This window comes from Oreochromis niloticus, linkage group LG18, assembly GCF_001858045.2.
Source record: "Oreochromis niloticus isolate F11D_XX linkage group LG18, O_niloticus_UMD_NMBU, whole genome shotgun sequence".
In the NCBI taxonomy this organism is placed as follows: domain Eukaryota; kingdom Metazoa; phylum Chordata; class Actinopteri; order Cichliformes; family Cichlidae; genus Oreochromis; species Oreochromis niloticus.
This window is the reverse complement of record NC_031982.2, coordinates 17,444,862-17,506,606: the sequence shown is the minus strand read 5'-3', so window position 1 is coordinate 17,506,606 and position 61,745 is coordinate 17,444,862. Positions and strand designations below refer to the sequence as shown.

The 61,745-nt window shown below is 40.6% G+C and overlaps 3 protein-coding genes across 4 annotated transcripts; 2 read left to right on the top strand and 1 right to left on the bottom strand.

Moving 5' to 3' along the window:
- Positions 1 to 2,188: 2,188 nt before the first annotated feature.
- On the top strand, positions 2,189 to 41,745 carry LOC100707236 (solute carrier family 22 member 23). The gene is made up of 10 exons (XM_003437891.5): positions 2,189 to 3,073; positions 10,065 to 10,168; positions 10,269 to 10,423; positions 25,913 to 26,081; positions 27,742 to 27,869; positions 29,718 to 29,820; positions 31,177 to 31,412; positions 32,539 to 32,571; positions 36,372 to 36,495; positions 37,223 to 41,745. The coding sequence occupies exons 1-10, from the start codon at positions 2,648 to 2,650 to the stop codon at positions 38,604 to 38,606; spliced, it is 2,862 nt and encodes a 953-aa protein (XP_003437939.1). The 5' UTR covers positions 2,189 to 2,647; the 3' UTR covers positions 38,607 to 41,745.
- Positions 41,746 to 42,445: 700 nt separating this feature from the next.
- On the top strand, positions 42,446 to 47,063 carry LOC100702414 (tubulin beta-2A chain). 2 transcript variants are annotated; one of them, XM_003438123.5, is made up of 5 exons: positions 42,446 to 42,711; positions 43,108 to 43,216; positions 43,495 to 43,503; positions 44,328 to 44,438; positions 45,674 to 47,063. In XM_003438123.5, exons 1-5 carry the CDS (start codon positions 42,655 to 42,657, stop codon positions 46,756 to 46,758), a joined length of 1,371 nt encoding a protein of 456 aa, XP_003438171.1. In that variant the 5' UTR covers positions 42,446 to 42,654; the 3' UTR covers positions 46,759 to 47,063. The 2 variants fall into 2 exon arrangements, with proteins under 2 accessions (XP_003438171.1, XP_003438170.1); XM_003438122.5 differs by lacking the exon at positions 43,495 to 43,503 and having other exon boundaries at positions 42,448 to 42,711.
- Positions 47,064 to 49,386: 2,323 nt separating this feature from the next.
- dsg2l (desmoglein 2 like) lies at positions 49,387 to 59,100 on the bottom strand. The gene is made up of 14 exons (XM_019348008.1): positions 58,945 to 59,100; positions 58,339 to 58,461; positions 55,522 to 55,677; positions 55,299 to 55,440; positions 55,021 to 55,184; positions 54,600 to 54,734; positions 54,282 to 54,467; positions 53,903 to 54,183; positions 53,654 to 53,796; positions 53,336 to 53,557; positions 52,855 to 53,085; positions 52,448 to 52,575; positions 52,017 to 52,355; positions 49,387 to 51,912 (listed from the first exon to the last, which is right to left on the bottom strand). The coding sequence occupies exons 1-14, from the start codon at positions 58,996 to 58,998 to the stop codon at positions 50,899 to 50,901; spliced, it is 3,318 nt and encodes a 1,105-aa protein (XP_019203553.1). The 5' UTR covers positions 58,999 to 59,100; the 3' UTR covers positions 49,387 to 50,898.
- Between the last annotated feature and the right edge of the window lie 2,645 nt (positions 59,101 to 61,745).

Sequence of the window (61,745 nt, the reverse complement as noted above, 5' to 3'; positions counted from 1 at the left end):
GGATCCTGGACACACCTGTATGAGTTGCTAGGGAGTGTAATAAGCAAGCTTGAATGATAACAAACAGCACGGCAGCAATGATGTGATGGTACAACGGTCGACTGGTTTCTGTTGACTCACAAGCATGCTGGATTACAATCAAAAGCTTTGTGTGAATGGCACATTTGGATAGGATACAGAAAATAAACCCTGTGATTAATGATTTATTTTTTTGTTACCTGGTAGACATAGTAGAGTACAAAAACAGACAAAAGAGGAAAGGTCCAGATAAAGGACATTTCTAATTCACTCATTAGATGTTGCACAATACAATGATAATTAATAACAGGCCTTTAATCATGAGAAATATATTTTCCTGTATTTTGGGAGAATTTTACATCTGTATGTAACAGTCAAATGACACCACAAACATTATGAACATATTCATATTTCACCAGCACTGACTTTTCTGTAAAAAAATAAATAAATAAATAAAATAGATAAATTTTTGCTTTGGATGTTGCGTGGTTTAAAAATGGTCTGCAAACACTGCAATGAGAAAACAGCAGTGCTGTTGTTCCAATCTGCCGCCAGGGGACATCAGTGTGCAACAAAAGACAACAAGACACCGCAGCCCATTTGCACCCTTAATCGTCCTTCCAGTGCCCTCCAAAAAATTGTCATGCTTCCAAGCCACGGTATAATGTATAATGTACAATATGGGTCATATATAAAAGATGTTGGCATGACATCAAGGTTTACCTAAATGTATTTATTATTATTGCTTTATTAATAGTCGTTAGGAACTGTACACACCTGAAATAATAATAAAAACAAACTAAGTAATAAATGCCTTATTTGAGAAACGGAGAAAAAATACTATTAAAAAAGTTTTAAAAAGATAAAAAAGAAAGACAAAAATAAATGAATAAAAATACACATGCACTAGCACATAACAGCCAGGAGGGTGAGGCATTGCCAAATGCACATGTGGTGCGGATAAGGACTCTGCCATCACATGGTCAGATAAATATAGGTTATGAAGGTATGAATCTAACCTCCCCTATAATTAAGCGGGGGAAAAAAGTTAAGTTTTTAACCGGGGGGGGGGGGAACTAAGTGACCAAGTAAATGTAGTCTTTAATGTTGTGACTGTGGGCCCTGATTATAACTATCATAGTGAGTTATAAACATGTCTTAAAGGTAAAAAGTGTGATTTATTCAAGATTTCACTGAGTAAAATGTTTGATATTTAATGTGGTGATGCTTACTAGTGATTACTGCAAAAACGTTTCTAAGCTGTAGTCCACGTTTTGATTAAACATCTTAAAAGCAAAGTATTCATCCATGTGGGGTTCTGGGGTGATGTTAGGTTGATATAAGGCGCTAAAAAATCCTTTATACAATTTAATAACCTCACATCTGGTGGTGAAAAATCCATAATTACTTTCACTACTTCAAGAAGGAAAAAAAAATCAAAATCTTCTGTACCATATGAGCATTTTTTAAGCAAACTTGAACAGACCAAGTTATGTCTTAGTTATAAACATACCACACAGGAAATCTGGGGCTGCCCGTGTTTAGAAGAAAACCTATGAGTTTTTAATTACAATAAGACAGCAGTTTGTGGTCGTCGTCCCCAGCTTCTAAATAAACTTTATTATGGGCTACAGTTCAGTCTTAAACAAGGTAAATTATTGATTTTCCCGTCTCTATTAGAGTCAGGCTACGGTTAAATAGGAGAAACTGAACTCCGTTTACTTTCAGTTTGAAAGCACATTAAAACCTGGAGTTAAAAATCAGTTAAAAATCAGCCCACTAATTGGTCATTTTTGTACAGAGCTGAAGCATTACGCCTTTTTATTGCGTGTATTACTGTTTGCTCAAATTGCTGGCACTGCTGGAAATATGGGCGGGGACAATACTACAGTCCCTCCCCCTTCCCATGACAGAACATAATCTTACCTGTTGTTGATGTTTTAAAATCTGAGAATATGTGGCTTTTGTCTATAGTTTACACTTAGACTACTTTATTATACTCAATCCTTAAATTATATAAATATATAGATAGGCTACAAAGAACACCGAGACAGCAATGTGACCATTTATCAAAAATATTCAGCATCACTCAGACAAAATTTGTACTAATTCCTTTTTTTTCTTTATGCAGGGCCTATTTTAACCTATGTGATTACATTACTGTTCATTGTCTGACTTGCCCTTGCAAGAGAAAGTGGCAGTTACCATTGGTTACAACTGGCCACGCTAGGGTAAAGTGATTAGCCACATCCTCCATGGGCAGGTGCGTTACCTGTGGCTTCCCCAGGAAGCAATTCTTTGGCGCTGCTGCTACAGCTCACCTACACAAACAGAATCAGCCGACAGAAAAGAGCGTGGGATAGTTTATGTCGTCGTTTCGCAATTCATCGCAATCCGCCTTTTGTTTCAGGACGCGTGTCTGCAGTCAGTCCCGCACGGGTTTTGGTGTCAGACGGAGGGAAGTGCTTCCTGATAATAAGGAGGTGCGTCTTATTTCCATTCCAGTGATTGACTGCGCACGGCTTTCACCGCCGGAACTGGAGGTATTGACGCATTGTGGAGTCGACAGGGGGTAGCACTGCAACCCCGGCTTCGCTAGACAACGGAGGCATTTGTAGGGGAAACCGCGATGGCCGTGGTGCAGCTCGAAACGGGGGACCATCAACCTGAGAACGGCTTCGTGTCACCCGAAACCACGTCGCCGGATCTGCTGACACGCATCGACAACTCTGTCCTGCCATTTCTAGGTGGATTTGGGAAGTACCAGAAACAGCTGATTGTGCTGACATGGATTCCGGCGTTATTTATTGGATTCAGTCAGTTCTCTGATAATTTCCTCCTCGCCCAGCCAAACAGCACATGTATCCAGCCTTTGGCAATTCTGACTAACCATAGTACTCATTCCTCGGTGTCAGGCAGCCCAAAAAACATCAGTGAGCGACCGGATCCAAATTATGTCAATGGAACTTCCACAAGCAACAACAACACGTTGTGTAACTGCAGTGAGTGGACATTCGAGCTGCACACAGGACTTAAGGAAAATGTGGTTACTAAGGTAAGCTATCCATCTTGAGGATAGGGTGGGGGGGGGGGTCCTTTGTATAATTTGTTATGCATCCTAATAATAGGGTCGATATTACATTAGTAAGATGCGCTTATTAACACTGCAGTTACAGTGAAAAAACAAAACAGTTCGCCTTAAACGGCCACGTTAAAATTCCGTCTGATTGTGTTCTGAAAGCACCTCGGTAGTGGTTGTGGTTATGCCTCCATTGTTGCAGTCTTCTCTCCACTTTGGGGCGTCTAGCACCGTCATCTCCAGTGCGGATTTACACAGCCACGAATTGGCTCACGTTGGACCTAAAGGTAGTAGGATTCAGGTGAGGGCATGCATGGTGCTGACAGTGAGTCATCGCACCATCTGACACAATAGGTGACCTGTCACAGAAACAAGCCACCATTGGCACATGGGGCAAACTGCCAGGGCTAGTGGAATTTGCCGGTTGTCGTAATGGATATAATAGACAGGGAGCATTTGATTTGGAGCAAAGGTCATTACTGTACTCTCTGGAATAATGCAACCCCATCCCTGATCAAACATCACCCGGCCCATCGCTGTCCTAACCAAACAGCAGTAAGATAATCTTATGGCTCTCAAATTGGACACTTTCAGGTTGTCTGTGACACAGGAGTGAGGCCTCTGCATTCCAATATCTGTGCCTGCAGTCTTTGTAGTTGGACTGTGAGCTACAGGAGGAACACTTTTATATCTCCTTTTGCCAGTCAGCTTGTCTCCAGCTGCAGATGCTGCATGTGCATATGAGGATACAAACATTTTCATTTTTGTACAAGAAAAAAGAAAAAGAAGATCAGACCTGATATTATTGGAAATATGCAAAAATAATACGTATTAATCCTTAGAACAAGGTGCAATTAAATCTTAGAAATAATCTAAATGTTTTATAATCAGTTTGTTTAAAACCTTTAATATCCACTCTCGCTACCACACACACACACAGTTGGAGAGCACAGGAAGTCACATTCTAGCCGGCAGCTGTTGTACCTTTTCAAGGGTTTTTGAAAAGCATGGGCTTGGAAGCTTCACTGTGTTGCACACTGCTCGCCTCCATTGTGGTGTCTGCTTATCACTGATAATGTCCCTTATTAAAATAAAGCAAATAAAATGCAGCTGTGGCATTTTAATTTAGCTGTGGGAGCTGGGGCAGTTGAAATCTTGATTTCATTTGCTGTCCACAGGGTAATTTGAGGGCCGGGGCTGCATAAAAGGCCAGGGTGATAAACTGTTCTCACGCACTAGGGGATTCTCATAAGTGCTGCTGAATATAAAGTCATACGTGAAAGAATTCAACTGGGTGGATGCAAATTACGAATAATCAGAACTTTTCAGTTTCCCTGTGGCTAAAGCAGAAAACGGGTTTCCCATATGAAGGCTGATGATTCGAAAACAATCATTGCTCTCTGCTCACGCTGCCGTTGTAACTTTGTACATGCTAAGATTTGTGTTGCCTTTGAACACATACTGAGAATGTCATGTTGGCACTACCACCTCTGCAATTCAGTACCAGGGCCTGGACAGTTGCTAAAAGTGTCTGGCAATGCAAGTCTTCTCTAACTCCTGGCTGTCCACATTCGGACAAGGTCACAGTGAGGAGAAGCTGAATCGAATGGCACGCTGTCAAAATCCGAAATTGAAGCAAAAATATCTCTTGTATTGTCATTTTCTTTTTCTATTTTGACACTGTCCCTCAGTCTTCCAGGCCTCCTTTTTTGCTTCCCCACCATAGAACACCAACTATAGGATGTGGCACTCGAATGGGAAGTGATGACTTGGCTTTTATCCCCGTGTTTGGATTGCCACAGAAAAACTGCAAATGCCTGGGTCTCAGCTATCCATGACACACTATCCCTAAAAAGCAGAGCAGAGTGCCAATGCTGACGAAATGCCTTAGTGTCTCTTACACACTGTCTGAAGACAATCTAACCCCACACTGCTCTGCACGAGGTCAGCACTTAAATACTTGTAGATATTCTAACTCTGTGCCGTTTTTCAGAATTTGACACGTGATGAGGTGCCACTGCTCACACAGTGCTTTCTCAGGGTGACACAGAAAGAAGGCAGCGGTGAAGGATCCAAAGTGGTTAATGTGGAGACCCATCCTAATTGAGTCAAAGCTCTCCTCAGGGTCCTTCTTAATTGAACTGAGCCTTTGAAATCAGAATATACCATTACTCAGACACAGTCTCTGTGCAACCTACCCTACTCATCTTGCTTTGAGATGGGCAGCAGCTGCACATACTGCCTGAAATAGTGGCCTGAGAACCTCTTCAAATGACAGATTAACCTCTCTAACTCATGCTTTATCAATTTGGTTGTTGTATGATAATCCGATGCACCTGGCAGTAAAGGGCTGATGATGATGTAATATTTACATGTTGGATTCTCCTCTTGGGAATTGGACTACCATGACACTTTAAAAAAGAATTACTTTTTCGTTGTCAAAAAAATAAAACAAAAAAAAGATGAAGTATCTCCCGATGTGTCTCTAATTTGCACTGCATTGCATTGCAAACCAGTTGTGTATTCCTCGCACAGATCAACAAAAAATGGCATTTTTAAATAATAAATGACCTAAATGATTAAATAAAGAACTGCTAATTGCTGAGCTGGAATGGTTAGCCAGTTAATCAGTTAGTTAATTGGAGCCCCGCGCTTTATTTAATAATTGAGAAATATAATTGAGAACATTGGAATAACTGTGAGGGGCAGACGGATTGATTAACCAATCAAACAACTGTTTAGCTGCACATGCCTGTGCCTGTACTGTGCTCACACAACTGTGCCATCTTCATGTTGTTCTCCTCATAGTGCAGGTTAGGTTTTTATGAATGTGATAAGGACGATATGTTTTAAAAGCCTTGGTGGGTACACCCAGACACGGTATCTCTAGCTCGAGGCTGCACACCCATAGATCTGAAAGATGATACCGTAGCTGAACACCCATGCAGGCCCCTCTGCTCTGTGTCCCTTCATGCTGTTTACCCAGCTGGTTGGCTCCTTCCACAGACTCTGGATCAGTGCGGGACACTTTGAAATAGCCTCAGCTGTCGAAAGGCGACGACCCCACCGCAGATACCCAGTCAGCACACAATGACAGCCTCTCACAGTGTCAGCTGGGAGGAAAGATGCTTGTGTGACCAGATGATAAAACTCTGCTGAGGCGCTGTTTGTGTGACAAGAATGTGTGCTGTGCCGCTCTTTTCTGATAAGTGCTGTTTTGGAACAGGGAGGGGTGAAAGCTGTGACCCTTTGCTATGGTTTAAGTTTGTTTTTTCTAAGGATGGTGTGATGGAATTTGGGTAATAGGAATAATGGCTTTTCAATACATATGAAGTCTGACTGTTGACAGATATGTGTAGTTGTGCTAACTATCAACAACAGGAGGGCATGAATAATACATGGACAGGAAAAGGTTTGTTGTTTCACAAGCTGTCACTGTTGATCACAGTAAAATAACACTGCCATCAGCCAACTTGTCAAACATGGTACGGTATCTTATGTAGTGTTTAGCATAGCCTGCATCTGAAACACGGTCACACTGATAATTTGACATCAGGCTCAGTCCCTAAGGCTGCACATCCAGCATCACATGTGTAATGTTCCCTTTTTTGACTTCTTTTACCTCAAATTTTCAGTGTGTTTAGGGATGCATACTATAGGCCTATGTTTTTCCAAGAACTCACCGTCCTTATACAATAGTTTGTTATATGCTCACCCAGCTACCACCACAATATAGGGTTTCAACCCTGCAGCGGTGGTAAAACTTGCACTTGGAAGCAGACAGAGTCAGATAACCTCAGTGATGGTCTGTTGCTAGGCAGTAACTATGCAGCAGTCTCTCCCTGTGTTTTCTGCTGTCTCCTCACAACTGCTTTTGAGCATTTCTTTCCCTCTTCTCTGTCTCTCTCTCTCTGTCTCTTTCTATCCAGTTATCTTTTGCATAAATGTGTTCCCTGCTTTATTTTTTTGCATCTCCCTCCATATCTTTGTATGTTCTGTGGTTACGTTGTACAATCATGCCTCCTTCCCCCTGTGCTCGCCTTCATCTCTCTCCCCCCCTCCCTCCCTTGTGGCCCACTCCCTCTCCTTTGAAACCCCCACCCACCACTGTGTAGTTCAGCGAGTGCAAAAATGTGCAGCTGTGGTTGAGCATCTTCATCTCAGTGGACTCGATGGTCTAGACTGATCACTGGTGGCCGTTCTTTTGAAAGAGATCAACAGATTTCCTTGAGATTTTGACTGATTTGGTCTTAGCCCTTTCATGGTTTGCATCTTATCTCAGCTAAGTGATTCATGTGTACCTAAGCAGTCTCTGTCACTGACTTCTATTCATTACTCACAAAATGAGCAAGACAATAGCAAGGAAACAAGCGACAAATCAAACCTGACAAAAAGCATGGCTCTGACTCAAGGTGATGATGAATCTAAATTTTAGAGATGCTATTTTTCTGTTATAGCTTAAATATTTGTCATTCCATGTCTCCCTGTCTTTTCTAAAAACTGTACGCCCAGTAATGGCTGTTGCACAGATAAAGAACCAGGTTTTAGTCCAAGTTCGAAACAGAGTTAGATGATCTAGAAGTATCTGTATGGTAACCTTTATAACAGCTGGTCAAGCCTTCTACTGTAGAAAGGTCCTTTATGAACACAGGATACAGTGATACATACTTTATGAAAGGAAGGCAGATAATACGCTCCAACAATTCAAAGAGAGGTGTTAGCTGACTCTCCCTGGGAACAAGCATGTAATACAACTGATAAATGACAGAAGCCATCATGCAAATTACATCCGTGTTTTTTTTTTTTTACATTAAATCTACAGATACATTATGAATGTTTTTATATGCTCCTATAAATTGTGTGAACTACTTGCAGTGAATCTTTAGAAAAATGCTCTATAAATAAAGATAATGTGTTATATTGAAATGATCCAAGTGGTTGTTGTGTAACTCTGTCTGCAGTGGTTACTTCCTCATGTTGAGTGTTGCTCTATCAGCAGCCTTTAGAATGATCCCTGATTCATTTTTAGGCTGACTTTGTCATAATAAAGGCAATGGTTAAAGTAAAAATATCCATTTCATGACTAGTAAGTTATATTCTTTTTGTAGATCCCATTAAATTTTTTTTTTTTTTTAACTAACATTCATATTCTAGACTGGGTTGATCACTTTTATAAAGGTTGCATAAAACAACGTGGTATTTAAAAACATAGAGCAAAGTATGTAACCCCGCTTTTTGTAGTTTGTAGGATTCTCTTTTCCAAAACTTTAATTACCATTAAAGTTAATGAAGGCTTTGAAATAAAGCACATTAATAATGCCGAGCAATCAAAATGGGCCACAGACAGTTTAACTGCCATTAACACTCATAAGACATTGCTGCTTTTTCTGTGACTGGTGACTTGGGGAATGCTGATGTTCGTGTTTTATAACACTGGTCGTCTGTCTGTGTTTGCCTACATATGTCAGTTCTGCTCAGTCACCAGTCTTCCAGCTGTGCTGATACATGTCGTCATAACGTGTTTTACAGTGGATTGAAATGTGAGTTTTATTTTGGTAGTCTCTCCAGCTTCCAGTTTCTGTGTTTTATAGCCATTGCTGTCTTGTGGTTGCGCAAAAGAAACTTGTTTTCTGCTCTGTGTCTTTCTGTGTCTGACATCGATACTGAAACCATGGCATGTATGAGTCATGTGACTGCTTGGTGACTCTGTGTAATTCCTGGGGCATTCCATTTTGAGCACGTCACTATGGTAGAGTTTACGATAGGTTATGATCCTACTGCTACTGCAGATGATTCTTCCTTCAGAAATATAAAAAATAAAAAAACTGCTAAGACCTGACACAGGACCTGAGAGACGCATCTAATCCTTCAGTTGGGCCGTATACTCTTCACTAATGCTTTATCATAAATGGTCTCAGTGGCTGCATCTTGTCAAAACTTGTACAGAAAAACATACAATGTAACACTACCACTCATGGATTGGCCTCCCCAGAATTTCAACATTATTGAAGTGGTGGTAAATTATGGTCACAGAAAATGAAACAAAAAGCAGCCTACATCTATTTGAACGCACTTCAAGCAGCCTGGGGGACTATTCCTGAAGACTGCTTAAAAGAATTTACAAGAAAGCATGCCTAAGACCCGATTTAGACTTCAGTGGGAAAGTCAACTTTTACCCCTTCCTCAGATACATAATCATTACAATGCCAGTGGTAGCCAAAGCTGTAAGCTCAAATCTAAGATGCGTGTGTTGAGTCTGCTTGTCACAACCTAGCACTGTTGCTGGAGAGAAAAAAACAGGGTGTACCTACATGCAGAGACAAGTCTACACCACATCGTTGTCGTATTCTAGGAATCACTTTTTTTTTTTAGCAGGGATTCAGTCACAAAGTAAAAGTAGACTTACTGTATTATAGGTCACCATCTTGAGAGCTTTCATAGAAACAAAAATAAATGATGTAATAAGAAAGTGTTTGCTTATGTGGAGTTAACCTTGATTATCGGCTTCAGTAAGGTTCTCCAACTAATGAACGAAAACGCCTAATGTGTAATTCATCATATATATATTGCACTGCTTTTTGAACCAGGCAGAATGCAGTTGAAGAATTTGTGCTTAAATAAGTAATCATAAGTGAACTATAGCGAAATATCACGTTTGGCAAGATGCTCTGTTTTGGAGTATGGGTGTCTTGTGTGAATGAAATAACAGAAAAAAGATATTGATATTGTGTCAGTGTTGTTATAGACTAAATACCAAGAAGCTCTTCTGTTGCAGGGTATATCCTTTTTACATATCAAAGCGTTATGAGTGATGATATTTGTCAATAAATTAGACAAACTTAGAGGTGAATGTTAATCAAGAGATAAAAATGCAGCATACTCAAAAGATAATATTGATTTTCGTCCTCCACATTATCTACCGGGCATCATTTTCTTGAAACTAATACTTGTTTATTTGTCTCTACAGTGGAGTCTGATTTGTGACTCAGCATGGAAAGTCCATATTGCAAAGTTTTCTCTGTTGGTCGGATCCATCTTTGGATACCTGGTGTTTGGAATATTAGCTGACTGGTAAGACTTTCGCACCATCCTTAATTGAAAGATCATGGAAACCTTAAAGGTGTTTTATGCTTATTACAAGTGTCATTTTTGCTCTTACTTTATTCTGTAGGTTTGGCCGCCACCCAGTGCTGATCATATCAGTACTGTTCATGTTGGTGTTTGGTTTTACTGTGGCCTTTTCTAGGAACGTCCCCATGTTCAGCACCTTGCGTTTCTTTGAGGGCTTCTGCCTGGCAGGAATCACCCTTTCTCTCTACGTCCTTAGTAAGTAATTCAGTCACTCCCTACTAAAAGTCCCAAAGGTTCCTTTGTCAAACACTTTATATCCTCAGGTAGTTGCTAAGGTTGTTTGTTCATTACATAGAAGAAAACAATGGAAGGTTTCCTAGAAAAACACAATAACAGTTTTGTTACATGAAACTGCAGCTTTTCAATTCAATTCGGTTTTATTTTAAAATCACAACAAAAGTCACCCCAAGCTTTATAGTGTCAAATAAAGACCCTACAATAATACAGAGAAAACACAGAAACCCCAACAATCAGATGACCCTCTATCAGCAAGCACTTTGGCAACAGTGGGAAGGAAAAACTCTTTTAATGGGAAGATCTCTTGCAGAACCAGTGTCAGGGAGATGCACTCATCTGCTTACCAGCTGGAGGTGAAGGAATGGAGACATGACAAAAGGCACGCTGTGAAAGAGAGCCAGAGATAATATATAATAATCTATGATTAAATGTAGACTGATATATAAACACATTATTAGAAAATCTTACCTGTAGGTAGCTTGTTAGTTAGCTAACTTACACTCTGACGTGCTATTTGAAAATTTCAACCTCCAAGTTGCTCTTTTTCACAAGTTCAACTTCATACATCTGTTTAAATATTCATAAGATGGTTATACACGGTCATAAAGAACTAAGTACACGTCATGAATCAGTATCTTGTACGGCCACCTTTAGGAGCAATAACTTGAAGTAATTGATTTCTGCATGACTTGATCAGTTTCTCACTTGCTTGTGGAGGAATTTTGGCTCACAGCATTGCTTCATTTCTTGGAGGTTTGTAGGCATTCAATTATGCACAGCTCTCCTGATGTTCTGCCACAACATTTATTTCAGGATGAGGCCTGGACTTGAGTGGGCCATTGATTGCAACACCAAATCTGTGCATAACCTACAAAAGTTTCACACAAAAATTCTGGATTTACCAAAATTTACTTATTGAGTTTATTTGTTAGTACTAGTAGTAGGTAAATTAGAACAAATTCAGGCTGAATACTATTACTACTACTTTTACTACTGTTACTACTATTACTGCTACTAATAATATTATGATTGCTGCCTTTTGGTCATTATTTATAATGTTCAAAAACACCATAAGACACAAAATACTTGCAATCCACCATTTAAAAAAACAGGCTTTAACCTTTTGATTTATAAATATATGACATTATTCTCCTATATCATTTTATCAACAATGACCTCTACCATTGCTGGATGTCATCAGTTAGTCTAATTTTTTTGACTAAGTGACTGCTGATTTTCTTTTTTTTCTTGTTTGATGCCCCAACTTTTTTTCCCTACTTAAGCCACATTGAGTGTCTTAGGAGAAAAAGTCATTTCAAAGTCTGTTATTTAAGCTTGAGGCTCACTTTTTTCCATGAGAGTGATGACTGTTAACTGTGGAAAGCTGTGCCTTTTCTGCCTTCCTTCTTATCACAGACAGTGATAAGAAGGAAAATAGGTTGGCGTGCATGCTTCATAAATCTGACACTAATTTTTTTTTTTGTATGCACGTATTTTTTTTGCTAAGGGTAAGAATGTTTCCACACCCATATTAGTAAATGAGGAGCATTGTCCTGTTGCGTTACTCAGTTTTGGCCAAGGTTTAGATGTCAGGCATTTGACTCTAGATTGCTTTGGTAAACAGAAGAGTTCATGGTAAGCCTAATGGCTGCAGGGTGCCTGTGGCTGCAAAAAAAAATGCCAATTCATCACCCCTCCACCACCGTGCTTGACAGTCAGTATGAGGTCTTGAGGTCTGATATCTTTTGTTTGCTTTTCACCAAACATGGCGCTGTGCGTCATGGCCAAACACTGGTGTCTTTAGTCTCATCTGTCCAAAGGACATTATTCCAAACGATTTGTGGTTTGTTCAGGTGCAACTTTACAAACCATTCAGTCTTTTTCTCAATGTTCTACAGATTCTAAGTCTGTATAATCTGGTATGTAGCTCAGATTCCACAGACCTTTTGCAAGTTTTCTGAGCAGTGCACAGTCTTCAGGTAAATTTCCAGGGAAGACTGTGGCACTGTGTTAACACTTCTCTGAATGCCCCATACCAGCAAACTGCCAAAACCTCTGCTTTCATTGAAGTGGTCACACTTATTAATGATGAGTTAATCAAGTGGGCTTGATTAGCAGCACCTGGCTGCTTGCTGCGTATCCTCTTAATTCCTATGGAAGCAGTAAGGGTGTACTTGATTTTTCACATGACTCTGTAGTCCTTTATGGAGTACTTTCTTTTTCATGTGACTGCAGCTAAGTAATGTTAATGGAAATGGGTTTAAGCTAACAGCTTTCTGAAAGAGCACATAATTTTATAAGAATGTTGCTTTGAAAAGTCTGCTGATTAAAAGTGCTTTTCGGCTGGACTTGGAATTAAACTTCTGTAAATGATGCACGACCCAGTGCCATCACCATACTTAATTAATTGTGCTACAAAGATAATTTTTTTACTACGTGTACCTGGATTTGGAAGTAATCGGTAACTTTTACTACGTGCCAAGTTACTTAACTGCTCATGCTAATGCTTACTGCATATGAAAACCAGTGTATTCATAGTACTTGTTTTTGTTTTTGTCTTTTAATAAAGATAAACGAAAGAATTCATGTAAAAAAGCAGTAGACCACTCAACAGTTATTCACAGAGTCCAAGGCAAGAACCACAGCTTGTTAACAAATCAAAATCTTCCATTTCCCTAAATAACATATTGTTTACTTGTTGTTCTTGGTGGCTTAGTTAAACTGGTTTGTTTTTGGTTTGGCTGCTTGCAGAGGAAGTAAGAGCCAGTTTGTTTACACATCACGACCAGAGTTCCTTGTTGGTACTGTGCAAATGAGGTGTATTAAGTCAATATACGTCATACAAATACCTGTTTGCGTCTGTGTCTCTGTCTATCTGTTCCCTCTTTATTTTGTAAAGTGCAACGGTGTCACTGTTTTTACTAACAATCTCACATGCTTTTCCAAAAGAAAGAAGGTATTCCACTTTAGTACTCGCCTGTAGTCGAGGATAGCGATCAGCTGAAAGAAGAGTAATTGTGTTGCACTAACCTATTAACAGTTATTAAACTGAATGCCTATGCGGGCGTAAATTCTCATTACTTACAAACTACCAACCTGCTTAGCTTTAAATTGAACTCTTTCATTTTCATTTACATGAACCACCATTTTTTTCCCCTTTAATCTTTGTTACTTCTAATCAATAATCTAATAAGGACAAAAGTGGTTGTCTTCACTACACTTTCCCATCACTGCAGGAAGAGTCTGTAGACACTGTAATATTTCTGGAGATGAATCATCTCTCTTAATGTGACCTTCTATGTGAACGGTAAAGTAATAGTTTGTGAATATGTTGTGCTGTGCTGCGTCCTAGTAATTGGCGATGCAGTTGATGAACGTTCTCGGCTCAGCGGTGGATCCTTAAGAGCCTCTTTGGCTGCAGTAATTGACCAGTGCAGAGGCAAGGGAAAAAGGAAAAATGAGAGAGAGGGAGCAAGGACGAGATGATGAAGGACGGGGCCCTCAGCGTCCTTGTCATTCTAATTTAATCCACGCTGCATACCTTGAAAAGCTTTACAGCACACCCAGAATGGTGGGACTGTTTTTGTCTGCTCCCAGTACAAAGGGGTGAGATGGAAAGAGGCAAAGGGGTGGACTTGAACCCATCAAATTTAAATGAACCTGACATTTACAGTCATCGTTTTCAACAAGTTTGTGGTTTAATCATCCTCAGCAGAGTGGTTGGAGCCCAGTAAGAGGGAGGGAGTTTTGGAGTCATCATATTTATTTTTTTAAATGTTTTTTTTCCCCTCTCTCTCTTTTTTCTTTTTTTTAAAATTTGTGTATTATATTTGTCATCATTAACCAGACTGCAAAACCGAGAGTCAAACAAAACAAGAAGAGTAATTATTGAATAGTTGAGCCAGTCAATTGTAAATAGAAATGGGATCATTTCAAAAGCTTCATTGCAACATTCCAGAACCATTTTAATGAATCGTCTCTAGTCAAAGACAAAGATAACATTTGTTCCCCTGGTTCCAGTGAACACACAGAAGTGCATAAAAATTAGTTATACACTTCCTCGTTGAAGTAGCTGTTCTGATCGAGTGAGGAAATTTTTGTTTTTTGCAGAGGGGCTAGAAGACGTAGTGCACATTCTAAATAACCTACAGCATAAGATATGGACACAGATTACTGTTAGATGTTTTCCACTTTATTCGCATTCAATACTTTTTCGTATTTGATCTAATATAACTTAACTTTGCCTTAACTTTATTGCAATCCAAATGGTGGTAAAGTGAATAAAGTTGTCATAAACATGCTGTAATTTTATGTGTTCCTTCTCCTTTCTGGGAGGTCTAGTGCTTGCCAATAATATATCAAACATTATATTTAGAGTCTTTATAGCTTTATAGAAAACTAACCCTAGAGGTAGTTGAGTTCATCATAAATCCCCAGGGCCAGGACTGGAGGTGGATAACCTAACCACTGATGTTGATCCATTTGCATTAACTGTAAACAGAGAATCTTCTCAGTTAACTTGCTTCAGGCTGTCATTAGAATAAAGATGACTAGTTCCTCATTTACATATAAAAATGAGGCAGTTAAACCCAAACAGCAGTCATACAGTATTATATAATAATCCTTCCATGATGGTGCAGGGTTTCCCATTTCATTCCATACTTATTAAAAACACATTCTTTAGCAAAAAACAACAAATCAGTTTCAGTAGGATTTGTATCTTTCTAACATCGTTATGATGATCCTTATATACTACAGGTCTTTGTAGTCCTGCTGCACTGTAAGATGTAATACACTCAGGTTCAGCAGGGATTAGCTGGACAGATGTATGTTGATCTTTGTGCAGGTTTTGTGTTGCTATACTGCCGCCCTTATTTCTAATAATTTTCGGCCCCTGTCACATGATATTTTCCCTGCAGCCGCTCTGTATTGACAAAACTGCTCTACAGCTGCTCGAAGAGTAGGAACACAGTCATGCAGCAACATGTTGTTGGAGAAAATCGATCATTTTATTAAACATGCGTTGCCTTCGCAAGAAAGTGTGTCACATATTTAAAAGTTTAGGAAAAGGTACAATTCACTGTAGTCTTGACACTCAGTCATATCACATGCAGCACTGTAAACCACATGACCTTCGTTTGTGGCTTGCTTTGTTTTATCCTGCTTTCAACAGGAAGCCAGAGTCAAATCCCAAGTTCAGCTTTGTTTGCACTGGAGACATTACACTAATCCCCCATTTCTCATCCATCCATGTGCTAGTTTCATTATATGCACCATGGAGAATGGGAAACATCATGTGCAATAATTTTGATCTAGAAAATCTTATGATGATTGCAATCTTTCTGTTTAATTTGCCTGAAAGTTTTAATCATCTTTATTTAGCTAGTATATGCTAATGGAGTTAATAGAATACCCACCCGTGTATATTATTTCCTTGTGCCTTTGAGGCATCAGTCAGGAAATCCATTAGTCTTTGACTTTTGTAAGACTGTGGAGCAACTGATACATATCTTATCTGTTATGCTAGGGTTTCCAGTCAAACTCAGTCCCACTGCATGGTCCAACATAGCAGATACAGTGTGACAGCTATATGACTCTAACTAAAGAGACACAATAAATTTAAAAGGAGGATTTTCTGGTTGTGTGGAATGAGACAGGTTGTGAGAAAGGTTGATTAGGCTAGGATAAAAAAAATAAAATAAAATAAACCGATCAAGAAGATTGAGAGATTTGTGGAAGTTGCACAGCTGCTAGAGTAGCATTTTTCACATCTGAAGAGTGCTTGACTAAGAGATGGTGTGATGCAATTACAGCAACACCACAAGTGAAGTGTTTTGTATATTAACATTAGCCTCTTTCATATATCAACCAAGCTGATGCATCTCTCTGCTTCACTGATCCGAAGTATAAGAGCACAAAAGAAAGGCCGATGGCTATAGAAAGTCATCTGATGCAACGCTGCTATTTATACCCCAGTGCTCCATCAGTGTAAGCTAGTCTTTTTAGCATCACGCCACAGGCCTCATTGTGCTTATAGCTTTGCGGTGCTGCTCACTAATGCATTTTTACAGTAAACATCAAACCCCTCCCTTACCGCTGCCACACAGTTTCCAACCCCCGCCCCCCCACTTACAAACACGCTTCAGCTAGCTGAGTCATGGTAGCAGACTGCACAGGCTGCTGGGGAATTTTGTGATCAGGTTGAGGCACAGTGATTCTGATCTAGGGCAGTAGTCCACAGCCCTTATGACTGCGTGAAGCATTTATGAGTTAAAGTAAAGTTTCTCTCTCTTAAAAAACACTGCCAGATTAAATGTATTTCTATGTATAACTGTGCACACTAGCTCAATGTTTTTCATCTTACTGTTATGGTGGAAGGACTAGTTTTCCTTAAGCTTTTACCTTAAGAAGAAGAATGCTTGCTCACTTTCTGAATCAGTTGCATGCCTATTCATGTCATGGGTGTGTGTATAAGAGCTACAGATGGCTAAACAGAGAGAGAGAAATGAAAAGCGACGCAGAAAAAAATGACAGACATTTATCTGTTTTCCATGTAGAGCCCATCTGAATATGTTATAGTCTTCATGACTCATGTGGTTTGGGGATAATGGAGAACTCATAGTTGTTAGCTAGCGCAGCTAACTAGTTTTTAGCGCATTGTTTGTTAGCTTGATGTGCTAGTCCACCTTTTTGTATATTTACAGATTTACGAACTAAACACCAGCACAAAGTGTCTATACGGCTTTGAGCCTCCATATGCTGCCAGAATAAATCTACAAATGCACTACAGCATTGAGTCTCTATCAGTTTGAGTTGTCAAACGTTGTCAAATGTCAAACACATCAATCCTGAAATCACTCTGATGTTCACTTCAGCTGAGATCTGGCACCTCCAAAGTCTAGTATATGAAAATGGTTGCTACCATTTAAAACATAAATTACTGGTTACAACCTCACCAGATTATGTCAAAAAAAGAAAAAAAACAACACACACTTTGCTTTGTTAAGTAGTATATCTTATGTCTTGATGCATTCTCAATCATCCAGGAAAGTAAATCTCCAAAAGTTGAATCTGTTCATCTGGACGTAGCGTTTTGTGGGAGAAACGTTTCGTCACTCATCCAAGTGACTTCTTCAGTCTCAGCTGACTGCAGGTTTCCCCAAACCTTATAAACAGTACATTTGCATAATGACTGAAACCAGCCCACTGAGGGAACAATGGGCTGTGAGGTCAGTTCCTTAATCATAATTATGCAAATTCCCATGACCATTGATCAACAACCACTGACCACAACCCACTGATCAAAGAACACTGATCAATGGCCATGAGTACCATTCACAGAGAGTTGGGGAATGGTTGCAATCACAGCATTGTAAGATGGCGAAAGATGTACCCTTAGGCCCCCTCCTCGATTCAGAGATGGTCTTTCCCTTTTCACGTAAATGGCCTCCTTGACTCCGCGCTCAAACCAGCGTTCTTCCCTGTCCAGGATGTGTACATCCTCATCGTTGAAAGAGTGTCCACTGGCCTGTAGGTGTAAATAAACTGCAGAGTCCTTTTTGGCGCAGCGTATTTTGGGGTTTAAAAGCCACAGAGACCCGGTGTTTAGAAAAAATGCGTCTCAACTGTTCCGATACTCCTGACACATATGGGATCACTACAGGTTTTCGCCTGGGCAGCGGTTGTCCTTCTCTCCTGGATCGGCTGGAGCTTTCTTTAGGTTCCTTCCCAGCTTTGACAAAAGTCCAGCTGGGATAACCACATTTACTCAGGGCCTCTTGATGTGCTGTTCTTCTGCCTCCCTGGCCGCTGTGTCAGTGGGGATGGTGTTCGCTCTGTGTTGTAGCGTCCTGATGACACCCAGTTTGTGCTCCAGTGGATGATGAGAGTCAAACCTTAGATACTGATCCGTATGCGTAGGTTTACGGTACACGTCAGCTTTTAGATGTCCCCCATTACTGATGGAAATCTCACAGTCTAAGAAGGCTAACCTGCCACTTTTCATATCCTCCCTGGTGAATTTGATGTGTCGGTCCACCGAGTTAATGTGATCCGTGAAATGTAGTACGTCCTGAGATTTGATTTTCACCCAGGTGTCATCCACATATCTGAACCAATGGCTTGGTGGTGTTCCAGGGTAGGATAGCAACGCCCTCTTTTCCACTTCTTCCATGTACAAATTGGCCACGATGGGTGAAACTGGGGAGCCCATGGCACACCCATGTTTCTGCCTGTAGAACTGACCCTTGTATGTGAAGTAGGTGGAGTGAAGACACAGTTCCAAAAGCAAACACACTTGGTCGATGCTGAGAGTTGTCCTGCTGCTGAGGTTGGTGTCATCCTGTAATCTCTTACGGACTACCTCCAACGCTTCCGTGACTGGGATGCAAGTGAAGAGAGATGTAACGTCGTACGAGACCATGGTTTCATCTGCCTCCATAATGACATCTCTCACCTTCTCAACAAAATCCAGGGTGTTCTGGATGTGGTGTTCAGAGCTGCCCACCAGCGGGTTGAGGATCAAAGCCAGAAACTTGGAGATGTTATAGGACCTCACAGCCCATTGTTCCTTCAGTGGGCTGGTTTCAGTCATTATGCAAATGTACTGTTTATAAGGTTTGGGGAAACCTGCAGTCAGCTGAGACTGACGAAGTCACTTGGATGAGTGACGAAACGTTTCTCCCACAAAACGCTACGTCCAGATGAACAGATTCAACTTTTGGAGATAGTATATCTTATGTTAAAGTGGGACTTTGACAGAAAAAAATATTATTAAGTCCTGCACTGAAAGGGTATTTTTTTCCATATTTGTTCTTAGATAAAATGCACACTGCACACACTGTGTTGTCCTAAAAAGACTTTTGTTTAGCTTATAATTTCAGCAGCAGTGGTTACTTTGGGGAAAAGGGGCATTGTTTTATTTGCATCAGTGTGGCAATATTGCTGCTGACATGCCGAGAGACTCGCTGTGTGGATATTGTTTTTACTGTCACACCTTTGGTATATGCACTGGGCTTGTATGTGTAGCTGGTAAGTACACAGGTGCAACTGGAAATTATCTAGACGCACAGAAAGGGGAAGTACAAACTGCATGATAATGAATTGTATCATAGCACTCTTCAGCACATTTTTTAAAGGTCTATTAAAGTTAAAATATAATCTGTGTTATTGTCTTAGTTATTGCATTTCCATAAAGTCTAACTAGGTCTTAACCAGTTATCGTTAGAGTAATGAATTACACTCTACTAGTCTGGTTTTGCTGCACTGCTTCAGAACAAATTCACACCATCACATTAATTACATGTATATGATTAAAGTACAAATACTCTGTAATCTTTATATGTTTCTTTTTAAACTGATTGCTTATTATTCGTTATCACTCGTTATTTTTAAACTGAGCAATCCCAATATGGTGTGGAAAAATTTCAGAAATAGGGGGTCAGAGGAAATTTTTTTTGCAATGCCCAAAGCAAAAAAAAATTGGTTGATATTTATACATCATGCCATTGTGAGATTTGATGTAGCACAGTGTCCCTTTACTTCTCTGCTGGGAGTTTTTTTCCTTCTTTCTACAGAGTGGCAAGGCTCTTCTGGTCAGGCTGGATGATCGGTCTTTTACGCTTCCTGCTGCAGTGCTCTGCTGCCTTTTGTCAGTTTAGCCAGACCGGGCTAACCTTTTTCTCATCTCTCTCCTCTGTTAGCTGCAATAAGGTGCTTCCTGTCAGTGGCACCCTCCTCTTACAGCAAACAATTATCTCTCTTTCACTCATAAAGATACTCAAGGCACAAAGCAAAATAAAAAAAAAACAGGTCTCTACAAATTCATTTATCCTCAGTGATTTCCTTTGTGTCTAGGGCGAATTCCTGCTTTGACAGACGGTGTTCTTTGTTGGTCTGCTTGTTCTCCTTACTGTTCATGTGATTATTGCTCAGTGTGGGCAAGATCTGGACTTTTAAAAACAGACATTTTTCATTTAGCACCACGTGACTATGTCTCCCTGACATCACAGCTATGTCTGCCTCACACCACTGCTAATATAGTTTACCAAGATTCAGCAGACCGTGCTAATTCAACTTTCTTTTCATTCTGTATGCTTAGAATGAATTAAAGAAATTGAACTGTGAAATACCCTAAAGAGGCAGTCCTGGTATTGAGTGAAAATTCTTTCACTCAAAAAACAAACAAAAAACAATTGTTGCTGATGAAACACTGACCACAGTCTTCCTCATGATCCACCCTAGCTGTCTCCTGATAAATGAGTGGAGGGTTAAACTCTGAGCAGGGTTAAAGTTCCCTTTTGTGCTAAGATTACATTTTTGGTGGCTCAGCAAATGCACTTTGCTAAAACATTAGGCTGCATTTATTTTTAATTTTTAAAGCAGTAGTACTGACCTAACGGTCATGTTCTAATTGGCCCGGAGTGGAAATCATTTTTAACCTTTGTTGCATGACATAACCTCAAACTATCTCAAACCACAAATTCCTGAGTGAAGTCCAGTAACTGGTAAAATCTTTACTGGCAACCTTTGCACTTTCTTTTGATGACTGGAAGAAAAAAAAAATCAATGCAGTTTCAGTTCTTCTTTGGTTAGGCTGAAGTTGTGTTTAGTTAAGCAAATCTAGGACTGTGACAAATGTAAGTTCAGTCACTCAGTTCACATAAAGTGCCTTCTGGACACCCAGTAGGTTGTTTTGTGTTGATCTTTCTTTGTGTGGGATTAATGGAGTGGTTTTGGAATATGCTGTGCGCTAACACAGTACACTAACACAAGAATATACTCTCCAGGTGGGGATTTACTGTCCTGATTACCGAGAATTTGAGCATATGAATCAAAGGAAAGGGCTTGTGGATAGCTGGAATTGTTTGACATTCTGCTCGGCTCCAGAGACTAATCAATAAGCATGACCTTATTCTTAGTCAATAGCCCCTATTTGGAGCTTGAAAAAAGGGAGAGAGGAGACATCAACATTTTTGTGTGTATAAAAATACACAGCGGGCAGAAAAAATAAAGTATCAAGGTTATTTACCAGAATGACTTATCAGTTTGCTCTTGGTCATTTATACCCAGAATTACGGTAGTACAATTCGTACAATTGTCTAACTGCACTAATTCTAAAGAAACGCCACAGAAGAAAGAAGTTAGTTTTACTTTGCCCTTTAATTGACCTGAGGCCTTTAACCTTGTCAGGATAACCGTTTTCATGCTCTGTTAGAGAACTGGCTTTCTGCCATGTCTTCTTAGGTGATTATGTTGTACTAAAATTTGAAGGATATCTTAAGAGCGACATTCCTTTTTTCTCACAGACTTTCATGGCTAACTGCACGGCAAACAGCGTTGTACGTCTATGCCAGTAATATTTTATGTATTCTAGATGTCCTCCACAAAGGGAGAGAGATTGCCCCTATAGGGGGAAAAAAACCCTATTTGATCTATAGTAATGGCAGCCAAAGACCAAAGTTCACCCTGACCCTAATCAGGGAAATGCTGTTTGCTGACAATGCTTCACTGGTCTGCCACTCAGAAGAAATGCTTCAGACGTTCATCAGAAACTTTGCACATGCCTGATTTGAGTTTAGCCTCACTAGGCATTTCCATCTATGACCATCCATCCTTTGAACTTTAATGGTGTATTGATCATGCAGTGAATGGCATACCTGCCCAGTAAGGTTTTGGATCAGCCCCAGGTGGCACATATATATATGTATATATATATAAGCATAAACTTGGCTTGTGAGTTTATTGTATTAGTATGTTTAATTAGAGTTTTAACCATTAGGAAACTTGTGACAAATTAAAGGCCTGAATAAGTTAGCTGTGAAATGCAGCTGTATGCAAATACTTCCATTAAGTGCACCGGTGGTTCCCTGACTTGATACATCTGAGTTTCTTAAAAATTTTAAATAATGTGAATCATATGCTTGCGTGGAATGTTGTAGCCGGGGAATCTGGCCACCCCGACCTTGTGATAGGTCGACAATCCAGTCGACCACCTGAGCCACAGTCGGCGCTAAATACAGCACCTGGTATCTCCAGGTGTTCTCACTTCTGAGTGCGTACCAGGCCCGACCATGCTGTGCTTTTTAATTTAGATTTTTTTTTTTAACTTGGGCAACACCATAAATGCTGTCAAAGACAAAGTATCAAATGTTTATTGTAGGCTTTTCATCTTACCTTTGAATGTGGTCACTCAGACTATCTGTAACCTTTTTTTTGGCCTTAGAGTGTAGTCAGACAATGCACTCTGTAAACCACTTTAAGCATACCACAATCTCCAGAGAGTGTGCTCCAACCATTATCACAACACACACTGAAGGAATTCCATTTGGAAATACTGTTTAACTAAAGTGTTAAGAGATTCTTCAGGATATTAGTTAGGATCTGCAAGCTACAAACGTCACAGTCCAGGATTGATTGGAACTGCTGGAAGCACTGACACAGCCTCATAGTCTGTTCATTTTAACTAATTTCTGTGCGGGATGTTATTTCTGTTTAGTAAGGAATTAGTAGCAAAAGGATATGCACATCCTGCCTATTTCCTTTTCACTTGATGCGGAAGCTGTGGCGACAACTTTTTTTGGTGCCTTCTTTTAAAACAATTAGCAAAGAAATATGCAGATTTCAGCTGTGTGACAGATGTACAGCTGTGTTGATCCCATTCCTGATTTCACTGTGATTATTTTCTTTCACTGCTGAATGTGACTATAGCTTGCTTTACAAGAATATGACGGGGTTTTTTTCCCCTTTTTAACCCACCAAGAGCGCTGTAATTGATTCATTGTTTCTTCAGTCGGGGGAAATGATATTTAACGAGCAGACGCGAGATATGTTTTAATTGCTGAGTGAATCCGAGAACTGCTTGGTGATTCAAAATCAAAATATATTGACGCTGAAGCGTAGGTATTCAGAGCAAAGTGTGGGAAACGTGATGAGAAGAAGGGCGTAATCAATGGCAGCCTTGTGCCTTGTGATGCCTGCAAGAGGGCTAGAAGACAAATGCCGGATCTGCTTCACCCCATTAATAACTTCCATGAGCTGATAGATGATTAAACACATAGGCTACACAGTCAATCATCTTAAAGGGCTTTACTTTTATTTATGCAATTAGCTAGCAGCTTTATGCAAGGCAGTTGCGAAATAACAGCTGAGGGTATCGACGTGATTCAAGACTGCCAAATCTATTGTTTTTCAGCAGTGGCACACACACATATTAGTGTAGTATTGTACTGTAATGTGGCACAGGAAACATGCACACGTCCCGCTAAAAGGATAAAGCCATATGTGGCCTGGACCGCTCGCTCTGAGGTGTTCTGAGTGGTCACATCTTAATGTATCTTGGTTGCGTTCTTGCTCATTCAGCAGTCTGAGTTGTGACCAGATCTCAGAAGACGCATTTAAATCCCTGTTACAAAGAGGAACTCATGAGCTACTGGTGAGCTGCTGCACTTTGTGCTAGAGTGTGATTCACATTCTCACATTGCCAAAGTCAGCAAACCAGCCAAATCTTCTTTAGGGATTATCATTGTCATTAATTGGATTTTTAGCCTAATCATTGATGATGTAATTTCTATTTTTACTATTGGGAGTGGTACAAATACATTTTAAATGTTTTTTTTTCCTATTATCTTTTATGTGTCACTTTTCCGCCACCCTCGGGAGGCCTTTGGTTTCCAAGTTTAGTCAATTTCTTATATGTAACATTAGATTAGTAATTGGTAGATTTATGTCAGTAGGACAGACTCTGCCGCAGAGCATTATGGGAGTGCTGATCTAGCAGGTTATGTAGGATTAGGGTCAACATGAGTAAGAAGCTCAGGCCTCTTTTCCACAGCTTCTGGTTCTTATTCTGCATTTAGTTTAATTAAATATCCTTATTGTCATAATTGTTATCTTAATGAAGTTTGTGCCGCTTTGCCTAACGCTTTTCCACACCTCACCACGGGATGTACTATTCCGGTCAGAGTGCATGAGTCTCAGTGCACATGATGCCTTACGTACATAAATACAAAACCAAAGAATTCAAATCCCATGCGGTCCTTAACCAGTGAGCCGGTGCTATTCTCCCACAAGCACACAGTGAAGGAGTCTTGAGGTTAGTTGGTTCAAACTCAGCAGGTCTTGCACCCATCGCCCTGCTCTCCACTCATTGGCTTTGTCATACCAGCTGCGATAGTGTCTGTGAACAGAGAGCATTATTCATGTCCTCAGAGGGGGGCAAGTCCTAATTGAAATTCCAGTCTTTTCCACTGGAATGAAGTGAAGCAGCCGACATCCACTGTATTATGCTGGGCCTGTCACCTTGAAAGGCCCACTGGAGACGGTTAAAATTCCTGGGTAGAAGAAAAGTGATGTATAACAAAAGGGACCAATGAAGCAAGACAAAAGATTCTGGTTGTATGAGAACAGCGGCATTACAGCAGCATTGGCTTTCTATGGTGTGGTGTGAACTTCTCCTCTGTACTGCAGTAACTAAAGGGCTGAACTGTCTGTGGTTACTGGCTGCCAGTGGGGTGTGCATGCTAATGACTGAGTGAATGAATCAGTGCCATTCTGATCGAGGGGAAAGGAGCACAAGGAACCCCTTTCTAGTTTGTTCAGCAGCCTACTGTCTTCATCTCTGTACTGTCTCAGAATAAAAAAAAACCTGTAAACAGGGACTTACTGGAGTGATATAATTTTCTGACTGATGAGTTAAGCGTTACATCAATTAAATCTCAAAAACTAAGATTAGCACAATAGTTTAAAATCCATAATCTATCCTCCTGTTGTGAGAAACTAGGAATATTCCAGACTTATTAAAAAGATAACAATTTTCTCTGGTGTGTGAGTGCTTTTGGTGTCGACTTAGTTTTACTCGGTGTAAAAAGCCACGGCGCAACAGCAGTAATTTCCGGATTTTAGGATGTGTTGCATTGGAACAACAAACCTCATTTGCTGATGACAGTGCCAGGATCCCTGTTCTGATCTGCCTGCCTCGCCTAGTCAGACTTGTTGCTCTGTTTTTGTCCGTTTACTCATCAACTTTGCTCTAGATTGCACATTTCATTCCCCTGAAAGTCAAGAGTGCATTATGTTGTTCTCAGTTTTTCTGAGAAAATGATTGAAAATATTTTTCTTCAGTGTAAAAAGGTAAATATCATCAGGATAATGTTACATTTGCCAGGTAATTCAACTGCATATGAATAGGTACAAACGTCTTGGAATAAATAATTTATGGGAATCCTTTTATTTGAAGCAACTTCATTTGATTTTGTGCCCCAAAATTTCCAACGATTATAGCTAGTTTGAACATAAAAAAACTAGTGCCAGTGCCATGTGTCATCTTTCCAAGAAATTTAGAAATTTGAGTATTTGCACTCTTTTTTTTATGTCAACTTTTCTATATATGTCTCAACTAGAAAAAAACACATTGTATTTTCTTTTCCTTTTCGTTGTTCTCTTTGCCAGGGATCGAGCTGTGCCTGCCAGGATGGCGATTTTCCATGACCATGGTGGCCAGCTTTGTGGTTTTGGGTGGTCGGCTCTTGATGCCTGGAGTGGCATACCTCTGTCGCAACTGGCAGGTACTTCAAGCTGTCATCATCTGTCCCCTGCTGCTTATGCTGTCCTACATTTGGTAAGGAAAAGACCTTAGCATTTGCTGCACTTTGGTACCGGGTTATCTTGATTTTGATATTCTGTTAAACTTAAAATATTTTTTAAGTTTAGAGTTAAAAAAAACCCACATAGGTGCATCCACAGTGATCAGGTGTGACTTCATTTATTGATTTTCTTTTTTGTAAATTAAACACTGTTTAACAAAAGATGCATTTGCAGAGGTTTTTCTTCTTCTTCTTATTTTTACAAGCTTTTAAAAAAATAGTACTAAAGCCCAAGCTGAGGTATCTTTTACACTTAAACCTCTGCTCTGACTTTTTCCAAAGCATAAGCAATAAATACACCATTTATTCTACCTCACTGAACACAGTTCTGTAATAGTGCTGATGTCTACAAAGATGGCAGGAATATAGATTTTGCCAGAGTTTCAAAGGCCTTGGTATCTTTGATGTCCCTGCAGAACAAAGGGGGGGTCTGTTCAGTAACAGTCAGAAGTAATCCAAAGCAAACATCGTGTCAGACATTAGTCTTTCTCATGCAATACACTTTCATTAGCATAAGACACAGTGTGGAGAAGGGATGGAAATACACCTCAGGCACATGTCAGGTTAGTCATTGTGATTTGGTAAACACGAAAATGTTGACATGTCCTCAGTTCCATTGTTCCGATCATAAAAAAAAAAAATACAGCATTCATTATCACTCAGCAGTTTGGCAGCTCAGCTGTTGAATGGGATTTGTAATAGTTGTGTGCTGTGACGCAATCATGGCCTTGTTTGCTAAAGACTACACAATTCAAGGACATGAAGCAGGTTGTGAAACTTGTGGTACTCCTGATGGTACCACAAGTTTGGACGTTGCACAGTGAACTCAGCCTGAGAGGTTCACTGTAAACGTTTATTATCAATCCAGCTATCTAACAATCTGTCATGTGATACTGTGTCGTCAAAGTGTGATGGCTCTGTCACACAGCACACATTTTTTATATATTTATATAAACACAAAAGTTGGCAAGAGCCAAGAGGTAATTTCCAAAGTATATAGCTGTGTTAACTTTCCTGATTAACTGTTCAAGTGGCTGACTCTGCAAACATCTGGAATACAGCTGATTGGGTTGAAAATTTAAACGCTGCAGATGATCTAATTAGGTTGGGTGAGGGTGGGGGGAGGGATAGTTGCAAACCACATGTGTGGAAAATGATGAAACCTGCACATCTACTTTGTAGACAGAGGTTCATCCAAATGCAGCACCGGTGGTGTTATTGATTGTCTTCATATACACATGTACTCTTTCTGCAAGCTGATACCTAACCTCTTTGAGAAGTTTGTGCAACATTTTAGAAAATGAACGCTAAATAATAGAGCGGCACAGGGGGGTTACAATGGCTGTGAGACAGTACCACTGTAAATTGTGCTGTGTGTGTCACACCGCAGCCGACCCTGTTTGGGATCTGGTGTATAGCTTTAGCTTAACATTGCACTTTTCTTCTCTGCCTCATATCCAAACTGTGTTGAAATGGTACATTCACAGACAAAAACAAGATTTAGTACTGCGAGCCCTAACAAAGTTAGATTCCACATACAACCTAATAAAAGGAGAAGTCTTTTTTTTTTCTTTTTCCCCCCTGACTCATTTTTCATGTCATATTAACAAGGACATCCCCCCATCTTTTTGACAGGATCTTCCCTGAGTCACTGCGTTGGCTGCTCGCCACTCAGCAGTACGGTCGCTCCAAGTGGATCATGGGACACATAGTAGAGAAAAATCGAGTGAACGTGGAGCTCGACCCAGATAACATCCTCGCAGGTAATGAATCCTTCAACAGTAATTTAAAGATATCGGACTCAATGTCTGCATTTTACATTTTGATATGTTTTGCATGACATACTGTTATTAACGTATGAAGTTTCATGTTAAAAGAAGCGTGTTGTTCTGGCTTCCCTGCAAAGGTTGTGCTAGACCTTTATTTTGAATGGTATGGTCTGCATTGTTATCCCCAGCTTTGCCGGATTGACAAGGTTATATACATTTCCCATCTTGTTAACATAGAAATAATCCACTACAAAGGTAGCATTAGGTGTTGAACATTGGATTATGGCATTCTCAAATGTTCATTAATATCATTAGAGCTTGGATGGATTGACATAAGCTGACACAATAGTGGGCAGATGGCAGATGGTTGTAGGTCAGGCATTTGACCCCGTGTTAACTGTACTCAGACCAGCCAGAACAAAGCAGTTTGGATTGTGTTGTTGTGAAAATCAATAGCAGATTTGTATAAGTGTTTGTTTATTATATATACTTTTTTCCCCCTGTTTTTGTCCTGCTGTTGCGTAGTTATCACTCCTTTTTGAAAAATGAAGGAAGGGAAGTGCCACTGTGAGATAAAAGGCTTTAAGAGGAGCCACAGTGTGAAATTGACTGCATATTTTTCGAAGTCGGAGTCTCTGTGCTGACTCTGAGCATGTAGGGAAATAAGTGCATTACCATAGACATAGATTTTTCTTTTTTCTTTTTTTTAATGTATAAACTTCCCCATACGGTAGAGAAGCATTTGCTATTTTTCTACTTTCAATTGCTCAGCACTAAATTATGCTATAGAAGCAGACGGAAGCATGTCTTATTCATGTAGAGCAACTTACTTCATCCACTTTGAAAAAGTGGAATGATTTGCATAGCTCTGAGCACAGTTGATCTTACTCAGTCTTTGTCAGGGGATCACTGGAAAACCTGAGTGGTTAGCCAGAGATAACCTTCGCATGCCTGAGTCAATGTGAAAAATGGACTAGCATGAGGCAGAGGTGTGTTACTGTGGCAACCTGCAGACTGATACCAAAACATTAAGTATGCTATGTCATGTGTCACCAGCAGCTCAGGGGTGTTGCCCGCCAGTAGCTGCTCTCCTGTTAGTGTAACAATACCTGTTTGACAAAGCTGTGGGATGGGACCTGTGTGGTTCTGTGGTTTCAAACCCAGACAACTGTCCAACTTTTACTCATTATATTTACAGTAGTATCATTCAAATACAAAACTTTCCAGAACCCTATTCTTTTAGAAGGGTTTTAAACATTTGATTTTGCCTACACTCTAAGGTCATTCTACTTTATGTTCATTATTCAGGTTTGTGTACTACTGTACTGCAGTGCAACAACAGATGGATGTTGACTTTTCAATTGAAATGCCAGACAAAAAAAGAAATATTCTACCACTTTCATGAGCTGCTTATTTTGTATTTGTTTACGTTCCTTTTTCAATTTATTTATTAAATAAATAATAGTTTGTTCATTTGTCTAATGTTAGATAGGAAGCACTTACATGGAAAACGCAAAGAAAAAAGTGCTTGTATAAATGGGTGAATGAGGCAAGTTGTATAAAGTGCTTTGAGTGCTCAGGAGGAGTAGAAAAGTGTTACATAAGAATAGAATAGAATAGAGTAGAAGTATCCTTTGTTTAATGTCCCTCAGTGGGGAAATAAGAACCAGCCCATTTACCATTGTGTTTAAAGACCACCTTAACATCCATCAGCATATACCTTTAGTTGTATATGTGAAACAGTAAATAGGGGAGAAAAAAAGAAACAAGTGTGAGTTCTATAATTTTTATGATTTTTTTTCTGGCAAAGCTTTAATAATATCTGCGTTTTCCTGTTTCCAGAACTACAAAGATCTCTTCAACAGAAGCCCAAAAAAACATGCATTGTGAAAATGGTTGGGACGAGGAACCTTTGGAAGAATATCGTCGTGCTCTGTGTCACCTCGTAAGTGGCTGTCTTAAAATGTAAAAATAATTCCGTGTTAAAGAATGCAAATCATTTAAATCATGTAATTATTTGAAATGGTAGATCAATGACATAAATCAAGAAGTTGTATCTTTATTTATGTCTCTAACTTTTTCTGATAAGTGTTCACCTTGAATTTGATGCTAGGATCATTTAAAGAGATACCTCCTATTTTAATACATTTTAACACTCCGTAAGCATGAAGCAACCAAGGAGGCCAAGTGTCTGGTTAACCTCTGGACTCTTGTACTGCAGACTCATGCAGTTGTAATACATGTGTACTGTGTAATGAGCAAGTATTTCCCTAAAAAAACATGTGAATGGTGGCAATCATCTCTCCAAAACCCATGTACTGTAATAATACACAGCACTAACAGTGCCTTTGCAGATGTGTATGTTTTCCATGCCAAGTGCACTAATGTCCTCTTAAAGCCTTTTAGATAATTGCTTTTGAAGTTTGGCTCAATAGTGATCGATTAAAAAAAACATAAATCTGTATACATAGACCTGTATACTGGTAACAAGCCAATCACCCTCCTCTTTAACCCAAGACACACAGAAACATCATTTCCTGTTTCTAACATATGCAGTCTAATATACATAAAGTTCATTTTCAGTCCAACATGGGATCCAATAAAGGGTCTGTTTTTTGCTTTTTACAGTGTATTCTGTCTTTTTAAAAAACAGGGTTATATGTGTCAGTGTGCTAACGAGGGTGTGTGTGCTTGTGAGTGTGTCAGGATTTGAAAAAAGATGTATATAATGCAGGTGCTTGGAGTGCAATGCCACTCAGACCTGCCATTTTGTGGAGTCAAGATGCCACTATTAACCTGCAGGCTGGATAGAGGATTGATCTTTAGCTGTTTCTTCTTTTGTCCTTCCATATTTGTGCTGCTCTCTCTTTTCATCTCCAATGGACTCTTCCTTCGATCTGAGACCTCATCTCTTGCCTGGCAGACCGAGCTCTACCTCTGCTTTAGTGCACAGTGTCCCTGATTCCCTGTTTGCATAAATTTTACATGAGCTTTGTCCTTATGAAACATTAGACAACTCGGAAGGAGGGTGTGAGGGCTTGCTTTTGGTTGTGTGTGTGTGTGTGTGCACATAGGGTGTGTTTCTGTGTGCCAATAAATCCATGTTTACACATGTGAGGTTTTTTTTCAAAATGCACTGAGATTAGAGAAAGCATGAAATAAAGCGGCTCTTCACTGCTTTACACAGTTTACATAGCACCCTTACGAAAGATGTAGTTCAGTATCTCCTGATGTAGTCGCTGTGTTGTTTGAGATGTCGCTTTTTTTTGACTTGCTTTTCTCCTGTATGTTTTTTATTCAGGCTAACTGGTTATGGGATCCACCACTGCTTTGCCCGCAGCATGATGGATCCTGAAGCTCAGGGAACCACCATATTCCCTGACTTTTATACACACTATTACACAATGGCAGGCATCGCGGTTGCATCATGCATTGCACTATGTCCAGCGGTCGGCCTGATGGGCCGTCGTGGTGGCCTTCTTCTGTTTATGATCATCACTGCCCTCGCATCTCTGCTGCAGTTGGGTCTACTTAACTGTGAGTATTACATAGGAACTCCTATAACATGAAAAAGCTCTAGCGGTTCTTGAGGAGGCCACTCTCATGCAGTTTATTGAGACTGACTATGGTCTAAAGTCCACAATATAAAAAATCCCAAAACAAACAAACTATAAAACTACAAGTACAGATTGCAAAATCCCCCAATTATTCAAGAACTCTTGGTCACATAAATTGAAGAAATAGTTTAACATTTTGGGAAATAAAGTTAGATCAGAATCAGCAAAATCTGAGGTCTGTTGGTTAAAATGAAATCTCAACCCAGCAGGGGAATAGTTTAACTTAGCAAAAAGCAAGGGCAACCAGCCAGCCTGGCTGTGTAGTTCCAACTTTGAACCCTCCATAAACTACAGAATATTTTATTTCTAAGTCTATACGCTATTGTGCATATCATATTATACAAGCAAGATATAAAATATTTATTATCAGAGGAGCATGGTGCCTGAAGGTATTACAGAACAATGCATTCTTCTTTTGAATTATTGTAAATGAAAAAAGGCCACATGGAGAGCACATTGTTGTGCTTGTATCAATAACTACAGTGGTAACTATAAGGTAATTTACTAAATATAAACAAAGCAAAAGTAACAACAACAACAACAACAACAAAGAACCCATAGAAATATGTTTACTTCAGTAATAAATGAGTAATAAATGTAATTCTGTCATGCTACCAAATACTGAGCTATTACTTCTCCCAATTCTAACATTTCTACAAATGTTGTGTAAATGACAGATGCTTACAAGTGCATCCGTCTAAAAAAAAAAAAAGTCCTACATTTTTGCTATTCATAAACACATCAAACATGATGGTTGTTACGAGATTTGCTACCTTTAGTTGTTTTGTCCCCATTCAGTCCCTGAACATGATTAGATTGTCAATGAGTACCAGAAGTGCCTCAGATGATCAAAACAGCCAACAACAGTTTATTCAGTTACAAACGAGTTACACTTAATGTTTAACCTGAGTCAACACATCAAGGTTATGCTCATGTTCTATTTTCCCTTTGTTACACTGTGCTGAAAGTCTTAGCTCAACATGTGTTAATTCTCACTATTTGTCACTCTTTTCTAATAATTCCTCATATTTTCAATATTTTTCTAGTGTTGGGGAAATACAGTGAACAACTGAAAATAAGTAAGTCTATCTGTTCATATATACTCATATATTCATATTTTGTAAGAATATTAGCTTGTGTTTATTAGCTTATGTTTTTTTGTAAAGTAAGTGTATTTTATATATACACTTAATGTTAATAGATAGATAGATAGATGTGTATATATATATATATATATATGTGTGTATATATATGTGTGTGTGTGTGTGTGTGTGTGTGTATATATATATATATATATATATATATATATATATATATATATATATATATATATATATATATATATATATATATATATATATATATATATAGCGTAGTGGTTAAGCTACACGCCTTTGGAGCAGAAGATCGCAAGTTCGATTCCTGCCTGGGGCGTCTGTATCCAGTAAGGGTCCTAAGGCTAGACCCCCTATGCTAAGCGAGCCTACCGCAGACATGAGCGAGACAGATAAATATGAAGGCATGCCGGCTCGGACGTCGCCCGGATCAACAAGGAGAAGGAGGCTAGAGGGCAAGATCAAAGTAGCACGGAGGGAGGTTAGCCAACTAACGGAGTTGCAGAAAGGTGCGACAAAGAAGGTGCATAAGAAATACAGCAAGCTGTCCATACCTGAGGCCTTGGAAACTGCCAAGCAAAGACTCACAGCCTTGGCCACCCGCTTGAGGAGGTACACCAGAGAGAGAGAAGGCAGGAGAATAAACCAGCTGTTCTTCACAGAACCAGCAAAGGTGTACTCTCAGTGGCAAGGGAACAATAACAGAACAGCACCACCAAGGCTGGAGACGGAGCAATACTGGAAGAGCATATGGGAGAAGGACGCAACCCATAACGGCAATGCTCGGTGGCTAGTGGATCTGAGGGCAGACCATAGCGACCTCCCTGAACAGGGTCCAGTAACCATCACAGTGGCAGATATCCAAGAAAGGGTCTCCAGTATGAAGAGTTGGCCTGACATGGTTCACGCCTACTGGCTGAAGAAGCTGACTGCACTCCACGAGCGTCTGGCAGCACAAATGAACCAGCTGCTAGTTAACGAGAGACACCCGGAATGGCTAACCGAAGGTCGGACGGTCCTGATCCCCAAGGACCCCAAGAAGGGACCGGTCCCATCCAACTACCGACCAATAACCTGCCTCAGTACTACATGGAAGCTCCTGTCAGGCATCATATCGGCTAAGATGAACAGGCACATGGGTCAATACATGAGCGGGGCACAGAAAGGGATTGGCAAGAATACCAGAGGCGCAAAACACCAGCTACTGGTAGACAGAACGGTCAGCCGAGACTGCAAGACCAGACTGACCAACCTGTGCACAGCCTGGATTGATTACAAGAAGGCCTATGACTCAATGCCCCACAGCTGGATACTGGAATGCCTAGAATTGTACAAGATCAACAGGACCCTAAGAGCCTTCATCAGGAACTCAATGGGGATGTGGCGTACAACACTAGAGGCCAACTCCAAGCCCATAGCACAAGTCACCATCAAGTGCGGGATCTACCAAGGAGATGCTCTGTCCCCACTGCTGTTCTGCATAGGCCTGAACCCCCTCAGTGAGATCATTAACAAGACTGGCTACGGATACCGACTACGAAACGGAGCGGTTGTCAGCCACCTCCTGTACATGGATGACATCAAGCTGTATGCCAAGAGTGAACGAGACATCGATTCACTGATACACACTACCAGGCTATACAGCAATGACATTGGAATGTCGTTCGGACTGGAGAAGTGTAGTCGGATGGTAACAAAAAGAGGGAAGGTAGTCAGAACTGAGGGGATTGAACTACCAGAAGGCAACATTGCAGACATAGAGGACAGTTACAAGTACCTGGGGATCCCGCAAGCGAATGGGAACCATGAAGAGGGCGCTAGGAAAGCTGCAACCACCAAGTACCTGCAGAGGGTCAGGCAAGTCCTGAGGAGTCAGCTGAACGGTAAGAACAAGATCCGGGCCATCAACACCTACGCCCTGCCCGTGATCAGGTACCCTGCTGGGGTAATAGGCTGGCCAAAGGAGGAGATAGAAGCCACTGACATAAAGACAAGAAAGCTCCTTACCATGCATGGAGGGTTTCACCCCAAGTCCAGCACCCTGAGGCTGTATGCTAAGCGGAAGGAAGGGGGCCGGGGACTGGTGAGTGTCAGCACCACAGTCCAGGATGAGACAAGAAACATCCACGAATACATCACGAAGATGGCCCCAACTGACAGCGTGCTCAGTGAATACCTCAGGCAGCAGAAACCCAAGAAAGAGGAGGAAGGCGAGGAACCATCATGGAAGGACAGGCCCCTGCACGGTATGTACCACCGGCAGATAGAGGAGGTGGCTGATATCCAGAAATCCTACCAGTGGCTGGACAAAGCTGGACTGAAAGACAGCACAGAGGCACTAATCATGGCAGCACAAGAACAAGCTCTGAGTACAAGATCCATAGAGGCTGGGGTCTATCACACCAGGCAAGACCCCAGGTGCAGGCTGTGTAAAGATGCCCCAGAGACAATCCAGCACATAACAGCAGGGTGCAAGATGCTAGCAGGCAAGGCATACATGGAGCGCCATAACCAAGTGGCCGGCATAGTGTACAGGAACATCTGTGCCGAGTATAACCTGGAAGTCCCGAGGTCAAAATGGGAGATGCCCCCAAGGGTGGTGGAGAATGACCGAGCTAAGATCCTGTGGGACTTCCAGATGCAGACGGACAAAATGGTGGTGGCTAACCAACCGGACATAGTGGTGGTAGACAAACAGAAGAAGACGGCTGTAGTGATCGATGTAGCGGTTCCGAATGACAGCAATATCAGGAAGAAGGAACATGAGAAGCTGGAGAAATACCAAGGGCTCAGAGAAGAGCTCGAGAGGATGTGGAGGGTGAAGGTGACGGTGGTCCCCGTGGTAATCGGAGCACTAGGTGCGGTGACTCCCAAGCTAGGCGAGTGGCTCCAGCAGATCCCGGGAACAACATCGGAGATCTCTGTCCAGAAGAGCGCAGTCCTGGGAACAGCTAAGATACTGCGCAGGACCCTCAAGCTCCCAGGCCTCTGGTAGAGGACCCGAGCTTGAAGGATAAACCGCCCGCAGGGGCGTGCTGGGTGTTTTTTATATATATATATATATATATATATATATCTCAGACTGTTGCATTAACTTAATCAAAGTTTTGGAAAATATGCTTCATGCAGATACCCTGCAGCATTTTGTCAGGCCTATGCAAGCCTTGTCGAGACTCATGAGGAAGTTCTAGATGTGATTAGGGCTCGCTTTGTATTTATTTATCCCCTTATGTTGAAGAGGGCGAGCCTCTTTGTTACAACTATGAACTCACCATCAGCCATCCTTTACTTTTCTCTTCTGTTTATCCATCGCTGTAGTCTCTCCACACTAATCCCCCTGTGGTAAGCGAGAGCTGATTTCAGGGTAGTTCTCCTCTAAACCTCTTTATGCCATCTTTAGTATGTCTTATTCGTAAAACACCCTATTTAAACCGTCTTTGGGCTAAATTGGCTCATTGTTTGCAGATTCATTTCTAAACAGCTCCTCATTCTATATCTCTTTTTGTTGAATTTACACCAAAATAAAAGCTAAAATAATAGCCTTTGATGCCATTGCATTGCCTGTTCTAACTCTATTGAATTTATCAGAATTGTTGTAACATTATAATTTTTGAAAATAATAATTTTGGCAAATACTTGCAATCAGTTTCTCTCAAAAGTAAATTTAACACATTTTTACATACAGAGCACTGTTGTCCTTTCACTGATTACACAGGGCACTGAGTGAAAAATATCCATGTTTGTGTCGCCTGATTCTTCTGCAGATACCGCAAGTACAATGAATACGCATTTCACCATTGGCTTCTCCGCTATCGGTATGTTCTCCTCCCACGCAGTCAGCGCCCTGAGCATCTTCTTCTGTGCTGAGATCACTCCCACTGTGATCAGGTAAACCCACTGCAAGAGCAAGACTGTACCACCAGAGGAGGGGGAGATAATGTGGAAAGTGTATTCTTATTTTGCAGAGAAGTAAAACAATATTCAGGCTGACAAGTGTTGCACAATTCAAAATCTTTGTTTTAAAAATCTGTTTCATTGTTCTGGAGAACTTAAAATTCATTTTTTAGTGTAGCTGTTGTTTTTGTTTTTAATCGTGACCATCCATTCTGCACATGGATTCACTGCTCCTCCTCCTGTTTAATATCGGTATGAAATTCTTGAACTGCTAGAAAAGACAGACTCACTCCGTATCAAATGTAATCCACAACTTGCACAAATTGTCCAGCCTTTTGAGAATGTGTGACACAGCACTTGATGTATAAAAATATAGGGCTTTTTTTTAAAGCATTGCTCTGCTAACAATGTGTGAAGTCCACCATCTAGTGGCTAACTTTGGCAATGACAGGAAAGTGAATTTCCCACATGGAGTAGAGGGTGTTAGACGGTACTGCAGCACTCTCTGCTGCTGCTCAGGAAAAAGGCAGAAAAGAAGAGGAGGGTAAAAGGCAACAAAATTGCTTTTAAATACAAGATTTAGCTTTGCAGAACAATGTGCAGGTTGTGATTCACTTAAATTGCAGTAATTTCAATATTTGTGAGAGGTTTTAAAGGTTGGTGAGATCATCCCAATTCTTTATTGATATTACAAGCTAATAAATATTCTGTCTTCCCATAGGGGTGGTGGTTTAGGCTTGGTCCTGGCCAGCGCTGGCTTTGGCATGCTTACTGAACCCATCATGGAACTCCACAATCAGAAGGGCTATTTCCTTCATCACATAATTTTTGCCTGCTGCACTCTCATCTGTATCATCTGCATTCTCCTGTTGCCTGAAACGCGCAATCAGCCACTCCCCGAGACCCTGGCTGATGTCGAGAACTACACCCGTCCGCCCCTGCTTCCCCCGAGGAAACCTGGATTGCTGCACCCATCTGACAGCACCAGGGACTACACAAGAGTGCGTGACACACCACTTCATGAAGCGCCCATCATCATCATGGACTCTACTGCCTCTTCAGCTATTGATTTGACTGGAGGTATGCAGTTAATCGAGATGCACTCTTGTGTGTTTGATCCCAACGGTCACTCGGTTTCATCTTCATCTACGGGCAACATGATGACACAGGGAAAAGACGCCATCGCACAGGGCAGTAAAGAGCAACTGCTGTCTTCCACTCCTTTACACAAAGCCCCGTGTGTCACAGACCCACTTTTAACTGCTGCAGAAGAACCTCCCGCAATTGTCCTGGAGTCTGTGGAACCACTGTTAGATTCAACCCTACCTGAAATGAATGACAGTGGTGCATCCCCGACAAGAGAAGCAGAAATTACACCTGCTGCTTCATTGGATTCTTCCACTTCCCCCGTCACTCAAACTGTACCCTCCTCTTTACTGATCTGCACCACGCCCATCATCGAGCCCCCACCCAGCTCCACGTTAAAATCTCCGAACCCGCTGGATAATGACATCGAAAATATAAGCACAACATCTGAACCGCCTTTGCTCAAGGATACTCACGCCACTTCAGCGGGTTCTCCTTCTCCTCCTTCCATAAGAGACAGTCCCCCTTCTCCTGTAGATGGAGGAGATGAGGATTTATCTCCTCCTTCCGTAAAAGATCAACCCACCCTCCTTCTCATAGACTCCCGGCCACCTCAGTTAGATTCTACCTCTCCCTACGTTGAAGAAAAATCCATTTTACCTCCAAACACACCTCCTCCATCCATTGACTCAGTGGACTCTTCCACTCTCGCTGTCATAAATACAGTCAACAATGCAGCACAGTCTCCTTCCATTCTCCCCGTCACAGACATTGCGCATACCTCCACTCTAGAATCAGCCACTCTGACTGTCACAGACACTGAACCACGATCAGCCACTCGCCTTGTCTTAGATTCAATACCATCTTCCATCACAGATTCAGCCTCCACAGACGCAACTCCCTCCTCTCTAATGGACTGTACGGTGTCCTCCCCCATAGACTCGGGTGTTCTCTCGATCAGGGACAGGGCCAGTGCCAGCACAGAAAACAGCACTGTCAACGGCATGGCATCATCGTGATCCACTTCTTCAGCCAGGAATTGAAGCTTTAAGTGTCTCACCAGGAGGCAGCCACCCACATGAACATTGCATCAATGGGAACAGGAACTGGCCTGCTCAGACTGCAGGCACTTAATGAAGACTGTTCCCCACCTGGAGTTGAGTTGACATGTTTGCAAAGTTTCCGTTTTTTTTTTGGTTTTGGTTTATTTTTTTGTTGTATTTTTTGTTTTTTCAGTGCTGCTGCACCCTTTTGTGCATTTAACCACCTAATGAGACCATGCAAGCGGGAGAATGCCACAGGCTGGTATGTGACAATGTGACGGTAACTTCTGCTCTTCGTTGAATGTCACTGGAAATCACCAGCGTTTTAACTACTCTGACGTAAATGAACGGGGACAAAATCACTGTCATTTTTAAGAGACTTAAAACAATTCCCATAATCACTGAGACGTGTCATCAGCACTGGTGAAGAAATGCAATGGTACTAATAGCAAACAAACAAACAAAAATCACTGGTACTTGTGCTCAAAGGTAATGTCAAGATATTTGTACAAAAAATGTTGCTTTATATGTATGGACAAGTAAATCTGAATGTTACAAAGTGCTTTTTGTTGCTATAGAGGTAAGCAATCAGAATTGGAGTAGTTTTTTTTTTTCTTAAAAAGAAAATGCCAAAAAACTACCCTGACCAAAATAAAGTGTAGAAATAGTGCCAAAACTTTAGTGATATAGTATTTGCCTGTTTGGGAGAATACTGTTAAGTGCTCTCCCCTGCTATAGGCTATATGTGGATACCTATTCCAAAATTAGGAAGTAAAGAAGAAGAATGAACAATTTATCACCATTTGATGAATTAAAATTGACAGAAAGCATATCTATGATGCATATGAGCAGTGATATTGGTGAAAAAGAATGACCCACATTTTGTCGGTCAGAAGAAACTTTTATTTTTCCAATCATTCAAGCCAATGAAATTTATGGTATGCAAATGTTTTGGGGTTTTTTTGTAAATGTGTTAATGTAAGTATATTGATAATTACTTGTTAAGCTTGATTGTTTTGTTTTTTTAATTCAAAGTATTATTTTGAATAATCTCTCATGGCGTGCCCTTATTGTACAGAGCTATACTTCATTCTTACAGTATTTGTGGCACCTCGGTGTGGTGGCACTTTATCTTTCGAAGTGGGGACTAAGCATGAAAATTTATTGTGAATGTGTCGGCAACAAACAAAAAAGCTTAAAAAAAAGAAGAAGAAAAAAAAAATCAAATCCTAAAAAAAAAAAAATCTATTTTTGAACCGAAACCCGAAAATGTTTGACGTGATTGCCAAATGTCGCAGCACCACTAACCTTGTGTTTTCCGAATCGTGGTCCGGCATTAAGAGTTTATTAACGTCGGCGTGTTCATACTTTCACATGCACAACTAAGTTTACCTTAAAAGAAGGAAAAAAAAATGCAATACTTCTTACATTTGTCAAAACGACATTTTAAAAATACAGGTCACAACCGTTCAGTCAGATTAACCGACTGATATTCGTAAATTGATAGACTTTTGCTTGAGGAGGCACTTTTCCTTCCAAAGCCCGTGTCCGTCTGCGGACAACATTATACTTGACTTAAATGTGTGTGAAACTTGACAGTTGTTGTAGTACTTTGTGCTTTGGAGGTTGTAATATTTGTCTAAGGAAGGATGTGTGATTACAGATAATCCACTGTTTACAACAATCCTCGTAATAATGATCATTATTAATAATATTATTAATAATAATTACACTGTACTGTAAAACTTTAGAGCCAACTGAGTGATGTGTTGTCATTTCAAATGTGCTAAAATGATCACAGTGTATCATAATTACTTATATCCAGGGAGTATTTGGAGTTCTATTAAGGTGTCATTCAGGAGTCAAACGTAACAGCCGACTTGACGGAAGTTTTTCCGTAAACCTTACAGCTACTTCAGTCACTAGAATTAAGTTTTGCTTTTATCAAACTCAACTTTGCACTGACTCAAGCCTACATATCCTTTGATATTTATTTGAATGATTGCGCAAGCCTACCTGTGGTTGTTTTACTCAAATGCAGCTTAAATCGGACCACGATGGCTCCACTTTTTGATTGCTCTAGGGTGACTGTGAACGAAGACCATCTAGTCGTTAATATTGTTGAAATATTTCTTGAGATCATTTAAACCTGTGTATGCTGTGCTGCTACACGTGAAAGCACAATGACCTGCAATCATGTGATGTCAGATTTTGTTGGGGTTGACAACAACAAAAAGGGAAAGTGGAGCAGGGTTTTAAGAATGGTATACAGAAATGATTTTAAATTTTTTTTGCAATAGATCAGCATGACAATGTTGACAGGGTGTTGACACTGGATTTAATAAGGAAATCTTGGCATCTGCAGTTGAGAGTGGGTGGACTGCAGTGGTCAGTAGCTTCATTTTACTCTGAATCCTCCTCGGTGAATGTTGATCTCTCTCTATCTCAGTGTGTGTATTGCAGAAATTGAAGTGTGTATCAACTAAATCCCACGTGACATCAGTGTAACGTTAACGACTCAGCACGATGCAACCAGTGTCTTCTGAGATATGTTGCTTCCTCACTTTTCTCCCGTGCAGATGGGAGTAACTACACTTTTTGTTAGTAAGCCTTTTATTTGACTCTATTTGAAGCAAAATGAAAGTTTAGTGAAAGTAATCCAAAGCAATGTTAGCACCAGCGATAGAATAGGCTTTTTTAATTGTTGGAAAAGCAAGCAAAAAAGAGGAAGAAGAAGAAGAAGAAGAAGATTATGCCATTTGTAAGTACAGTAAATGTGTGGAAACATCTTGCTTAAATACGATGAAGGATCCTGGATCTTAGCAAGGACTTGTTTTGAACCCGGCAGATGAAAGTCTCACACAGGAAGGCCCCAGTATACACATTTCAGGTGTTGCTTCTCTTAACCATGCGACTTAAGATCTCTTTAAAGGGGAGATTTAAATGAATGTAAAATAAATAAATAAAATAATAACAACAAAAAAAAGAAAAACATGGATTGTACCATTTATAAATTCCAGTTGTTTGGTTTCATTTTGTTTTCAGTTTAACAGTCATCATGCACTTGTATATAAGCCATACCTGTTGTTAAAATAAACCACTATTTATTGATCAACTGTTGATATTGATGTGTTTTTTATGACATTTATGACTTCTCTGCGTCTTTTTAAAAAAAATAATTTTTTAAAGTAAAATTCTATTCAAGTATTCTAATAATGGCATTCAAAGAAGATGAAGAAGGGGAAAAAAGGCGAACTTGAATGCAGTCTGTAATGACTCGAAGCCCTTAGGCTTCGAGTCATTATAGACAAGCTGAGACATTTCGAAATCAATGGCATCAGAAAGTAGGATTTATAACTCCTCACGTTTTTTTTTAGCCTGCATCAAAGTAATGGAGGTACGGTCACATGTAAAGTGCCCTATGAGGACTTTTACCTCTTATCTAATCTTGAGAACCAGTCTTACATAGAGTCAATTATTTAATACATTTAGTTAACATACAGTGGCAAAACTAGCTGAATAATCTGTGCTTGCTAGGGAAAGGTGAGCTATTAGACTTAGCTAAGCCTTAAAACCACATAAGCCTTAAAAACTGGGCTCGTTTCTACAGGTAGCTGCTTAAAAGACGACTGGGATGAATCAGCAGCTGCAGTCTGGCATTTTCTAATAGCGAGATTAATTATGTGGATCTTTTAAAACATCCTCACTAAAGTGAAAAAGCCAACCTTTTTTGGGGGGGGGGGGGCTGTATGGGACGGGGTGATGTCAGGGACATGATGCGGCATGATCCGCTGGTCCACTGCATCAAACCGGGGCGCTCCCATTGGCTAACAGGGATGCTGAGGATGCTGCGTTGTGTATAACGTCATCTGACCAGCAGCACGTTTATCTATCTCGCCGGCTCAACCCTCACCCGAGAAATGAGGCAAGTCCTGATTTTGAGAAACACAGCGGCAAGAGACTGAAGAGTGGACGCCGGTTAAAGTCGAGAAAGGACGCTGTCTGCACGCACCCGCAGTTCACCATGAGGGAAATCGTTCACATGCAGGCTGGCCAGTGCGGAAATCAGATTGGGGCCAAGGTATAAATTTCTTCATTTAATCTCTGAAGAAGGGATCTAAAGGAGTAATTTTCATTTAAATCCGGAACGTCACCGTGTTTGTGTGCCTTAATAGTTTACAAAGCGCGGTTAGTTTGGCAAATTTAAATCGAAGCGATTACAAATCTGTCTTTAAGAGTTTAATATCGATCAATCACGGATTAACATACCTACAGGGTGCGGTTCAGTCCGTTTGAGTTTTCAGGTGATGTGGCCTCCGCTGCTGCGCGTCATTGTGCCACCAGATGCGCAAAAACTAAAACAAGGCCTGACGCACATACTTCAAACTTGCTTCATGTTTTCTTTTTTGCCGAGTTACTCTAATAAATAAATAAATTTTTAATGCTAATGAATAGTAATGTGTTTGTCTTGCCTTAGTTCTGGGAGGTGATAAGTGATGAACATGGCATCGATCCAACCGGTAGTTACCAAGGTGACAGTGAGCTGCAGTTGGAGAGGATAAATGTCTACTACAATGAGGCATCAGGTGAGAAAGAAAAGGCTGCTTTAAAATAAGTCACATGCTTGCATCTGAATTTTCCACTATACACAAAGCAGCTTTTTAAACTAGCGATCATTATTCTTGCATGGCCTTATGCTACACAGACCTAATTTGACTGTCACAGTTTGCTCATGTCACTAATTTAGCTGCAGTGGAAACTAGGTTCTGCTGTGAGTGAAGGGACACAAATGAGGACAGTGCACCTGCTAAAAATCTCTCTTTCTGTGTCCTTGTGTCACCCCTCCCCCTCTGTCTCTCTATAGGGAGAACAGGTATCTGCAGTCTCAGTATAGCTGAACTCATGCTCAGTATCTGATTTTACTGGTGCCTGTATTGCAGGTCCTTCTAAATACAACCTGTTTTGTTGCTCACAGCTGGCGTACATCAAGTAGCCAATCAGTGCCTGGTAAATAAAGGTGCAGGGATTATAAAGAATTAGTATTTGTGTTTCATCATTAGGCCTCATGTTTTCGGAGAGGGTCAACATCACCCAGGGTTGATATCAAACCCTTTACTCATCTGCATTGGCAATAAAGGACAACAATCTACCCATATCCTATTTCCCAGCGGCATGCATTATTGATTCTTTGTTTCCACGTTGCATGCCGGCTTCAGTGTCACCAGCTGGGTCACTAGTGAATGCAGACTGAACAAAACAAATTGTCCTTAAAATAAAAAGTGCAGATTCATGAGCAACATTAAAACTTCAGCACTGAGCAAGAAAATGACACGAGGCAGAGTCAAGGAAGACTGCTTCTGTGTCTGAATACATCCTGCAAGACTCAGCACTTTGAAAGCCTCACTGGTCTAGATTAAGCTGTGCAGCACGCTGCAGCAGTTTTGCAAGAAGGGTGACAGACAGAAAGGGTGGGGCAAGGCAAAAAGCAAGAAAAGAACAAAAGATGCTTTGAATTCCCAGCTTAATTGACAGGCTTGTATCTTTAAGGAAATGTTGCTTGTGAATCTTTTGAAATATGCTGAGGTTTTTCTCCATGGTTTTCTGCCGGTGTCGCTGAGGTTACTGAGACTGTTGATATTTTACTCCACCCTTCCATCCATGACCCCTCCACATCCCTCTCTGTCCTCGTATTCAAAGGCAGCAAATTTGTGCCCCGAGCCATTCTGGTGGACCTGGAACCAGGAACCATGGATTCAGTTCGCTCTGGTCCATTTGGGCAGCTATTCAGGCCTGACAACTTTGTTTTCGGTGAGTTGACAATAAATCAGGATCAGACCATTCATCCTGAACAGGCTCCACATGTGTGAGTCATCCGTGCATGTGTGCAGCATGTGTCTGACCTGCTGTCACAGACAATGAAGCTGCACTTCGTTTCCGCTGCACTGCACAGTACTATATATTCTGAGCACACAGCTCCTGCAGTCCCTCAGTGATGCACTGCCCATGTGTCGACTGAGACAGCTCTTGTGGTGACTTAGCAAAAATACAGTCTATGTGGAGATTCTGCAGCAGAACAGAAAGCAAATAAGAATATGAGGGCCAAAAACATTTAACCCAAGATGACAATCTATTTTGTCACTGGATAACAAGTGCTAACAAGTTGAAGATGGTAGATAAATCACTTACTGATGCTTTCCAGAGAAATAAGATTTTTTGAAGAACAAATTAGTTGCCAAGTTTTAATCAGCTTCATAAGAAGTTTTGTAAAACTACACAAAGGCACACTTTTGTTTTGAGTGAACTGGTAGTGCACGCATGGAAATATTATTAAGATGGCAATGTTGATATTGTTATTTAGAAGATCGAAAATTTCACAACAGCTGCTGTTTTGCTTAGCTTGTCAATACATATCAGACAAGTGGGAACCTTTCTTATCTTGCCAGTTTCATATGGCAACTTTTGACAAAATTATGGCATAATAGGTGTTGACCACTGGTCTTAACTTCATGGTGAACCATCCAGTCGATGAGTTTCAAGACCAATACAGATACCGATGTTCTATGATCTTTGTAGTGCTGCGAATATCTATTGCCTACAGGGAAGTTGCAGAGTGCCCTCTGGTGGACAAACTATGCAGCCACAACACTCATAACATGGTTGAAGGGTGTTTCTCCTGACTGTTTTTTTACTTATGAATTATGAATGCTGATACTGATAGATTGGCAAATAGCAAATATCAGCTGATAGTATGAACCTATCAATAAAATGGTTGGGCTATAATTATGAATAACTGTAACATATTTTGTATCCAACAACTGACAAGACATATCAAAACTATCAACTTCATCTTGATGCCAGATAAAAAGTCAAATAATCACCAGTTTATTTTGATCCATCCTTTGTGGACCACTATTGTCTGTGCAAGATTTTGTGTCAGTCAATTCATTCTTTGGTCACAAATGTAAAGCCTTTATACGTATAGATGTTTTAACTAAAACAATATTTCTTCAACATCAATTGTCTTTAAAAATTATTTCATGCAGGTCAAAGTGGAGCAGGAAATAACTGGGCTAAAGGTCACTACACTGAAGGAGCTGAGCTGGTGGACTCTGTGCTAGACGTGGTGAGAAAGGAGTCCGAAAACTGCGACTGCCTTCAGGGCTTTCAGCTCACCCACTCCCTGGGTGGAGGCACAGGTTCAGGAATGGGCACACTGCTCATCAGCAAAATCCGTGAGGAGTACCCTGATCGCATTATGAACACCTTCAGTGTCATGCCTTCCCCGAAAGTGTCCGACACTGTGGTGGAGCCCTACAATGCCACTCTCTCTGTACACCAGCTAGTGGAAAATACAGATGAGACCTTTAGCATTGATAACGAGGCTTTGTATGATATCTGCTTCCGCACTTTAAAGCTAACCACACCCACCTATGGAGATCTTAACCACCTGGTATCAGCTACAATGAGTGGTGTGACAACGTGTCTCCGCTTCCCTGGACAGCTCAACGCTGACCTCCGTAAGCTAGCTGTCAACATGGTGCCCTTCCCCCGCTTGCATTTCTTCATGCCGGGCTTTGCACCTCTGACGAGCAGGGGCAGTCAGCAGTATCGTGCCCTCTCTGTGCCAGAGCTCACACAGCAAATGTTCGATGCCAAGAACATGATGGCAGCGTGTGACCCCCGTCACGGACGCTACCTCACCGTGGCAGCCATCTTCCGTGGCCGTATGTCAATGAAAGAAGTGGATGAGCAGATGCTGAGCGTGCAAAACAAAAACAGCAGCTACTTTGTGGAATGGATTCCAAATAATGTCAAGACTGCTGTTTGCGACATTCCGCCCCGTGGCCTCAAGATGTCCGCCACCTTCATTGGCAACAGCACCGCCATCCAAGAGCTGTTCAGGAGGATCTCAGAGCAGTTCACCGCCATGTTCCGCCGCAAGGCTTTCCTCCACTGGTACACAGGGGAGGGTATGGATGAGATGGAGTTCACTGAGGCCGAGAGCAACATGAATGACCTTGTGTCTGAGTATCAGCAGTACCAGGATGCCACCGCTGATGAAATGGGTGAATACGAAGAAGATGAAATGGAGGATGATGAAGAAGTCCGCCATGATGTTCACCACTGATTCTAAAACACAACGAGCCAGTTCCTAATAACAGCTGTTGGAGTGCAATGAGACCACAAGATGTACGCTAGGGATGCTGATTTCAATAAATGTTGTGGTGTGCAGATAATGATCAACTATAGTTGTTTAGCCTATATTGCGCTGAATATAAATATAGCCTTTACTGACAACGACAGTGATTGGTGTTAGAATCTAAAGTTATCCAAGTCATGCTGTGTCAGTGTCGACAAATAAGTACAGTTTTGTAACAATAACTCAAACGTGCATTCTTTTCCTCATATCTCTAATAAAAGATCCAGTCTGTACTTCTTGTCAGGTTTCTTTTTTCAAAGGTACATAATGTGCAAAAGCTATGTACAACCTACATAGCTCGTGACATCTTGATCTATTGCATTGTTTTGCAAGCATGTATCAGATTGTCACCCATCCAATCAACGACAAAGAAGCCCAACCCAAGCAGGAAGGTCCCCAGCAACAGCAAATAAACAGCCTGTACAGTGCACAAAGGAAAAGTTAAAAAAGAATTTCAAAACACACAGTGATTGCTGATAATCTCACACTATAATGCATAATATCAAAGGAACATGTCAGGGTTGTGACTTTCACACGCACCTTTCAAAGTCCATGAAAAGTGGTTTAAACGAGAAGTGTTTTATGCTTCTTGACACACCCAAGTCTGAACTGTGAATCCAAAATTTTCCATTAGTGAGAGAGAGAGAAAAAAAGGAGACAGACAGCTGGATTTTTAGAATGTCAATAAATAAAAACTTTATGTTGGGTAAATTATCCAGGGAACAACACAGAATACTACTTTTGAACCAGTTATCCTAAAGGAAAGAAAACGATGAAGTTATTTTTAGGACTGTGAAACTGATCTGGCTCGTTACAAGCTTTTAGTCAGATTACCTTAAATGGGGCCAAATTACAAATTACGGGTCATAAATTGAGCCACCTTTTTCTTAAATGTCACAAAAGAAGAAAAGTTCATTAGCAAAATTGCTCAGAGCTGTGTCTACTTTAATGTTCTGTCTGTTGACAGCTCAGACTGAGATAGAAAAGAAAAACTTTGCAGGTGATCCACTTCTATCCACAGAGTAGCAAAGAAACAAAGCAGTACATTGTCACCAGAAACAAAACATTAACTGGGTTTAAAAAAAAACACAGTTGTAACTGTTGATTAAACTATGTATCATAACTACATTTTATTGTGGGAGTTAAACAAAACCAAAACCCCCCATCATTTAAAAAAACATGTTTAATGATTATAACATTAATGCCAGTTTTGGATTTCAGTGGCAACAAGAGCTGCCTTCTTTCACATCAAAAAGCCAATATAACAAGAACCCTCCGAGAGCTCGAAACAATTCCCCACATTCAGTATCCATAAACTGAGCCTCAGCTGCTCAAATACACATACTCGACAGGCTGTGATCTGTCCCCTGTGCAGCTGAGCGGCCTCTGTGATACTAATTTATTCTCTAGCACTTGAATTTATCTAACAGTACTATTGTCTTAATATGATTACTATTCCTGACATTTAAAGATACATTTGAAGTTTGAACTGCTTTTTTTTGTTTGTTTCCACACCACACATTAGCTCAGTCGGTCAAGCATTAACACCCAGACACCCTATGTGGACAGACTGCTATCTGAAATTTGAGCTAGTGGCAGAACACCCCCTTACTTTGTGCACTTCACAGATAGCAAGCATATAATGCTTACTTTGTTTCTCGAAGGGAAAAAAAGACACAAAAAAGGAAAGTGCTGTTCCTGCATTATCAGTAACTGAAACCTGAGTTTCTACTTTACTTTCTCCTCTGTTTATGTGAAGCATGAATGAACCTTTGTCAGTCAACTACAGAGAAACCTGTTGTATCCCTTCTATGCAGAAACACTCCTGTCTAGCTGGAAAACCCTGAAGATAACGCTTACATTTTAACCTCTCTACCTGCGACATGTTTTAGTTGACATGCAAATATGCAGTTAATTTGGAAAAACGTTTTTAACTTTGAAGAACTGCTTTACATACACTGTCTCTTTCAATTAACAAACTATGTAGAGCTGTGGTATCAGCTTATGGTCAGATTCAAATAAGGACTATTTTTTCCATATATGTTTACCATTGTATAAACTTTTTCAAATGTAACCAAAGAATCTGAAACTAAATTGCTTATATATGAAATACATAATAAAATATATTACAAATATTCTTATATAAATATAAATAACTTAACAATAACAATTAAAATACCAATTAATGCTCATTTTCATTCTATCTGGCAAACAGTAGTATAATGTTTGATATTTTGAAAAACAGTCCTCTGGATAGGAATTTGCATAACATTGCATATCACATGACATCCAAAAGCTTATAATATTGTAAAAAGAACAGTTAGGGTGATATGCAAGTAATTTCTGAAGTATGATTCTTAACTTTTTTAACTCAAAGATATACGATAAATCGTGTCATGTGTGAAATCAGAAAATAAACGTCTGTGAACGTTCTCAGTCATCCAGGTCATCGTAGACTAAGGAGCTTGGAAAGAAAAGCATCTGGACTTCTTTGAGTAGCTTGAAGAAGTCTTCAAGCAACTCAAAGAACTAAAGAAAATAAACGTGTCAAGCAGATTCTTTTCTGTTTGAGTTTATTGTGATACAAGTTGAAAAACCCCTTAAAATACAAACATCTTAATTATCCCCGTGGCTTAACCCAGCACTGCTATATTCTTACAGCATTTTATAAAGCAGGCTTAAAAATACAGGTCAGTAGCAAGAACAGCAGCATTAAACTGGCAAGCTCATCCCATCCCATTACACACACACACAGCCACACACACACACACAAAATCAATCTGATAATGATCGCACAGAATACATTTCTTCAGCTTTGGCACTTAAATCTCATGGAATTAATACTTACATATATATATATATATATACATACATATATACATATATATATAAAATGCATACTTTCAGGAAAAATATAAAAATAGTGCAACAGTTCAAATAGAAGATGTGTTATTTGAGCACACTCAGTATTTATCTAGTTTCTGTACAGCTTCTGAACACATTATGAAGTAGGTGAACAATCTAACAGTTAGCATGACTACAACTTTAGTCATGGCTAAACAAATATACCAATGTACAAATTAAGCACCTTAAAAATCACAACACTCTAAAATAATACATCAGTCTGTGCAGTAAAGCCTTTAAAGATAAATGATAAATCTACAGCCTCTACCTCTGCCAAAAACTATGTTCTTTTGAAGACTAATTATATATGCACATTATATATTAAAAAATTATCGCTAAGCAGAAAATAATCCTGTGTGGGAATTTTCATTGCAAAAAGTCTTACTAAGATGTATAGCGCTCACGTTGTGTTTTTCCTGGAGTGTGGATGTATCTGTTTAGACCTATCTGTTGCGCTTTAATTGAATATCAAGTTCATGCATGTGATTTCTGGCTGTTGATTTATTCAGTACCGTAGCCTTTGGGGATCACTCAAAAACAGTGCAGCAGTTCCCGTTCGTACAGCAGCTTGGCAGGCTGGAAGCTATTGCTGCCCAAGATAAGGGTGTAGACATGTTTTTACTTTACTTTCTCTTTTTAAAGGACACAAAGTTTAAGTAAAACTGGTTTAGGACTAGTTGTTTTACTGCCCCGAAGCCATATTAGTTTTGTACCTAAAAACAATATAGCACATATAGGTCTGTTAAGTGAACTCAATGTTTTGTTTTTTCCCTCGGCTGGGTTCTAATAACAGAAGTCACGTAAGACCGTGTAAAATTTTACACTTTCTTTCCTCTCTATAGTCAACATTAATATTGTATTGTATTCCCCTGCTGTTGACAGAACTGAATTTTGACTAGTGTCAGTTTGAAAATCCAGCCTCTGATGGCTAATTGCACCTTACAGTCTGTATTACACACTAACTTCTCAGGTCGGTGGATGAGAACCTACAGTATAAGACTTTGGGTCAAGCAGACCAAACTCCAGTTTATACCACAATTAATAATCTGCATTAATAGAAATACAGCATGTTGGTGTACTGTAGTACATTCCAGTCCAGTCAGTATATCATTACATGTCAAAACAAGAGTAATATTTGTAGCGAGGCTACAGAAAACGGTTGCTCTAAGCTCTTGAAGTAGACTCCAAATTTTTTTCTGTCACCAAGACCTTTTTCTGTTGCACAACCACTCTCTTGGTCCCATGTGACTTAGGTGTGACTGTCAGCTTAGCTTCCTCGTTTGACCCTAGAGAACTGTGCGAACCCACTGAAAAACCCTGAGCTTTCACTGGCACACTTCGGACTTGAAAGCCCTGCTCTGCAGACCTTTGTCCAGTCTGCACAAAGCCTTGCGCTAAATGCACACCTTGCTCTCCTCCTGAGGATCCATTCTCCACCACTAATAGTTGTCTAGACCTTGACATGGTTCCTTGTGAAAGTCCTTGTGCTGCCTGGCCTGTTGCTTCACCTACTCCCCCCTGTCTATCGACAAGTACCACACCCTGGGATCTTTGGAGGCCACTGACTTGCACCAGCCCATGACTTAGCCCAGCTTGGCCTACTGAACCCACTGCCTGCTGCGTGCCTCCTGCCACAAGCATTACTTGGGGCTTGGACTCGACTACATACATGGGCGTAGCAGCATAGTACATAGCAGGTTGCTGTATGAGCAGTGTCTGACTGGGAATCACTATGTTGTCCTGGACGTGTACATTGGGAAGAGTTGCTGAACTCTGTGCTCTCCCAGTAATACGTTCCTCTTGGATAATGGTAGAAGATCCGGATGATACATTGGAGGTATTTAGGGTGTTAATATTAACGCGATCCCTGTCCCTGATGGTTTCTGTGTGACTACGGACATGGGTGTGTGTTGAGGTGGAAGGCCTCAAAGGAGAGACGGGTCTGACTGGAGTGGAAGAAACTGCCACATCTACAGATTCAGTGACCATGGTTGATCCCTGGCAAATCTCAGCTAGGGTTTTGAATTTAGGCCCGAGGTCATTAAGGAATGCAAGATCATCATCATTTTCAAGAAGGCTGCAGCAGCCTACAGAACCTGCCAGCGACTCTTGACCCTCATAGTTGTAGATCAGCATATTGTCCTTCACCTGAGGTTGCTGTGCAGCATGATCGGATTTCTGCAAAGAAGTGGGGAAGAAAAAGAATATATTACAGCTTCAGACATAATGTCTATATCTGACCTGAAAGACTGCAATTTCAACTTAACTTAGGGATCACTTACTCTTACATAGTAGTCCCATAGAAATTCCTCAGATAGAGCAATGCCATCCCATGCCCCACCTCTGTATTGAGAGAAATTCATATCTTGTCTGGGCATCGTTCCTGTATTCAGGAAGTCCATATTCTGTCCACTGGAGTATTTGTACTGGTTGTACAGGTTCACGTTGTCAGCTGTCATATTGGATGTGTATATAGCACTGCCTTTATAGGGCCCTCTTCCACCTGCTGCTCCTCCTAACTCAGCCAGCCCTCCAAGGTATCCCTGTCCCTCAAACATGTTGATATTCTTAGTCGCTGCACCACCATCAACCTCCACTGGGACATGCATAAGAGGAACCTCCTGCAAGAGAAGGGTGGGATCCAGTCAGATAAATTTGATTATCAAACGTTCAGCGTTGAAGGTGCCTGCACACATCAAAACTACAGTAATACATTGTCTTCTCCCTGTCCCTCGGTGTGATATGAGATCAGCTGTTGCTTTGTGTCGTATGGAATAGACTTGAAATCGCCGATAGCCGCTGTACTCCCACACAGGCAGAAGAGCAACAGGAGAGGCACCACTGAAAAACAGGCACATTTTCCACTAGATCAAAATAGGCTCGACTGATTAGGTCCAATAATCAGTGAATTACTTTAACTGAATAAACAGATTTAGCAGGAAACAGAATGTATTTATGAAATAACCGGCATCTGTGTGTGACACAACTATTCACATTAGTCAGTCTCTCTAGGCCTGCTACAACATGTACGGTTAGGCAACCTTTTAAGTGAAGGTATGGAGAACACCCCCCTTCCATAAACTAGGAAGAGTAAAATCCTCAAACAAGGGCTCTACTCACAAAGCAGCAGCAGCAGTCCCAGCAACATCAGCAGAATACCCGCAGCTCCAAAAGTTGCAGTCGACGTAGAGTGTGACACACAGGATTTGGTGTTTTTATTGCAGGTACATACAGTCAAATCTATTATCTGAGCATCAGCACATGACTTTCCCTGCTGGTCTGTGATCTTCAGTGTGACTTTGTGGACCCCAGGCCACAAATAGTTTTCTTCTCGCAGAATGACTGTAGTTTCTGAAGAAAGAAATAACTAAATTAAATAAAAAATACTGCACAAAGTGTTTACTTTTTGTCTCGCAACGTGTAAGGAAATGGACATGGATAACACACTCAAAATAAATGCTTCAAAAAATAGCAAGAAACAATTTTTTTCTAAAACACAATATACAATTTGTCCATAAGTGCCTTTACTCTCAAAGGAAGCTCAGACAGTTTATCTAACAAGCTTTTGCTGGCCATACAGTGATTGTTTACATGGCATTACCATTAAAATGCTCCACTCTCCACTTCCCTGAGGTGCCCTCTTCAACCACAGTAAATTCAAATGGTGATGAATTGGGGAAGCGGTCTTCATCTACAGCAGTGACATAGATCACACTATCCTGAAAGCACATGGTCTGAGTTTTAGAGGTCAGTCTTGGGCAGTGATCATTGAAGTCCTCCACCTGAATAGCTATGGTCCCCGTAGCAGTTTTTGAGGGCAGATCTGAAAGCCAGTGGAACGTAAGATCAATATTAATCTGTTGGGTACGATATTACTCCTGATTAGACTGATGTTTGCTGCCGTGTTAACAGAACTCACCATTGCTGATGCATATAATTTCTGCGTAATATGTTCCATTGATCAAGTGCACGGACTCTCGGTCCGGGAGTTTACTCAGCCTGATATCTGCTGTCTTTTCATCGATAATCAACCAGTTGTCAATGTCACGGAGTTTGGCATACCTTGAAGTACACATGTAAATTAATGTAAAAACAAAAATAAACTTTTCATATTCAGTGTAAGAATCGTTTGATATATGCGCAGGTGACACTTTCAGTTTAACTGTACCTCACGTTGGTGGCAATCTTTTGTGTGTCAGTGTCAATAGCAGCGTAATTAGTTATGACTTTGCTGAGGGAGGTGGATGTGAGCTCCTCTGAGACAGTCACCACTTTTACGCTTGGTTGGAAACGAGGTCCCTCCTTCTGATTGACCACATTAATTGTGACTGGGTAGGTTTTGATACCTGTTGCCCCTGTCGCAGACTGACTACTGCCAAAATTATACGCTGCTTTGTTGGAAACCATGACACGCAAGTTCATCACCTTTAGTTCCTCATAGTCAAGAGCCTGTAGATAAAACGGTAATGCATGAATTTTGACTCTGCAGGTCGAAACACATTTTTCCTTTTACTCTATACACCTGTAATTTACACAGCACTCTTTACCTTCCGGACCATGATAATTCCCTCATTGGTTTTTGCATCCGTAGTGATATCGAAATAACCTCCCTCATTCCCTGAAACGATTTGGAAAACAGCCAGCCAGTTGTCTGTGTGAATTAGGTCCATATCAATGGCTTTTATCCTCATAACTTCCACACCGACAGTGTTCTCTTCAATATGCCCTTCATACTGCAAATAAAGTGCACATGAACAACAACTGTTTTTGAAAAAAGCTTACTGTTGACCACTATGAAAACAAAACACAAGAAAAACTTAACACAAGAAAAGAAGGGCTCGATGTGGTAAACGTGGAAGACCTACTGTTTCTTTTTCCAGCGTTGGAATGTTGTCATTTATGTCTAGAATTTGGATCTCGACTTCTCCAGTTGACGTTAGTCCTCCTGGGCGTCCATTTAAATCACAGACTTTAATCATTAACTTATATGTATCTTGTTTCTAAAAAACAAAAGTTAGAAATGATTATTGGGTTTTGGGTTTTAATTTCACAGATGAATATGTTGGAATATGTACATGAAGTGTGGTGAATAAAATTTGACTAATTTCTTACAAATTACGTTTATAATCTGAGGTCGTACTATAACGAACTTGGGGGCTGTGACAAAATCTACTGACTGATACTGATTTGACTACAGTCTTGTGAGTTGCAGGCTTTTCCATTAATATAATTGTAGAGGCGCAAGATGATTTTCACTATACCTAAAAGGTCAGTAAATGGGCTCACCTCCCGATCCAGTGAGGTACTTTGAACCATGAGCTCTCCAGTTCGAGAGTTCATCCAGAACAACCCAGCTGTGTTAGCCTGCTCAACAATGCTATATGAGAGCTGGGCGTTCTCTGTTCTCTCATCATCAGCATCAGTAGCTATTATTTTCATGATAACAACACCTAGGAAATCGAGGTAAATGACAAATAGCAACTCCGGTAAATGAATTCAGTTAAGGACAAGATTGGTTTTGTGATCCATCAAATAAAAAAACATACAAACAAATCTTAACATACCTGATCGACTAGATTCATTGACATATCCAACTTGCTGTAGTTTAATGACTGGCGCGTTGTCATTCTCATCCTCGACAGTGATATTAAGGTCAATGTATTTTTCAGCCTGGGTCCCATTGGTGTATCTTGCCACACCTCTTAACTATAAAGCACAACTGTATTAAAAACTGATTCACTTTGTAACTCATGGCTCTTTATAAAGAGGATTTGAAAGCACTCTTACACGATAGAAGGCAATCTCCTCTCGATCCAGAATGGAATAGACTCTCAAACAGCCAGTGTTATGGTTAATACGAAATCTACCAACAGGGTCCTGGTCAGCACCAGGCCCTGTTATATAGTAGAGCATCTTTGCATACTCCTCCTTATCAGAGCGAATCTGAAATTCAAATACACAAACAGAATGAATCCATCTGGAAGGCCAAAACCTTCAATTAACGACATTAGAAAACATTTACTAAACATGTTATACCATATATTTTAAAAGTTGCATTTTTAAAATATGCAACTCTGGAGAACTCTGGAGTGGACCATCACCTCACTACCTGGATTTTGGACTACCTCACCGACCGACCACAGTATGTGAGGACTCAGGGCTGTGTGTCGGACAGGGTCGTCTGCAGTACGGGGGCCCCACAGGGAACGGTTCTGGCTCCGTTCCTCTTCACCATCTACACTGCAGACTTCTCCCACAACTCCACCCAGTGCTTCCTGCAGAAGTTCTCTGATGACTCTGCAATAGTCGGCCTCATCACTGATGGGGACGACAAGGAGTACAGAGGACTGACTCAAGACTTTGTGGACTGGTGCCAGCTGAACTACCTCCAGATCAACGCCAGTAAAACCAAGGAGCTGGTGGTAGACTTCCGCAGGCACAAGCATCCTCCACTGCAACCACTGAACATCCAAGGTATGGACATCGAGGCTGTGGACAGCTACAGGTACCTTGGTGTTCATCTGAACAACAAACTGGACTGGACTCATAACTCAGACGCCCTCTACAGGAAAGGGCAGAGCAGGCTGTACCTGCTTCGGAGACTCAGGTCGTTTGGAGTGGAGGGCCCACTCCTGAAGACCTTCTATGACTCTGTGGTGGCCTCAGCCATCTTTTATGGTGTGGTCTGCTGGGGGGGCAGCATCTCTGCTGGGGACAGGAAGAGACTGAACAGGCTGATCCGAAGGGCCAGCTCTGTTCTAGGATGCCCTCTGGACCCAGTGGAGGTGGTGAGTGACAGGAGAATGGTGGCTAAGCTGTCATCCCTGTTGGACAACATCTCCCACCCCATGCATGAGACTGTGACAGCACTGAGCAGCTCCTTCAGTGGGAGACTGCGGCACCCACGGTGTGGGACGGAGAGATTTCGCAGGTCTTTCCTCCCCACTGCTGTCAGACTCTACAATAAAGACTTTTTCAGCTGATCAAACACACAAACCCACACATGTGCAATAAGACTGCTATACGTGCAATTCTTCTTCTGACGAAGTTGTGTTTTTGTATTTTCCTACTCAGTTGTATATAGTATTTGTATTTCTATTTTATTCTATTGTATATATTATTCTATTCTATTTTATTCTATTGTATATAGTATTTTATTTTATTTTATTGTATTTTATTGCATTCCAGTGTTTTCTAATTTCTGCTACATAACTTTGCACTTTTGCTGTAACAAAACAAATTTCCCACCTGTGGGACTAATAAAGGCCATCTCTCTCTCTCTCTTTTAAATCATAATTATAGTAGAATATATTTCTGATAAATATAAGCATGACAAATATTGCAGGTTGTCACTCAGACTGCTTTGAGACCATCTATGCGTACATCAGTTAAACTCTGCAGTTACTTAACATTAGCAGGTGAGTTATAAAGATTAATACACTTTAGAACAATAAACAGGGTTGTGTAAAAAAAGAAGCGCACAAAGCAGTTTCTGTCATTGTATGGTGTGTCTGAACTGACTCATTGGGCGTTTATCAATATGCGTACTTGTGCGTACTTGCGTTCTCGTGTACTCGTGATACGTCATCAGTCGGAGACCAAGTACTGTTCCAATTCGAAGTACGCATCACGCCGAGAACGCGAAAAAGTCCCGGATGTGTTCTCGATCCGCCCATTTTATCGAGCATGCATCGGTGTAGACTTGGGACAGCTATATATCCCAGAATGCATTTCGTCCAAAACTCAACAGCGGACTCCCGGCACATCGCCCCCCCCCCTCCCCTCCCGCTCGCGGACTTCTCACTACTCAGGTTAAAGAAACCCCAGCAGCTGTCTATAGTATTGAGTGTCCACTAGAATAGAAATAAAAGCGTTCTAACATCTCACCTGCTTGTTTTTATTAAGGTATGTACACGTATGTACATGTACACTATTTTTATTAATACAGGTTTCACTACTGAGGTTAAAAATGATATATAAGTCACTTAGATCACTTCTAAATGTTAATGTTTGGTTTATTTCAGTGTTTTATTTGTTCCTGAGTAAACCGGTTTGGCTGTGATTAAAGTTAAGCTTCATAACATGTTACTCACAGTTAAATTAGGAGGGGACGGCAGTAAAAACTCCGGACCTGTGATATCATCACGTACGCTGGTACAAATCACGAGTCCGTGCTCGCGTACTTGAGAATTGAGAGACGGCCCACGAGTCCGTGCTCGCGTTCTCGGCGGGTACGTACTCCCGTGCGTTCTCGGCGGGTACGTACTCACCGAGCACGCGAGTACGTACTCGCGTACTTGGGCATTGATAAACGGCCATTATGAACATGGCAGTCTGCCAGTATCTGCATCTGAAGCAATTCTCACATATGCTTGTTAAAGGCAAGTAAGTGAAAAGCAAAGGTGGCTGACGGACATGCAGCTCTTGAAAATGATTTGTTTCATACAGTAAAATACATTAAAACGCATTAAACTGTTGCTTGCCAGCATAAAAAAATATTTGTATGACTGTGGAAAATAATATACATATAAATATGTATATTTATATTTGTAAGATGAAAAACATTAGTTTTACAATGGAATTCTTCAGAAAATAAATACACACTCTAGCAACGCAATTAAGGCCGGTGTAATCATGGTTCTCAATTAGCTTTCGGGGTGGTGCGATCCAGTTTCTCTTCTGCCTGTGCAGGAGTCGTCCATTTCCTTCTGCTCCCACCGAAACAAGCTGCAAGTAAACAAAGAGTGAGGAAAAGGTACATTATTATACATATCTATCTATCTATCGATCGATCGATCTATCGTGAAGTCCACCCACAATACAATCTGCACATTATTCCCACTGCGTTATGATGTAGCAGAATATCTAATAATGTAATCATTACGTCTGCCTTACAAGTGGACCTGATTAAGACTTTGTGTCCCGAAACTTTCCTCCCACGTCCGGTATGGCGAAATAAACCAAATGAACTGTCCTGTGACCTTCGAATAAAAGTGGTGAAAACGCTTCTCTTTTTTTTCTTTCTCTCTCTCTCTCTCTCTTTTTTTTTTTAAACAGGAAGATAAAGGACATATCATCTTTGGAATCTTTAGCGCTCACATAGACACCACAAGCCAGAGCCACACCTATATAGAGAGGTGCTGCTCTCCTTTTCTCCATTCGACACTAAATGCGTAGCAATACATTGCGCGTACTGAATGTGTTACTTACAGCTTGAAAGAACGCCAGGAGAATAAAAATGCTGCTGTTCAGTAGTGATCCCATCGCGTCTAGAAATAAAACAAAATGTTGTCAATTCTCGAATAAGACTTCGGCTTCCGTTTGACTACATCTGTAGCCTGTTGTTAACTGCGTTTACACTTTGACCGTCCAGAAGTTTTACAACGCTGGGCGGTTCTCTCCCTTCCCCCACCCACTCTGGTTACTCATGACTGCTGATACCGGGCGGAGAAAGGTGGAGTCCTGTATTCATTTTGTTCAGGCCTGTAACAACTCCGAGCAGCCCATTGTTTGTTATGAAAAACAATATGAACTAGACCGAAACAAGAGGGAAAAGACTCCAAAATGGAAAACCTGAATCCAAACTATAGACTATTTGACCATCTAAAACTGCAATTTTACATTTCCACTTCCACACTACATTCGTTCTTTTCTTTTTTCCCCTTTTTGTGCACCTAAAAATATATCACAGTTCTTTTGGCTAACGTGCTTTCCCACTTATCTGAAAAACTTTACCAGTGCCCGTGAAATTCCAAAAGAGTGCACCGCTAGTCTCTAGGTTCCCAGCCTGGCTAGCTGCTGGCACACTCACAGTCTGGTTGCCAGGCTACACGCAAGGTTTATCCTGAATGGTCAAGGCGTGTTGCTACAGTACAATGGGAATTTATCTGACTACTTATTTTGCATTAACGAATAAATCAGACATAAGATAAGATAAGATGACCTTTATTAGTCCCACACGTGGGAAATTTGTTTTTGTTACAGCAAAAGTGCAAAGTTATGTAGCAGAAATTAGAAAACACTGGAATGCAATAAAATACAATAAAATAAAATACTATATACAATAGAATACAATAGAATAGAATAATATATACAATAGAATAAAATAGAAATACAAATACTATATACAACTGAGTAGGAAAATACAAAAACACAACTTCGTCAGAAGAAGAATTGCACATATAGCAGTCTTATTGCACATTTGTGGGTTTGTGTGTTTGATCAGCTACAAACGTCTTTATTGTGGAGTCTGGACAGCAGTGGGGAGAAAAGACCTGCGAAATCTCTCCGTCCCACACTGTGGGTGCCGCAGTCTCCCACTGAAGGAGCTGCTCAGTGCTGGCACAGTCTCATACATGGGGTGGGAGATGTTGTCCAACAGGGATGACAGCTTAGCCGCCATTCTCCTGTCACTCACCACCTCCACTGGGTCCAGAGGGCCTCCCAGAACAGAGCTGGCCCTGCGGATTAGCCTGTTCAGTCTCTTCCTGTCTCCAGCAGACATGCTGCCTCCCCAGCAGACCACACCATAAAAGATGGCTGAGGCCCCAATACAAGCCTTGATAGGAGATCAGAAGCTGACAACAGCCTACCAGAAAGAGCTGAACCCCTTCACATCTTTTACATTGCATATCTGGTTTGAGTTAGTGAAAGAACTAAATCTAAGGAACCACATTCAAGTACTTAAGTGGGTGGCTTATGACTCTGAGTTTAAACCAAACCAATTGGATTTACAATTTAAGAACTGGTCACATAAAGGCATTAATGTATACTGTAAAATACGGGATAAGAATGGCCTGCAAAGTTTTCAAACATTACAAGGAAAATATGAGCTAGGAAAAAGTGATTTTTTCAGATACTTACAATTACGGCAATATTTGTCCTCAAAAGTGACTAAAGAAACTAATACACAACCTAATGAAATAATTAATCTGATTTCACAAACATACTTCAAGGGATGTAAGTCAGTTATCTCTAAACTCTACCAGGGCATATTGAAAAGTAGGGGGTCTTCAACAGATTATATAAAGGAAAGATGGGAGAGAGAGTTGTCCTCAGTTATAACTTCTGAGCAATGGGACAACATGTGTGGGACTGCTATTTCAACCTCATCCTCTGCATACTGGCGAGAATTTAGTTGGAAAAACTTGGTACGATTTTTCATAACACCAAAACAACAAACACGGGGAAATTCTTCATGCTGGAGGAGCTGTGGGGAAATTGTTGCAAACCATACCCACATATTCTGGTCATGTCGAAAACTTGCTAAATTTTGGGAAGATGTTATATCAAAGATAGAACAGACTATAGGCTTTAAATCAAAACAACGGCCTGTCATAACATTTTATTTAGGAGATCTACCCGAAGAATTAACAAGCAATGACAAATATCTCCTGAAGATTCTTACTGCTGCAGCAAAAAAAAAGCAATTACTCGTAAGTGGCTCTGTACTGACCCTCCTGTCTCGGATGACTGGTTGAGCGTTGTCGAGGAGATTCATAAAATGGAAAAACTTACCTTTTTGTTAAGGTTGCAAGCTAATATTTATACCATAAGATGGGACAAGTGGTTGAAATCTATCCGAAATTAGAAGGTTTTTTTTTCTTTTTTAAATTTTTTTTAAAAATTTATTTATTCTTTCTTTCTCCTGCTGTGCCTACTCACATCTATATAAACTTCTGTATGCCTCTCCTAGGCTGCTCTTACATCTGTAGATGTGTTGTCAATTCATAAATATAAAGTCATATTCTCACTACCAGAATTGCTTTGTGGGAAAAAGCTGTGCTTTTCAGTCGACTGCTTGTTTTGTTATTGTTGTTTTTGGCTGTTTGTTGTTTTCCTTTTCTGTTGTAGTAAATATGTAAAACCCTTAATAAAAACTAAGTAATAAAAAAAAAAAAAAAAAAGATGGCAGAGGCCACCACAGAGTCATAGAAGGTCTTCAGGAGTGGGCCCTTCACTCCAAACAACCTGAGTCTCCGCAGCAGGTACAGCCTGCTCTGCCCTTTCCT

What these genes read in the sequence shown, in the direction of transcription:
- LOC100702414 (XM_003438123.5), top strand. Translation starts at nt 42,655, where the DNA reads ATGAGGGAAATCGTTCACATGCAGGCTGGCCAGTGCGGAAATCAGATT. An exon ending in GAAATCAGATTGGGGCCAAG is followed by an intron (nt 42,712 to 43,107) that starts GTATAAATTTCT and finishes GTCTTGCCTTAG; the next exon opens with TTCTGGGAGGTGATAAGTGA. An exon ending in GCCTGACAACTTTGTTTTCG is followed by an intron (nt 44,439 to 45,673) that starts GTGAGTTGACAA and finishes TATTTCATGCAG; the next exon opens with GTCAAAGTGGAGCAGGAAAT.
- dsg2l (XM_019348008.1), bottom strand. Translation starts at nt 58,998, where the DNA reads ATGGGATCACTACTGAACAGCAGCATTTTTATTCTCCTGGCGTTCTTT. An exon ending in TCCTGGCGTTCTTTCAAGCT is followed by an intron (nt 58,462 to 58,944) that starts GTAAGTAACACA and finishes GTTTACTTGCAG; the next exon opens with CTTGTTTCGGTGGGAGCAGA. An exon ending in CAATGAATCTAGTCGATCAG is followed by an intron (nt 55,185 to 55,298) that starts GTATGTTAAGAT and finishes TCGATTTCCTAG; the next exon opens with GTGTTGTTATCATGAAAATA.
- LOC100707236 (XM_003437891.5), top strand. Translation starts at nt 2,648, where the DNA reads ATGGCCGTGGTGCAGCTCGAAACGGGGGACCATCAACCTGAGAACGGC. An exon ending in CCCAGATAACATCCTCGCAG is followed by an intron (nt 27,870 to 29,717) that starts GTAATGAATCCT and finishes TCCTGTTTCCAG; the next exon opens with AACTACAAAGATCTCTTCAA. An exon ending in GTCGTGCTCTGTGTCACCTC is followed by an intron (nt 29,821 to 31,176) that starts GTAAGTGGCTGT and finishes TTTTTTATTCAG; the next exon opens with GCTAACTGGTTATGGGATCC.